The 72,089-nt window shown below is 39.2% G+C and overlaps 3 protein-coding genes across 3 annotated transcripts; 2 read left to right on the top strand and 1 right to left on the bottom strand.

The window, feature by feature from the left end:
- Positions 1-33,992: 33,992 nt before the first annotated feature.
- LOC134749053 (uncharacterized) lies at positions 33,993-40,647 on the top strand. The gene is made up of 7 exons (XM_063683959.1): positions 33,993-34,535; positions 34,676-34,973; positions 35,821-35,917; positions 37,743-37,850; positions 39,253-39,360; positions 40,436-40,495; positions 40,573-40,647. The coding sequence occupies exons 1-7, from the start codon at positions 34,052-34,054 to the stop codon at positions 40,645-40,647; spliced, it is 1,230 nt and encodes a 409-aa protein (XP_063540029.1). The 5' UTR covers positions 33,993-34,051.
- A 6,258-nt stretch (positions 40,648-46,905) lies between these two features.
- LOC134749052 (uncharacterized) lies at positions 46,906-53,050 on the top strand. Its single transcript, XM_063683958.1, has one exon. It carries the CDS (start codon positions 47,150-47,152, stop codon positions 53,048-53,050), a length of 5,901 nt encoding a protein of 1,966 aa, XP_063540028.1. The 5' UTR covers positions 46,906-47,149.
- Positions 53,051-68,224: 15,174 nt separating this feature from the next.
- Positions 68,225-71,661, bottom strand: LOC134748935 (uncharacterized). The gene is made up of 4 exons (XM_063683805.1): positions 71,217-71,661; positions 69,225-69,308; positions 68,573-68,766; positions 68,225-68,417 (listed from the first exon to the last, which is right to left on the bottom strand). Exons 1-4 carry the CDS (start codon positions 71,308-71,310, stop codon positions 68,229-68,231), a joined length of 561 nt encoding a protein of 186 aa, XP_063539875.1. The 5' UTR covers positions 71,311-71,661; the 3' UTR covers positions 68,225-68,228.
- Positions 71,662-72,089: the final 428 nt, after the last annotated feature.

Raw genomic sequence — 72,089 nt, 5'->3', positions numbered from 1 at the left:
ATGCAAGTCTTAACTACAGGATTGTTGTTAAGAATGATATTATTTTAAAATACCTACTGTTTTTACACAATGAAACAAACCACCGAGCGAGCACTATCCTATCGCGAAACTAAATTGTTCCTACTTAAAACTTTGAAACAGAATTCCAGCCCGCTGTTATTCTAGACCAGTTAGTGCGAGTTAGGAGATAAAGTAGTTTCAGTCGTAGTACTTCGGTCAACCACTAGAAGGTATTTATTATTGTGTATAGTGAATTTTTGTAACACTTCGTTTTATAATATCAAAGATAGATATAACTCCGTAATAGATGGATACAGTCTAAGAAAAAAACGTGCCTCGAAAATCAAGAAAATTTGATTCTCGTTCAGAGGGCGCTACTAGCTTTGGTCAACTGTCGTATAGATGGCGTTGACGGTTTCGTTTATTATTTAACAATTTTAACGCATACCAGTGAAAGAAAATGGGTCAAAATCATAAAAATAATTAATGCAAATAAAAAAAATCATTTATCCATGTCTAAATACATTTTATCGTATTTTTAAAAATATATATTTTTAATTTTAAAGTGTGTCGACAGATGGCAGTGAATTTACTGGGGTTACAAAATTTACTATGACAGTACCGCTCTAGTATAAGTTACTCTATGATAATATTAAGGTATTTGGATTTCAAACAGGTTTAGTAGTATAAGAATTAAAGGAAGGAAGGCTCACAAAACGAAATTCTGTTTTGAACTAGTAAACGCGTGCACACGAGCACACTCTCCCGCACTTATGATGGGACTAAAACTACCCATGAGCAAGTATACAGCATTATAGAACTCTAGCGCGAGATGCCTATAATTTATATGTCTCACTAAACCAAGCAAAGCGACACATAACAGCATCATAAATCATAATAAAGCGAAACATAGAAATTTCAATCGAGACGAAGGTCATAAGATCTCGTCCACATGGAACCCAGTCATTAGTAAATGTAAGCGAAAACAAAATATCGCATGTTGAAAAATCGAATAACGTGTGTGTCGATCCGGTGACATCCCTAGTGCGCAAAACGTTCAAGTCAATAAACAAGACCAAGTGCGGGTAGTTCGAAAAACTCGCGCGCCTAGAAGATGCTGATATCAACTTTAGCCAGTCTTCTCCGAGACCACGGGAACAACGCTGTCCTCGAAACGTGGGAGGTAAATTTAAAACTTATTTTACGCGATTAAGTCGCGCCGTTGTGAATAATAAGTAAAAATTGTATAAATTAAAATCAGTGCAAAGCAAAGCGAATCAGCATCATAATATCGCGTTCGCTGTGCAGTTAAGATGGCTAAAACACAATCTTATATTTTAGCACCTTGACTTTACTTTTATTTCTAAACCGAAATTACGTCAAAAACAAACTTGTAAGGCTTGAGTGGGAAGCCTCCGTCGTATTTGAAGCCCAGAAAAAATACGGGGAGTAATAAAGAAGTCAACTAAGAAGAAGTGGTGGCCGAGTGGATCTGTCGTCTGACTTTCAATCCGGAGGTCGCGGGTTCAAATCCTGGCTCGAACCAATGAGTTTTTCGGAACTTATGTACGGAATTTCATAAGAAGGAAAACATCGTGAGGAAACTTGCATACATCCGCGAAGAAATTCAAAGGTGTATGTGAAATCCCCAACCCGCATTGGGCTAGCGTGGGGACTATAGCCCAATCCCTCTCGTGCATGAGAGGAAGCCTGTGCCCAGCAGTGGAACGGATATAGGCTGAAATATCATATTATATTATTATTAAAGAAGTCATTAACGTTTTAATTGTGAGTGTCGTTATACATTTCTTTAACAGCGGCAGACAACTTTAGAGACACATAATTATTTTATTAATTACATCGTTAAGATTAGTCAGATAGGCGTTTTACATCGAAATTAACCTTACTTCAATTTTATTAATTATTTTTATTTACCTGAAGTTAGACCAATATAATAATTATGTCTGCAATGATTTTGGTAGCATGTGATAGCAACAAGATCCATACAATACAATAATGAACAAATTATGATTAAATTACACTATTAATAATATTAATTTAAAGCATTGTCAAATCATAACATAAAAATCATAACATTATACACCTCTAAATAATTTTAGTTTTTTTTTTGTATGTTTGTGTTTTTTTAAATATTATTATTATAGTTTTTTTTTGTATTTCGACATTTAGAGACTGTATACATATTTAAGTAATTATAATAATTTAGTTTGAATTGATATTTGCAGTTAGATGGATTTTATAATAGTTAAGTTTATAAATTCCATGTTGACGTGTAAAATTGCCCTTGCGGCCTATTTGCTGAATAAATGTTGAATTTTGAAGATTGAAGTATGAACTTTAATTTAGTTTCACTTGTTCCGTTGTTTGTATGTCTGTAATCAAATCTTGCAAGCTAAATTAGATCTACTCTCCGCGCGCCAATGTGCTCTGGTCAGTTCATTTCTCTGTGGTTTTAACACCACACACGATGCACGGTTGTAGAGTTTGGTTTAAAACTTTATCGAAGTAAAATATTTTACGATAGTAAAGTTTATTGGTTTTCGACTTAAGATATTGCTTGCTTGGTTAACCTACATTCTAGAGATGCCTTTTTAGGGTTCCGTACCAAAAAGGTACAGGAACCCTTATGGTGCGACTCTGTCCGTCCGTCCGTCTGTCTGTCTGTCACATCGCTAAATATCTCGAGAAGTACTACAGCTATCGATTTGAAATTTGGAATAGTCATAAACAACGCTAACCCAGACACATTGAGTGTTATTTATTTTTTGTTTTTAATAAATATGAAAAATGCCCCATATGAAGAAGAGGCAATATTTCAAAATCTAGTTACTAGGCCAAGTGGGGTATCGTTTGAAAGAGCTGAAATTGTACATTTCAAAACAATTTTTTTTATCTTGAAAAAACATTGAATTATGAAGGAAAATGTAAAAAAATACCATCCTTTTATCTCCGCAGTTTACCAATGAAAAATCATGAAATTTTCAATTTTCTCGGGGGTTTAATTTTTTTGTTCAAAAGTTTTTATTAATTTGTCAGGATGTCGCAGTCGACGGATACGTCTGGGAGGAAATAATCATCATCAAGCATTACTATGTATTTATATGCAAACTTTTTGAGTAAACATATTTTATTATTATTTGAAGTTTTGTAGGTATGTCTTTCCATATGACCATGGGGTCCCGGATATTTGGGAGGTGTGCGCGAGGCCGAAGCCAACAGTTCAGAGCACGTGCAGAGGCACTTTAATAAAAAATAATCTAAAAGCAAGGGACACAAGAGTGTATAAATAATCACAAGAAGATGCTCAAGGTAAATCCGTCTAACAACCTAATACAATGTCGAAAGCATATAATCCTACTCATCATCTTCTATGAAATTACCTCGACCATTCAAACCTGGCTGCAGAAGGCAGCTAATCGATATACAGCCTTGTAAGGAAGCATAGTTTCGTCTGTCCGCATACTAAACAGGAATAGCTACGGTTAGTTAGCAGAACACCATATTATTAGTTCCAAGATACGAACTTCTGCAACCAAAGTTTGACTGTCTGGAGAGATCGCTGCATCGCAATGAGCAAGTTTCTTAAATTTTGTATGCCAGGTGCTCGGCTGGTCACCTTTGGCATACTTTTGCTATCTGTTTCATTTCACTATAAGCATTATTTGTGGAGGAAAAATTACATTAATTGATTACAGTATTTATACTCACTTGTAATTACGGCTTATGTTATGACTGATTTGTGTATGTGTTCTAACTGTTCATATACCTACAATCCTGCAGGTATTGTGGAAATATTATTCTTTTATTTGTTGGTAAACAACTTTGTTTGGTCAAAACCATGATAGAGTAAAAAAAAACCATAATAATAATGAAATATGTCTGCGTTTTCCCCTTTCGTTACACTTAGTTACGTGCGAATGTTTTATGGTTTAATAGTCTATTAAATATAGCTGGGATGAGGGTTATAGAAATTTGTAAAAGCAATAGTTGCAACTGCAACGGCTTATTTCATATGAATATTTAGGTAATGTTTGGTTTCTATTATAAACAGTCAAAATGTTACATAAAAGAAAGATTTTTTTATCAATTTTAATATTGATTAGTACGGCGTAACTAACATTATAGTTGTTTTATTATAAAATTATCCTTTGCCCAAAAATCCCACATAGAAATGATACATAATTCATCATTTCGAGCCTTACTTAGACTAAGTATGCCATATTTCACATCTGGACCCTTCTGTGGATGCGACATAAAATACAGCCCAGAGGTAATCCTATCCATCCATGATTTATATCATGAAGGGTCAATGTAGAACATTTCATATGCGATATACCAATACCATAAACAGTTTTGTTAAGATATAAGTTAAGCAACTACCCTTTTACTTTGCTTGCCTTGTGTTGGGATATAAAAAGCTGGAGTGCCAGTAAAACGGGGTTAGTCTTGAACCGAGGAGTAAAGTATGGGTTAAATGTATTCGCAGTCTTGCAGTATTTTTCACTAGCGTCGCTAAGGGACTTTACATTTTTCAACACTGAGACACTAAATTTTTCTTAGTAGTGTGTGCTTTATTGTATGTGTAAAATGCCATTTGTGTTTTCAAAATTGATCATTTATCATTTATTTATTATTATGTACATAATAGGTACATTTATGTATTGTCATGTACATAATAGGTGTTACATAATATAAAGTCAGATCATGACACCCTGTAAGGGCACACAATAGTAATATTATTCTAGGCTAATTACATTTACTTATTAGTAATCAATTTAATCTGTACCCCTAGTGATTTTCATTCGATAGCGTAAAGTGACGTACGCGTTTGCGTTAAGTATCATTTTGTATGGGACTTTGAATTTCCTAAACGTCCCACTTGGCGCGCTGTTCAAAATCCTATAAAAAATAGACTTAACGCAAACGCGAACGCTCGTCACGTCACTTTAGTCGCCACTGTTATTTTGGATTTGCGTTTTATTGACTGGTTAGTTTTTAATTTAATTTTCAAACAACTATTTTGATGAGAGATGTTAAAACATTTCGGAGAATAAATACCTGCTTACCTTTTGCGCAGTGATTGTGATAGGTGTAGTAAAAAAAACACTATCTACTGAAAGTCCTATTTTTTTATAAAAGGAAGTTAAAATACCTTTGGTATCGAAGTACTCACTGGCAGGAACATATCACTATAAGTAGCGTCTAGTGTTATTTGGCTACTGTTTTCTGTAAGGTGGAAGTAACTGCCCGAGCTGGGCTCTGCTCTAGAACTGAAATGGCATCCGCTGTGCTCTGCCCTACCACACAAAGCGAGATGTCATTCACAGTGCTCATACCTCTCTTTTTGATGTAGTTTAAGGACATACCTGGGTCCAAGTGTTTAGTTTATTAGTGTCTTTAATTACATACAGGCTAACAAACATATAACCGTAATTTTGGAAATTTCTATGTAGCTAACTAGTGTGCCAATTGTTTTGATATTCTGTGTAATGATGGTTCTGATTACCCTATTCATTTGGCTTATGTTACGGCTTTGTTACCTATGGACATAGCTTAACTTTATACATGATCTATATATAAGCTTAGTTAATTGTTTACATTATAATGCATTAGTTGCAACCACTGTTCGAAACACATCCATTGACTGTGATACAACAAATAAAATCACACTCTCACACTTAATCCTATTTAAACACTTTAATGCAAAGCCTCAGTATAACTTTACGACTCATTGAGCAATCAACAATCATTCTTATTGAAAAGCTTGAAAGTTCTTTTTCAAATGAGAACACGTTATGTATTTAGGTCCAAACGGGGCTGACTGTTTGCCTTCAGGGCCCTGCAGAGATTCGACATAATATTATAAGGTATTTTAAGGAAACTCGCGCCACCCTCTTCACGTAAGCGTCGAAAAGTTGTTTATGTAACTTTTGATTGCCTTTTTTACTTAGTTTGTTTACTTTTTTACTTAGAAGCGGAATTATGGTGGAACTTTTTTCGTTAAAGGCTCAAAGATACATAAATGGGTTTCGGGAGTCTGCTCGCGAGCTTGTTTAGTTTTATTTGTCTTCCTTTAGATTCTCGTTGTCTTTGTTAAACAAACGAGAAAGTGTCAACTTGTATTATATTGAAAAGGAGACACGCAAGGAAATGTTTGCTTGAAGGCGGTTCCATATATGCGGTAATTCGTAACTACGGAAGAGTTTTATGTTAATTTTAGACGTATCTAAGAATACTGTAAACACCATTTTAGGGTTTCGCGTCGAGCAAATAAAGCAGTCTAGAAAATAAGAAGAACGATTTTTTGTTATAATATTAGACCTTTTTGGAAAATAACATTAAATTTACTTACCTGTTTGTTGTCAGTTGAACCAACAAAAATTAGCGGAGTGATCAATATGACTCAGCTGCGAACTATAAAACATCCATGCAATAAAATTTTGCGAACGCTTGAGGTGACAGACGGTTTGATGCGTTTAGTCAACATAAAGCATCATTCTATATGAAATTTATTTTTCAGATTATTTTTGAGTTTCAAGGAGGCCTGATGCCAGGGATCCAGCTTTTAAAGAGAGCACCGCAGCGGCGAGCTGAGAATATCGCGAACAAATGCTACATTTTAGAATATTTTTGATAATCAACTGAAAATCCCGTTTGAAAGCCAATATAAGACACATTTTGACGTGGAAGAAAATAAGTTTGACAACTATTCCATCTATCAGCTCAAAGCAAAGTTATAAAATACCGTGAACGAAATTAAAACAGCCCGCCACCGTATGCTTAACAAGCCGTTCGGTGTTTTTGTTTACAAAATAAACCACACAACATCTCAACCTATCTGACTCGACCCTGACATTGAAAAAACAATCTTGTGCCGAAAAACACAAGGCACTCTTTAAATTTGACTTGAAAACCGGTATTCTTTTTTATTTACAAAGCAAACTGCGAACGCCGCTTGTTAGGCGATCTGCAAAGTGCGCCGATTGCCAAGGCCCTAACTTTTAATAAATTAAAATACCACACTCTTTGCAGCAGCAGAAAAATTGGCTAAAGAATTCCTTGTTTTATTTTTCAAAAACGAGGCAAGAGAGCATCATTCTGGTTTAACGATGCTTTTTATCAATTATCATGTAAAATTTGTGATTTATCTCTAATAAATAAATAAATCAGCTATCTTGCCGTCATGTGCAATGCAATGTATGTACCTATGTTTGTACATGGTTTTTCTGTAGTGATGCACAAAACTTATTTTTAGGATATGTAAATTTAATGTTATTTGTGCCCAGAATCATGAGCTGATTCCATGCTCCAAGGAAAGAAACAATGTCCCAAAATTTTCATACATTTTACGTACTTTCCATTTTGTTACCGCCGTACTCGGCCGTGCAAAGTGTTTGACAAATGGTAACGGAATGGAAAAATAAAACTTGGGACGCTTTTTCCCTCCTAGTAGGAACGAAGGAGCTCGTGATTCTGAGTAGGAAAAACATTAAATGTACCTATTTTGGAAAAGTCCAGTGCATCACTACAGAAAAAATGCCCGATTCCGGTGTTCGTGATGAATATATTTGAACCGTTGTCGACATAAGACGAAACCCGAAATAATAGAAAATGAATTTTTAGTGAAAAAATATCGACAGTTGAAAAATCTATAAAGGGGCCCCCTGATTATCAGTTTACCAGCCTGTCAGTTAGAACAAAAAATTTACAGTTCCGAACAACTGACACGCCGATATCGTCCGGCGGACTGGTAATCAGTGGGCCCCTTAAGACATTACGTTTTGATCAAATAAAATACTACCTCCCATCTTTTTATTATTTATTATTGTATGTCTTTCCATCACGGAACAATGAAAGTTCCAGACTTTTGGGAGCCGTGCGCGGAGCCGAAGCCAACACGTAAAGTCCCTTCTTTTGACACTTTAATGAAATGTACACCGAGGGGTACACCGAGTCGATGATGCCCTTGCCCGTATCATGGGATGCACGCAGGGGCAGCACCCGCTAGGGTGTAAGGACTATTGGGAGTTGATAAAATCTAAAATGAACTAGGTTATTGGGTGAAAACGATGGACTAAGTACTCTGAGCTATGGGATAAAAAACCGGTCGCCTGCCGAATAAAACGGTAAGCAATTTTGTTTCCGACACACGGTGATTCGACCTCAGAAGATGGGCCCCCACAAAAAGCGACATCTAGGATGGCTCAAGGGCAATACCGGTGTGAGCGGCTCAGTGGTGTCCAGAGTCGAGAGGTATGCGCTTTCTACCCAGTGGCTGTTGACAGCCACTATGCCAACTCGCGTCTTATGCATATTTCACTTCCATCCCTGGAGCTTATATCTAATAGATGAAATATTTTTCCTTATTCCTTTATGTCCAAAAACTTTCTAGAAGGGCAGACGTGCCTTCTACAAGGTTGACCGACGATGAGGACAAGACGTTCGGTTGAAAAGAGTGAGTGACTTTCTAAAAACAAGGATATTAATGAATTTAAATTAAAAACGAATTAATCGCTTACTCTGAAATTCAATTAAACACTGACCTAACTAAATTAAATACGGCGTCCGGTTAAAATATCGTGAAGGTTTACAGGTTTCCCATCGATAAACATTAGTTCGATCCTCAACTTGCCAACTTATTCTAACTAGGTACAGAGTAAAAACAACATGAAAACTCCCTCGCCAATCGAAACGTTTTTGCTTGTGCTTTGCGGGTTCTAGTCCCAAAGCAATTAACCACTCTAGTACTTTAATTACCGTGCTACGAAGTTCACGACTGGAATTAGAGTTAAGGAAATTGATTACTTAATACTCACTTTGGTAATTAAGTTCGGGATAGCGAGCATATGTCGCTAAACTTGTTTCTTTACGTTTTCTCGGGGGATTCTTGTAATTATCCTAAAATCTTTTATTATGTATTTTGTGTCTAAATAAAAAATAGAAAATACCAGCGGCGAGTTGTTTTTTCAGCTTAGTTTGTAATTAGATGTGTAAAGTAAAAGTTAAAATAACTACAAAAAGCTACTTGTAGTATTCTGACTATATTAACTACTAATTTAAGTATAACCTTAATTTATAAAGATAAGTATAGTTACGGCATAGACGAGCTACCATCTGCATTGATTAAGTTATGCGCTAAAAACTAACTTTACCATATTGTATGCTAATAAATTAGTCCTTTTTAGAAGGAATATTTCCCGACAAATTGAAAATTTCCACTGTCAAACCGATATATAAAATAAAGCAGCCAGGTGCGAGTCGGAATCGCGCACGGCAAAAAAATCACGTTTGTTGTATGTTGTTTATTCAATTTTTAGTATTTGTTGCTATACCGGAAAGAGAAATGCATCATCTGTGAAAATTTCAACTGTCTAGCTATCACGGTTCATGAGATACAACCTGGTGACAGACGGACAGATAGACGGACGGACATCGAAGTCTTAGTAATAGGGTTTTTACCCTTTGGGTATGGAACCCTAAAAAGATGCCAAATCAAACCCTAGCAGTTATCGACCTATTTCTCGTTTGCATGCGTCAATGGTGTGGAGCTCAAACACAGGGCCACTGCTTATCTCTGAATTAGTTTTAAGGGTTAAGTTTATATAATCTTGCCTCGCTTTAAGGGCGAGGTACTGCTCCTATATTAAGCATAAGAGCCCTGCGCGGCTCGGCTTAAAGCTCAATTAAAAAAAAAAAAAAAAACAAAGGTGTTTGAAACAGCTATGTGTAAATGTCTTTACTCATTCTGTGAAAAATACGATGTCTTTGACGACTGTGAGAACGGCTTTCGTAAGAACCGATCCACTGACCTTGCTACTTACAATTTTTTACAGGTGCTAAATATCCTAAATGACAAAAAATATGCAGTTGGAAACCTCCAAGACATGTCTAAAGCCTACGACCGCGTACAATGTAACCTACTATTGCATAAATTATACGACATAGGAGTGAGAGAGGTAACACATAAATGTTTTGCTTAAAAAAATCGCAAGCAATACGTTGAAGTCCAATACCATGATCATAACACGGGTTTAATAACAAACGTAAAATCAGACGAGCAAATCATAAATCACTCTATACCCCAGGGAAGTGTAATTAGTTGTTTATTATTTATAATTTATATAAATGAACTCCCTAAAGTCATATAAGTACAAATCATGTTTGTTATTCGCGGATGACGTCTCAATTCTTACATCATGTATAAATAAGGACACCCTGGAGATGGACCAATGACACAATGAATAAAGTAGTGAGCTGGCTCAATGGCCGCAACCTGGAAATCAATTTAAATGAAACAAAAATCATGCAATTTAAACCAGTACAAAAGCGCGCACTAGAAATTGATTGCATATTGTTCAGTATTCAGTCATTTATTGCCTTTATAGGTACATAATAAGGTGATATATAAGAATTTTGATCAGCTATTAACCTTGTAAGGGCATTGCAATAACACACCAATTAACAACATTCCTACCTACGTAACTTACAACAGGAATGTGTTTTGATATTGATACAGGCACAAACTGGAAAGCACATGTTACGAAAATCAAAAATAAAATGCTCAAGTTCATGCTATGCCCTAAGAGAATTAAAAAAACCGACAAAGTTCTGATCGGACTCGCGCACGAATGGTTCCGTACCATTACGCAAAGAACGGCGAAAGAATCACGTTTGTTGTATGGTATCCCCACTTAAATACTTATTTTATTCTGTATTTAGTATTTGTTGTTATAGCGGCAAGAGAAATACGTCAACTGTGAAAATTTCAACTGTCTAGCTATCACGGTTCATGAGATACAGCCTGGTGGCAGACAGATAGACAGACAGACAGACGGACGGACAGCGGATGTTTTCAAAGCCTTCCAGCCACCCGGTTAGCATGGCCTTTGGCCTTGACGATTGCGCTGGTTCAATTACACCGATTTGGTCAGCACTTCGGACAAATCCACACCCGTTTCTTGCACGCAAAGGATGGTAAACTCAAAAGGATCAATATATATAATATATAAATAAAGGCCCTACACTCACCCCCTGTGGCGCTTGTGCAGGTCTTCGGTTGCTCCTTGTGCTTTACGTATGCGTAACTTCACTCTCACTTCTTTAAAATATTTATATAATATATTCATCCGCTTTTTATAAAATTCACCGCACCAAATCAAAAGTCAACCGCACAGACCTTTGACATTTTCTTTCTTTCTGTCTTTTCCCATCAAATTCAAATTTCTGTTCTTTTTGTTTTGCGTTTTGTGCGCATGCCCCGAACGAGCTAAAAAGGCTACCATGTAACTTTTATAATAATTATCTATGTAAAACCCTTTTTATGTGCAAGTAAATGATTATGATTATGAAATATAATAAAATAACTTATAATAAAAGGTGAGAATGAAATGAGTTTCGAACATAATGGTATTAAAACTAAACAGCGAAATTTAGTAACAGGGTCCCGTTTTTAACCTTTGGGTACGGAACCCCTTAAAATCGACTAGTCTACAATGGGCAAAAATAGCCTATGATGCATATGCCTACTCTTGGCTCAAGTACGGTGTTATCCTTTGGGGAAATAGTACAGACGTAAACGATTTATTTTTGCTTCGACGACATCAAATGACATAAAATTAATTGAAATGTTGAGACTTTGTAATAAATAAATGTTACTAGGACTTAAAGCAGTTTTTTGACGATAATGTTACAAACACCTTCTAAGTTATCTATTACAATTAAAACAATGATATTTAATTAAATACTTGGTCATTTTCACTTAAAAGTGCCCACAGTTTACCGTGCTTGGGCTTACCCTGGGACTTAGTCAATCTGTGTAAGAATGTCCTATAATATCTATTTATTTACTTTTTTAGAAAATTCATAAACTTACTTAAAAAAAAATGTGTCCCCAAAACGGATTTTCACATACATTTTGTACGGACCGTTACAAAACTACACCCAAAATTTGTATGAAAAACTGGGTACACTTTTTTTTGTCTCATTCAATAGTAGTCGTGATTCTGAGTCTAAATAACCCAAAAGTCGAAGGTTTTTCCAAAAAAAATGGTATAATTTTTCTGAAATCCCTCACCTAAATTTATAACAAAAAATTTATTTTATGATATGAATATTGTACATTAATTAATTTATTCTAATACATTTATTAGCGATCTCATGTGTAATTACAAGAATTGTTTTATGACCTCATATTTTTTTTGATAAATTAATAGTTTTGCTACGTGCAACATAAAAAATATAATAATATATCATGAGTAAGCTATTATTTATGCTGTGCCCTTACAGAGTCCATGTGAGACATTGTATATTATATTTGACATCTATACTGAACCATGGTTGCAATAAAGAATTATGAGTTATATTCTGCCGCCTTAAGGAGAAAAACCATGTGACAATTTTTGCGAAATTGAGTTATTGACACCCTCGAAATCAGGAAGAAAAATTTGATTTTTCTATCTAGCAGTTATTTCTTTATCTCTAACAGGTCAAGATTTAGACAAGCATAACTACACGCCATTTTGGTAAAGTTAGTTCCTTTTTGAGAAAGAAAAAGCATAAGTATATATTCATAGACAGAAAAGTACTAAAGTGACGACTTGTGTTTTTTTTCCCTTTTGTGTTGAATTTAAGCCCAACATCTATTTCATAAGAAGAAAAACCATAGTTTAGTATCACATAAAATTTCTATGTAAAAACCCCTTAAGTTGACAAAAATGTTCATTTTTGTTAGTATAAAAATATTATTAGTCATAACTCTTGGAACCTAAAAAAACATAAGTTGCACGTTATGTTTTTTCTGTCTCTTATGACTCTTCCTTATGCTTTTTCTGCTTAGTGTCGGTTTTAAAAACAGTGAACTTGTGGTTTATTTCTTAAACATTGTTGTCAGTTATGCTTTATCAGGCTAGTAGGTAGTCCCCCTCTGGTCTCCTCAAAGACAGATTTCGGGCGGTTCACTTGGCGCGCGCGGCTTGATCGGTTTTTTTTCTTTGGAAGAGGTTGCGACGACGACGACGCAGTACGCACGTATTAATACTCCTGCCTATTTTGAAAAACATTAGAAGTGTTAACGTGTATTGGTGTACCGCATTTTGTTTCAACCTTAGATTTTAATACAAAAGGACATTTTTGCAGGTAAAATTTTTGGCTTGGCATTTGGTTTCAGTTTCAGGGTCATATTTGCCTTTTTAAAGCTACCCCAGCCTGGTTCAAATACAAAAGAGCTCTTTTTTTATTTTCTCTAGATACTCCTAGCTGTTTAGTTGGAACATCTAGACACGCGGCAGCATGCAGCATGTCCAGCCAAGTTAAAAGAAAAAGCAGCAACCGTGTGTAATATTACACGAACCATGTCGAGCTACTTTTGACCCCTTCATAACTTGAAACCTTTATATAACCTGCACATATGAAAATTGGCACATTTATTCAAGCCCCTTAGCTTGTCTAGAATACGAAATTTGGGTTGGGTATATTTGGAGCACCTAATGGCAATGTGTCATAAACGTTACTATTTAATTTTTTTATCAAGAGAGAGACCTTTTTTTCTTCCGAAATGTCATGATTACATGACATCCCTATCCCGTCCCTATCCCTACCCCCTAAGTTATTAAACTTGTAATTATAACAATTCAGTTGTTCCTCGTAACTCCTCCAATTTGCACCACTAAATTTTTCTAAACTCGTAATAGGGAGCATAACTGGTGTGACATCTTAATGTTTTTGGTTTTTTCTTATTCTGGAAGCAATTTTCGTAAGTCGACGATACTCGGATTTGAGCCTGTCGATGATCGTAATTGTTTTATGAGTTGCGATAATGTATCCTTTGTTAATTCTTGTATTACCACTTGCAATTTTTATTTTAAATTCCTCTAGTAGTGACATTATCGATCTTTAGATTGTACCTCATTTTTATTTCATTATTACCTAAAGATCTCTAAAAGCATCTGTACTTAGTGGAATCTAATTGTAATAAATTTCAGTTTTGTATTACATTATTACCATTATTAAGGGTATCTCAAAGAATTAGTAATTACTTAGTGCAATCAAATTGTGGATAATTTTAGTTTTGTGTTACATCTCTAAAAGTATTTTTTTTTGTTTTCTTTTAATAATTAATTTTGATTCCTCATCGTATTTTTATGAATTCCTTTAACGAGATAAATCATAATTTGATTACTTTAACTAAGCAAAAAAACCACAAAGTACCCAATTGTGCTTTTTCAGCTTCTAGATCGATTAGTAACATAAGCACAACTGTGTACTTGTGCTTTTATTTCTTAGACATCATAGTGCAAAACTAACACAAAAAACATAAGTACGCACTTATGTCATTTAATCTTAGTAAAGATATTTTTATTCTATTTGTTTTACGAGGTAGTAACTATTTTTCCTAAATAACTTATTTAAATAAATAGATAATCGAATAATTTATAATGCATAAAAATTCTACACTATTACTTTGTTCATTAACAAAAGTTTCAACTTTGTACTTAGAATTTAACCTATTTGAACAGGAGCGCAAAGTTTTTTGGCTTTTTCTCGAAACTTACTTTTTGTCAGTTATGGTTTTTTTCCTTGAGACGGCAGTATTATTAGTGCTAACGGTATGCCAAAAAACGCTGCAAATTGTGGTAAAAGCATGAAAATCGGTACGATTGATCTTCAGGCCATTTGAATCAATTTGAACCGTAAAACAAAAAAAAAAATGGTTCGGAGTTATGACGTTATCTTTTTTTTTGTATGAGATATTATTTGTTCAGAAACCTATCGTGTGTGGTATATCGTGAGATATATTTAAAAAAAAATTTTTTTAACTGTATTGTATCCGGAGAAGCCCAAACTTGGTATGTTTTGAAAATTATTTTAATTCTGATTTAAAAAAGTGACTGAAATGTAATGTGATATATTTTTAGAATCGGCTTAAAAAGCCCGTTCATTTAATACCACACACGAAAAGTCACTGAACAAATAACTTTTTTACCCATACAAGAAAAAACGTAATAACTCCTTTCCTTTTTTTGTCTTTTTTTTTGGTTATACGAGTCAAATTGATTCAAATGACCTAAAGATCGATCGTACCGACTTTCATACTTTTAACACCATTTGCAGCATTTTACTGAATTTCGGGGTGTACCGCTAGGGCTATATATAGCACCATCGGTCGACTGAAAGGATAAGCGTTGAGATACTCGTAGGTTTTCCAGAATCGACCACGTACCTACCGGAAGATTGTGGACACAACGGTTGAAGGATGACTGGGCACAGTCGATAGTTGTGGATATCCTTTGTTAAATTGAACATTTTCTATACATAATTAGATGACAATGATTAAGAACTGATGAATATAATATAAAGAATATAAGACAAAAAATCTAAACGAACGTTCCATCAAAATCTTACGAAACAGTTTTCCATTTTCAACCCTCCTTTTAAAAATCTGGTGAAATATGTTTTTAATGATATTTTCAACTAATTTCAAGCAAGTGAGCGCAACGCGAGGGGAGTAAATAATTAGCCATCACGATTAAATTGAATTTCGCGCGTTTGATGATTGTTGTTCGCCTAGGGCGGGAGCTATCGTGACTACAAAATACATATTCGACTATATCCCTAAACCTATATATTAGAATCTGGGGGCACGGCAGTGCCCCCGCTAAGACGAGCAAAGCGAAGCGCAAGGGCACTACCTACCTTTTCTCGAAGCGCTTCGTCGTTTTTTTTGAACTCTCATAACTGGGTTTGGATTACACCAGAAAAACAAAATTCTCGGGATATGATGCCAATTGTGGACTTATTCAGCAAAAAAATGTTCAATTGCATAGCTCTTATATTTTAGATTTTATTCATATCTAATAAACCCCGATTTCGTCACTCACTGATGATTATCAAAACCTTTAGGGTACTTCCTGAAGTTCTAGAAAGCTGAAATTTGGTATGTAGGTAAGATAATCTTAGTACACAAACAACAAAAAAATTCAAAAACTAGAAATTTTTAGCCCCAAAGGGGCTGAAAAGGGGGGTGGAATTTTGTATGGGGAATCATTGTTGTAAACATGTTATTGTTATATAGACTAGTTTTCAACCCCAAAATCACCCTGTAAGGACGAAACGGGGGTGGAAAAGGGGGTGGAAAAGGGCGTTAGGGGGGAAAAGGGGGTTGAAGTTTGTAAGAAAATCAGTAAAAAGCAGATTGTATAAAAGATGCCCCCAGATACGAAATTTCAGGATTTTTAATAGTAAATTGCCGCCAACCCTTTAAATTAGGGGATGGAAGATTGTCATAAGCAACTTACAAAAAGAAGTGAAATCCCGCCAAAAACATTTTGTCGGGGCTTCTAACCTCCGTGGCGACCTGACATAGACCGACTGACTGACTGGCTGACTAACATACATAATATTTGGAATATTGGAACGACCGACATCTAAATTCAAAATTAGACATGACAGCCAACAAGACCAGTTGACGACTAGTTCTCGACAGATAGCGGACGACGACAGACGCTACACATTTCATGTAAAATGTTGCCAAGACGAAACCATAAGGCTGGCACTGTCAAAAAGTTATCAGATTATTTGTCTACAAAAGCCTAAACTAAGCTTGGCTCTAGCTAAGCTTCTAACTCTACAGGCCCAAACTTCACAAACTCTACACATTACTAGACTTATATTGACCGGGATATAGACCGTGATTACCTTTTGTATTCATGTTTTTTTTTTTTTTTTATATCGCGTATATATCTATATAACTAGCCTTATGAACCGATTTTGCATGTACAACCAGCCTTAAAGTTTGTAGTCTATGATTGTTCATTATTTTAGTATGTGGGTATTTTTGCACTTTGTAATTTTTCCTCAGTCACCCGTTGACCACGAACGCTGTAAAGAGTTCGAAACGTCGGGATGTATTATAAATTCAATATACGCGATATAATCCGTTTTTCATAGTTTTATTTCATGAGTAACTATCGCGGTAACCGAAGACAATATTATATACCTTTTGTATTGTTTATGAGCTCCCACCCGCCCCCGCTACGAGTCGAGTCGAATTAAAATCTATTTTTTTAGTTTTTGTAGGTTGACACATTATTGCTTATCAACATCCAAGTCAGCATTTCCTTATCTGTTGTGATTTGTGTCTGGTGAGAAAAGGTGAAAAGTGCCCATTATTTTGAACATGGAACGTAGTTCATGTTATTTTATGAGAACTGAGGGTCTACCCGAGATGGCAATCGTTCGCAGAGAAACGAAACCTGTCCGGGAATTGCGGACATTAAATAAATTTTGGATAGCTAAAGGAGAGCAAAAACGAAAAAGCTGACTTCCAGAGCAAGATTTTAGTGACAACTAAAAACAAATATAAAACAATATAATAAAGTGACAAATATAGACAAAAGGTATTAAAAAAACCGGCCAAGTGCGAGTCGGACAGTTCCGTACTTTTTAGTATTTGTTGTTATAGCGGCAACAGAAATACATCATCTGTGAAAATTTCAACTGGCTAGCTATCACGGTTCATGAGATACAGCCTGGTGACAGACAGACAGACGAACAGACGGACAGACGGACAGCGGAGTCTTAGTAATAGGGTCCCGTTTTTACCCTTTGGGTACGGAACCCTAAAAATACTAAATAATATAAAACCTATTTATTAGTCCTCGTCAAAACGAAACGTTATCTGTCCCAATCGGACTAATGCGGTAGAGTAGAAAAACAATAGCTTTTTGTTTCATTTTCTGCAAGAGAATGCCATCTTGACTAGGCCCCCAGGAGTGTTATCCACACTAGGGCTGTTAAATTACCTAAATACTTAAATGGTAAAAGTATCTATATATTTTTGAGCATAAAACAACAATAATAATGTCCTCCTCGCCGTGTCCGACGACGGCGACTCCAACTGTTTTTAATGGGAAACATGGAACGCTCTAATGTGGCTTGCGAAGCCAAACTTGGTTTTGAAGATGCGATTGCATGGTACGCAATGGAGCTGGCCGGCTGAGTTGTAGGTGTAGGTGTACGAAGGCTTCGGGCGCGTCTTACGGAGATGGCGCTTAGCATCAAAGTCTTCTAAGCGCCGCTGCTCGTATTGCTCTACACTTTTATGAACAGTTGCGCGCCATGCCGTTCTACACATCGCGCTTTTCTCCCAAGAATCGCTCGGTATACCGCAAGTGGATTGGTGACGCTTGAGGACGTCTTTATGGAAACAGGGGGCTCAGTACTTGCGCTATAAAACAACAATAAATAGACATTTAAATTGTTCAAAAATTTAAACCAATATGTGCGAAGTGTTTTGATGCTTCACAATATTTTGCTGGTATGTTTTTATTTAAAATTAGGTTTAGGAGAGCGTTATTCAAATTTTAAAATCTGTTATGGCAATTGAATTGATTATGATTATTTATGACACAAGAGAATGTAGTTGTGTGGCAAAATTACTATTTTAACTTTCAAAATATATCACTTTTAGTGACATATTCAATTATTCACTTTATATAAATTGAAAAAATAATGTGATATCAACTAAGGACAAGCAGTTGGGTAGGTAGGGTAGGTTAAAAGCCGCCTTTCTTTGGTGACGGAAATAGTTAGCCAGATATATAAATGAAGATAATCACTACAACATTACATAAGTCACAGATAAAATATTATATATAATCCCGTTCCAGAAACTTCCAAAACCAGGTATTTTATTTACCGCCACATGGATTTGATTATATGTTTCCCCTTGAGGAAATCTTGTTACCAATAAAGTGGCTTGGCTGATAACGCGTCACATTTTCTTGTCGTCAGACCTACGGATCCAGCATTATTTTCTGAGACGTTTTGTCACTTGTTTTATTTCTCTTTTGCTGATCATACATCGCATCACAGAAATATGATTATACAGTACCGGTCAAAAGTTTAAGTTCACCTTTTGTTTTCGGTACATATGAGTACTCATGTGCGATATTTTTTTTGCAGTTCGGATGTCGAAATTTATTTCAAACTAATCCGTTATTGTTTCCAGAGATGTGTTTGATTAGTCGGACACAATTTATGTACATTTCAAAACAACTTGTTCTCTAAAATCTTATGACGATGTATACGTATGTATTTATATATTTCGGGGATCTCGGAAACGGCTCTAACGATTTCGATGAAAGTTGCTATATGGGAGTTTTCGGGAGCGAAAAGTCGATCTAGCTAGGTGTTATCTCTGGGAAAACGCGCATTTTAGAGTTTTTATATGTTTTCCGAGCAAAGCTCTATCTCCCAGAAATTTATCAGAAAGCAAGATCGCATTGTCATTTGATGGACAGTCGTTGGGGTGTAAACATCAAATAGCACAATCGGGTTAGGACTAACCTCGAAATCTCTTCCAAAGTTATGAAATTTGGTATATATGTTAATTAAAGGTCTCGTTTTCATGTCCATACTATTTGACATTTGGGGACCTCGAGGAATCGCTGCCATCTTGGAAAATGTCTACGATCCTGGAGAAATTTGCGTTTTACTCTAAATCTACGTTCTTTGTGAAAATATGGTGTAAGGCAACATTAAAGCTTATTAAATTATACACAAAAAAGTCCTAAATATCTTTGCGGAAAAAATACATCTTGTTATAGAAAATAATTGCTGAATGCAAATTTAGCGCTTATACCCTTTCAGGGTATATTCTCTTAATACGAAACTTGTAGGAATATGAATTCCACTTTTGTCTATACATTTGTACAGGTTATACTCCAATATAAACATTTTACTCGACTGCGACTTTAACAGAAAGTAGGGTTATGGGTTTAAATACTGATAATCAGTACATCCTGTAGCTCAGGATACTGGACGGATTTATCAGTACGGTTTTTACTCACTATTATTTTTAGTCGCTTTTGGCGACATGTTCCGTACTGATAAATATTTTGAAATATGTCTCACTATAGTTTAAGTGCGACTGGACGGATTCTTTAAAATGACGTATTTGAATTTATCTATACCGTTAACGTGAGATGTTAAACGATAACGAATATAAATGTTCGTAGCTAACAATTTCCACGAGTAAGTAACTTAAGTAAGTAATAAACACTTTATTGTACGAAATAAGGATATAAGTATAGAATTGAAAGTTCAAAGACGAACTTAGCCCAAGTTAATGTTAAATATAATATAATTATAATATATCGCCGTTTACCCACAAGCCTTATTTAGCTTACTGTGGGACTAGGTCGATCTGTATAAAATTGCCCAGTATATATAAATAGGTATTTATTTATTTTTAGGGTTCCGTACCCAAAGGGTAAAGACGGGACCCTATTACTAAGACTCCACTGTCCGTCTGTCCGTCTGTTCGTCTGTCCGTCTGTCCGTCTGTCCGTCTGTCTGTCACCAGGCTGTATCTCATATACCGTGATAGCTAGATAGTTGAAATTTTCACAGATGATTTATTTCTGTTGCCGCTATAACAACAAATACTAAAAAGTACGGAACCCTCGGTGGGCGAGTCCAACTCGCACTTGTCCGGTTTTTTATTTTATATTAAATATAGACCTGTTTGATTCTTAAAATTACAACATAAACAAAACATCAGACGATATTTTCTAAAGCAACTTCAACAATCAATATCATCTTCCCCTTAATATCCAGATGCTATCACGCTGGCATGTTAAAAAGGTAAAGTGCCCTCATAAAATCCTGAGAACAGTGTCCAAGTGACTTGTCTTAGCCGCAGGGCTTGCATAATGAAATACCATAACCCCCGAGCAGCGAAATAAGCAGGCCATTCGCATTTTGCGAGTGCCGAATTATCATACTTCACTTTATAGGGTTTCATCAAGAGCTGGGTCTAATAATTTTACATTCTTTGTCCGTTCATAAACGGCCTTGTCCTGTGAATGCACAATTCTGCGAAACATTTTTAGCTTACATTATATTATATGAAATAAGATTTGTAAAGAATATTTTTAGCACTGAACATTATGGTATTTTATATTGGTAGTTTTTAGGGTTCCGTACCCAAAGGGTAAAAATGGGACCCTATTACTAAGAGACGCCGCTGTCTGTCTGTCTGTCCGTCTGTCACCAGGTTGTATCTCATGAACCGTGATAGCTAGACAGTTAAAATTTTCACAGGTGATGTATTTCTGTTGCCGCTATAACAACAAATACTAAAAACAGAATAAAAACATTTAAGTGGGGCTCCCATACAACAAACGTGATTTTTTTGCTGTTTTTTTTGCGTAGGTGGTACCGGAACCCTTCGTGCGCAAGTCCGACTCGCACTTGGCCGGTTTTTTTCTGCTTTTTATTAACGAGATAAAAGTACATACATATAGTTGGTCAAGCAATTCTTGTCAGTAAATAAGAACAAAAAAAAACACTCATCCCCTTATTCTGGACGCCAGCACCAGTGCAAGACAAAGACAGTATGACTCTCTCCGTCTACGCCCGAAATGAGACAGTCCCTTGACAAACTATAATTTAGGCGGTTGATTCACTAATCATGGACTAAGAGAGTAAGTGAAAGCTGAATAATATAATGCTTACTTGGCAATCAAGATCTTTATTATCTATTAAATTTGCCAGCTATATTAGACCAATCAGTTCACTTAATTGAAATTTGAAGACATAATTCGATTTATTGATACTGAAGAGTTATAACTCCTAGAAGGATTCCATTAGGAAACAACGAAAATTTGGAATAAGTTGGAGTACATGATCGACCACACCATTAACTGGACGCAGTGCAAGTATACCCAGTGACGTGACGTAGGCATTAAGAGTCACACGAACCTAGCACGTTAAAAACGAAGTTACACACTCCTTATTGTTCTGAAATAACATGAATTTTGACATTTTATTTAAGTACATGAGCGGCACCAAACAATGGTCCTGTGGTATTACCCCCAATTATCTGACCAGAAATGGCATAAGGCTAAAAATTTTACAGACAAAAAATATGATTGTCGTCGGTTTTATCTAATTTTTGATGTGTGTGTGATAATAGATAAGTTAAAACTAACTTAACTATACGGTGTCAACCGACATTCGCCTATACCTATTATTAAATGTTTTATTAACGAACTAGATAGGAAAATGGTCCTCTAAGTAATTTATGAAATAAGTGGGAAAGTACAAGTCAAATTACTTAATCACCTTCGCGATGCCGGCTGATCAGCGGACATGCAGAAACTATTGTATGTAACTTAATATTAATTCAACGTGTATGGTTCAAAATCGTAATTGTAAACTATTTAAGTATTAAATCATCATCATCTTCCTCGCGTTATCCCGGCATTTTTGCCACGGCTCATGGGAGCCTGGGGTCCGCTTGACAACTAATCCTAAGAATTGACGTAGGCACTAGTTTTTACGAAAGCGATTGCCATCTGACCTTCCAACCCAGAGGGGGAAAACTAGGCCTTGTTAGGATTAGTCCGGTTTCCTCACGATGTTTTCCTTCACTGAAAAGCGACTGGTATAAATATCAAATGATATTTCGTACATAAGTTCCGAAAAACTCATTGGTACGAGCCGGGGGTTTGAACCCGCGACCTCCGGATTGAAAGTCGCACGCTCTTACCGCTAGGCCACCAGCGCTTCTTTTATTTTAGTATTAAATATATTTTATTTTAGTATTATTTTAGTATTAAATATAAGCTAAAAATATTCAACATCAAGGTATGGGTCAACATGCGCTGCATGAATTTCCATCTTTACGGTTGATTTTTCTTACCCGTATCATTCAAAAAATCCATCTACGAAAGCTGATACTTTCTTAAATTTAAACTTCATACTTACACATTTAATTCTGCCGAATTTTGCTTAGGAGGGGAAGGTCAAATGTATATGTAACGTCAAAATAGCCAGGTCAGATAAACGTTTTTTTTTTTTTTTAATTTATTTATTCACTTTAAATATTCATACAACTTTTGCCAGTATGCCACTATTGTAAACCTCTTTGGTTTATGTAATAGTTGGCGAGTTCGCGCGGTCCGATCCGCGTTTGCTTAATACTATTAGTGTTGAGCGTAGACTGTTTTTCGTTGAAGCTCGTACGCCGAAGACTGGAACGCGCTGGCCGAAGTGAAGCTGCCGCTGCCAATTACCTCAGAAATACCACCACCATGTTACCGGGTTAGTGTGAGGGTTAGTAAGAACACTTATTTTAGGGTTAATAAGTTGTTAAGTGTAGACTAGTTGTTGATGGACTAGCGAGGCTTTTTTTTTTTTTTTTTTTTTTTTTTTTTTTTTTTTTTTTTTTTTTTTTTTTTTTTTTTTTTAATGTTAAACTGAGTTGGAAGATTCCTTCCGTTACTACTGCTATGACGCCGGGGGGTCCCGGAGGGACACCCCGGGGAAAAAGGGGGTTGCCTGTGGCCAGAGGGGACACAGGTCTTGGAGAAAGTTAATTATGTCGGTAAGTAAGTAAGTCAGTCGTAAAAACTGTTTTTAAACGGAGATTGTAAAAAGTCTGTAGGTCAGTTAGTTACTATGATGGATCAGTTGAAGAGAACATCATCCAGGGTCATGCGGCAGAACCGGGGATGACCGAATATCGGGTCCCAGGCTCCTCCCCACTCTCCTTTTGGTAATATTTGGCCGATACCTACAAGACGGAGCAGACAAGGCAGCACCCATGTCTTTTAGTTGATTTAGTAAAGCATCAAATTCTTCTTCAGTTGCGTTAGTGATATCAATTGTGGGACCAACTGGGAAGCGCTTAGGCGGATTAAAAGTACCCTTATTAATGGCGGCAGTGAGGGTACTAGCGAGGCTAGGTTGGGCAGTCATATTTATATGAGAGCGCGACCGCGCCCCGCCCACTGTGTCACGTGGGTGAGTTGTGCAGAGTCAGTATCCATTTATTGGCCAATCAGCTTACGCTATTTTACAAAGTTAGGGAATAGGTAATATTTATTGTGGGACATTGATTCTTATAACTATGCACGAAATATAAAAATAAAACATAAACACACAATGATTAAAAGACATAGAAAGTTACACAATAATAAAACACAAAATTAGAGGATCACAAAACGTACAATAAAAATATCTTAAAAGCTATATACGACAATCTCCCCCGCGTGTGCCAACACCGTCTCCATTCGTGGAGTATATAGGTATAAGCCGGGAAACTGGACGGCGGACTTCACCCGCTCGGGTGCGAACAATGGCTACTCTTACGTGGCCATCAGGGCCGGGAAAGAGTTGTGCGATTTCGCCTCTAGGCCATGTTCCTCGTGGCATAGAGCTGTCCGCTACGATGACGATGTCGCCTATATTTAGCTTCTGCACGTTCTGGTGAGCACTGGGCCGAGGGAGGAGGCTGGGTCTGTATTCTTTCTGCCAGCGCCTCCAAAAATGATCGGCTAAGTTCTGCGCTGTCTTCCATGACGACAGTGACATATCTTTGTCTGTGAAGACGCCCAGCGGTGCCATTGCGCTCGACCGGCCGATGAGAAAATGGTTCGGCGTCAGAGCCTCGACATCTAGGTCTGGATTCACAGGTGTCAGTGGTCTGGAGTTCACTACGTGCTCGGCTTCTAGAAGCAGCGTATGTAGAACTTCTTCATGAGGTGCTCTCTCTTTTAGTGTAGCTTTCAATGCAGTTTTCACGCTGCCCACGAGTCGTTCCCATGCACCGCCGGCGGAAGGGTTGCCAGGCGGTATCTTTTTCCAGGTGATCGCTCGTTCAGTCAGGAATGGCTTTAGACTGTCTGGCAGCGTTTTCTTGGCCTCTGCAATTTCTCGTTCTGCTCCGTAGAAGTTAGTTGCGTTGTCGGAGTACAGAACGGTAGGCGTGCCGCGCCGAGCTATCATTCTGCGCAGTGAGAGTATCATAGAGGATGCCGAAAGTGAGGCGGCAAGCTCTAAGTGCACAGCTCGGGTAGTGAGGTAAGTATATAATACGCCCCATCTTTTCTCGCGGCGGCGGCCTATTGTAATATTCATTGGGCCAAATAGATCTACGGCTGCGGCGGTAAATGGCGGTTGATTCGCCTGGAGCCTCTCTGGTGGTAAGTCGCCTACAGGAACCTTGAGTGTGGTCCCCTTATAGGTCCGACACCATTGGCACTTATTCGTTATATAACGAATACTACCGCGCAGACCGATAATATAATATCTCTGTTTCAGCTCGTTTATCACTGTTGAATGGTTGCCGTGATTGTAGAGAGCATGAAAATGATGTATTAGCAGCTTGACGAAATCTTCTTTAGCGTGTAGAACGGGTATGTGTACATCTTTATCTATTCTGGCGTTCAGCACGATGACTCCATTTTTGTCGAGTTTTACTGCGATTTTATGGAGTGGCGATTTCTTCGGAATCGGCCGTCCAGTTTCCATTAACTTGATTTCCTCTGGAAAGGCTTCATGTTGACTCCGGCGTATAAGCAATATCTCTGCTAAGTTCAAATGCCCCTTATTTATGTCTGTGTCTGGTTTCTTTTTAAGCAATGCGGCTTTAAAAACCTCGGCGGCAACCAGTGTTTTAGCGGTGGCGCGGACTAAGCGTACGAACTTTGAGAACCTACATACCTCCGGCAGGTACTCAAACTTATTTTTCGCGGCGCCTACCGAGCATACGAGCTTGTTAACGCGTTCTTCGCCCGTATCGGCGACGGGCGCGGGCGTTTTCTCTGTCGGCCAATGCTCCTCGCTTTTACGTATGAAATCGGGCCCTATGAACCATCGGTGGTTCACTCCAAATTGCGTAGGTATACCGCGCGTCGCGTCGTCAGCTACGTTAGCTGCACTAGGCACCCAGCGCCAGTTGGCGGGGGTGGTAGTGTTCTCGATTTCCGCTAACCTATGTGCGACAAACGTTTTGTACCTACGTGGGTCCGACCGTATCCACGTGAGTGCCGTTTTGGAGTCAGACCAAAAATACTTGTCCTTTATTACGTAGTCTGACTCTTTGACTATGGTCTCCGCTAACCTAGTCGCTAGTACGCAGCTCTGTAATTCCATTCGTGGAATACTAACTACCCGGAGAGGTGACACTCGGGCCTTTGCGGCCACTAATGCGGACGTTCTAGTCCCCTCGGGGTTGACGCTGACTAGGTACACGGCCGCGGCATATATTTTTTCACTTGCGTCGCAAAAAACATGCATATATGCCTCCCTATTAAATGCGGGCACGTGTCGCGGAATTTCCAAGTCCCGTAATTGTTGTACGTTATCTATGAACGATCGCCATGCGGGTGCGAGCGAGACGGGTATGGGCGAGTCCCATCCGATTCCGGTGCGCCATATCTCCTGCATTAATGCCTTGCCTAAGACGGATATGGGGCTTACGTATCCGATCGGATCGAATATTGACATCGCACTACTCGTAACCTGTCGTTTTGTGGGTAATTTCTGACCGTTAAGTACGTCCTCGGGCGTGTTGCGAAAGTTTACGTTGAAACCTAAGGTGTCACGCTTGTGATTCCATTTCAAACCTAACGTACGTTCGCTCTCGCTAGCGCCTAACAATGACGTTTCTTCTTTACTGTTAACTACGTCAGCAATAACCGCAGGATGGTTCGACGCGAACCCGCGAAGCTCGAATGACGCGCGCATATTTAATTCGTAAACCTCGTTTACTATGCGCCTGGCGTCGTCCTCGGACGTATCGAGCGCGATCAACATGTCGTCCATGTACGTATTTTTTATTGTTTTTTCAGCTGCGATCGGAAATTGTTCGCTATGCGTTCTTGCGTTTTCGTTTTTGACGTATAGCGCGGTTGTCGGCGACGCTGCCGATCCAAATATAAGCCGCTTCATTCTGTATTCTTGCGGTGGAGAGGTGCGGTCCTCCCCCCGCCAAACGAAACGTAACGCATCGCGATCTTGTTCAATTATCTCGATCTGTAAAAACATTTCTTTGACGTCCGCTATTACCGCGATTTTACCCTCGCGGAAACGCACTAGTACGCCAAAGAGTGACTCTAACAAGTCGGGGCCGGCCAAAAGCGCGCTATTGAGCGACCGTCCGTAGGCCGTGGCGGCCGCGTCCCACACTAATCTCATTTTGCCGCGTTGCGGGTGAAATGTTGGGAAATGCGCTAAGTACCACACCCGGGGCGCATCGAGGGGGGGCGGCGACTCCATTTTCTCCGCGTAACCTTTGTCAAGCAAGTTAGCCATATGCTTTGCATATTCGGCCTTTAACGTTGCATCTCGGTCTAGTTTTCGTTCTAGACTGTACAGCCGTTTTAATGCTTGCGCTCGGTTATCTGGGAGCTTTTCGTCGTCTGTCCGCCATAATAAGCCCGCTCGATACCTATTCTCCCCCGGTATTTTTACACAGGTGGTTTTCAGCAAGTCTAGCGCGCGCTGGTCGGGATCGGCCCGAGGTAGCTTTTGTGAAACGCCTAATGATTCTATGTCAAAATGCCGTTTCATTAGCTCTAAAGCCTCGTCGTCCGCGGTTTTAGGCCGTGCGTGCCCTACAAAATTTACCGCGGCGCGGCGCGTTCTATCTGGGCCGTGTAAAACCCAGCCCAGTCTAGTTAGGCTAGCAATGGGAAGCTCAGGCGGGCCCTCTAAAATTTGCCGAGAAATGATGAGGTGCCAATTATCTTGACCTATCACGATGGTAGGTATGCCGGTCGGGTAACTTAATTCGTCCGCGATTTTAGTCAAGTGTTCGCACTTGTCGACTACGTCACGTGGTACGCCCTGCATTCCTATGCCAATATCGCCAATCGTGATTACCTCCATCATTTCCATGTGTCGGCTACAAAAACCCCGTATTGCGACTCGTAACGTATACGAATCTGGATTTCTGACTACGCCGCCTATGCCTTCTATCTCTAAAGTTTCGCCTTTTACGCGAGGCGCGAGTTTATCGGCCGTTTCGTGAAGCATCAAAGTCATAGCCGCGCCTTCGTCTAGCAGCGCGAGGGTTTGCACGGTACCTAGCGGTCCCGACACCTCTACAGGCATGACTTTGAGGTACGTTTGCGGAAGCCTAATATTATTAACCGCTACCGCCGGAGTACTATTACCGTTCGCGGGCGCGGCCGCGTTCAGTCCGTGTAATAGTTTATGATGTCCGGCTTCGCATTGGTTAACTCCGCACGCGATGTACTTGCACTTGAACTTACGGTGAGCCGCGTCTAAGCACCTATAGCATAATCTAGCGCCCTTCGCTAAGTCCCACCGTTCAGGAATCGTCGCCGCTAAAAATTTACGACACGCGCTAACTTTGTGCTCGTGGCCGTTCTGGCAAACGGCGCACGTGCTGCGCGAGACAGGGACGGACGATGTCGGTTGTTTGGGCTTAGCTCCGGTCGACGCGGGTTTTTTTTTGTTACTATCGCGAGGCTTAACTTGCGCGATAGCGGGTTTATTACTACGCGGTGCTTCGCGTACGTAATGATCGTGGGAATCTGATTCCGACTCCGTGCTAGGATCGCGGGAAAACGCGGGGGCGCGACGCCTATCGCGAGAACTGCTTGCTCGCCTAGGGTCGTGCTCAAAAGATACCGTGTTTACTGTGTTCCGCAATCTGTTCGACGGCCTAATATGTCGGTTGACGCGTTTGGCTGCAGTGCTAATTTCGTTCAAAAACTCCGATAATGCAACTAGACCGGGAGTTTGACTATTAGACTGCCTATATTTTGCCCATTCGTAACGCACAATCAGATTGAGTTTGTCCACGATTTTGTTTACAAGTTCAGGCGCGTGTAAGTACTGCTCTTGTCGCAGCGAACGTATGGTTGCGACGGCATTCGCAATATGTGCGGCGAAGGAAGTTATGTTCGCGTTGTCTTCTGACAAGCGCGGCATACGTTTTATATTATGCAACTCCGTTAACACAATTTCCTCCGGGTCGCCGAATTGCCGTTCTAGCGCCTCCATAATTTCGTACGGGTCCTGAACTGTGTACATAATTGATTTCACGGCGGTCCGAGCCTCGCCTTTGAGCGCGCGCCTAATACGACTTACGTTATTGACGGCACTAAACATGGGAGACGTGTCCTCGAACTCTGCCCTAAATGAAATCCATTCGGTTATATCTCCTCCGAATGAGGGTAACTCGGGCGGCTTATGGTAGATAGGTGCATAACTGCCGTGTGGCACCTCTAAATAACGCGGTTGCGGCCTACTAGTACCCCGCTCAATGGCGGCGGCGCGCGGCGGCGGCGCTGTCTCCTTCGGCAAGGGAATTTTACTATTCTCGATCGCGACGTCGTGCTCCTGTGGCCTACACTGTTGTCCTACCCAATTCCTAGTACGCCGTTCAGACTCGTCAGCCACGGTACTGCCTCTGTCAGAATTCGCCTCCAATTCGGCGATCTGCAGCTTTAATTTGGCAGTATCGGACTGCTTCTGAGCGACAACTAGAGCGGCTTTATGAACCTCGAGCTCGGCCATGAGCACCGATAATTGACTATCACGATCCCTATTTACCGATTCGCGACCTCTGAATGATCCACGAACAGACGGCGCCCGCGGCGGCGGCGGCGCGACCACGGGGTCTTTATTTACTAGCGTATTCGACCTACTGCGTTCTACTACCGTATCTTCGAATGCGTTCGAGTGTACCGAATTGTTGTCCATCTCTCCACCGCTATTCACTTGGTTGCCGGTGGAGCCTTTGCTCCATGTATGTGTCTCGGTAGACGTGGTCTTGCCAGACGAGGGGGTAGGGGTGTCTGTGGGCGCGGGGGCAGGCGGGCCCTTAGCGCGCGGTCGAAGATTTCTCGTACTCTTCGTAGACATCTTCTTCTTTCTTGACACACACGCGGGGGGTCCCTAACTATATACAAATTTACCTGCCTAACACCTATGCCCTGACGCCACAGAGCGCAACGTCAGTGCCCCTAAGCGTAAATCCCTCGGTGCACTGAATCTCCCGCAATGACAAAGTGCAATGCCTAGAGCGTTCGAAAGCAGTGTGATGGCATCACCATGTGACACATGCAACGAAAGTTGCCAGGACGCGTGAGTGGAGGAAAACCTACAACACAGCACGGTCCGACCGGCAAGCCGGTTTGGTGGGGTATGGAGGGGTAATTGGGTAAGGGTCTGAGCCGAAGCGTACTTCAAGGCTCAGCGCGTTCGTTTTTCAAGCTTCTTTTTTCTATCTGAGTGGAGAAAAATCTCAACACTCAGCGCGTACTTGTTTCTTTGTTCTTTATTCGGCTATCGAAGGACCATAATTGTTGAGCGTAGACTGTTTTTCGTTGAAGCTCGTACGCCGAAGACTGGAACGCGCTGGCCGAAGTGAAGCTGCCGCTGCCAATAACCTCAGAAATACCACCACCATGTTACCGGGTTAGTGTGAGGGTTAGTAAGAACACTTATTTTAGGGTTAATAAGTTGTTAAGTGTAGACTAGTTGTTGATGGACTAGCGAGGCTTCCATTGCTTCTTTCGCACCTCCGAAGGAGGGGCGAATTGCCTTCCCATCCTTACATTGGATCTTTGGCGGTATCTGTACGCCGCCCGTTACAACGGGCGGGTCTCTTGAGGCCCAAAAAGTGGGCTGGCATCTTAGCGGGCTCGTATGGCCCTGTTGTTAGAGTTTGGGGCTTCTAGGTCCATCCGGGCTGCTCAAGACCGCAACGAGGTCATCGAAGAGGTCGGCAGCCGGGGGCGTGCGGTAGGTGGGTGCTGGCGCTGGCGGCGGCGTGACGCGTCTGGGGCTTCTGGGTCCGACCGGCATGCTTAAGACCTCTAGGACGAGGGCGTCGAAGGGGTCGTTGGCATCCGGGGGCGTGCAGTAGGTGGGTGCTGGTGCTGGCGGCGGCGTGGAGCGTGCGGCAGTTTCGGGGGCTGGTGCCGGAGCTGTTGACGGGATCTGGGCAGACGTCGTTTGGGTTGACGCTGTTTTCATGGTGGCAGTCTTGATTGTGGGCTTCATTTTCGCAGCGGTTCCGGGCTCCTTCGCCGGCTGCGGTCGAACCACCCCCCTTTGGGTGGGGGGGTTTGCCGGCGCCATCAGTGTTGAAGGCGCCGACTCTTCCACCGTGGGCTTGGCGACCGTGGCGTTGGTGATGGGGCCCGGGCGAGACGGGGCCGAGAAGTAAGACTTCCCGGCCTTCCATAGGCGGTAGGCCCTCTTGAAGGCTGGGCAGTTCCTGTGGTTTCCTGGGTGCGGTCCCCTACAGTTCCTGCATGTGGCTTCGGTCTCAAGTGGTCTCGTGCACTGGCCGGCCCAGTGCGGTTCAGCGCAGCGGACGCAGGCCAGTTGTCGGTGGCAGCCGTGGGATGAGTGGCCAAATCCTTGGCAGCGGTGGCACTGCGCGGGCCCCTTCTTCCCGCGCCATGCCTCCACCTTGATCCCTCTCAGGTGGAGTAGCTCAGACACCCCGTAGATGCCCGCGTGGTCCCGGGCAGTCCCCGCGAGCTGAACAAAGTAGATGCAGCCCGGGCGTCCCGCTCTCGCGTTGATCTCTTTAACATATTCTACGGGGTGGCCCAGCTTCTCTAGGGCGGTCTTGATTTCTTCAGAAGCCGTGTTGATGGGGAGGCCTCTAACGGCCACTTTGAGCCGCTTCTCACTCTCCAGCCCGTAGACATTGAAAAGCGGCTTGATGACGTCTGAGGTCTCTCCCTTCTTCATGGCTTCGTTGATGGCAGCGGTCGCTTCCTTTTCCAGTTTGGAAAGGTGGCGAATTACCATGCGGTATTCCTCCTCGGAGCGGGGTTCGAAACGTATGCCCTCCCCTATCGGCGTAGTGAAGGGCGGCGTCCCGAGTACTTGCGTTAGGTCCTCCAGGACCCTCGGCCAGTTGGGGAGAATTTCGGCGAAAATGGGTGGGTACTTGAGTTTTTTTTTTTTTTGAGTACCCACATCATTTTCGCCGCAAGGCTGCTTGGCACTATCGCTCTTTTTAGTGCATGTATTGTTATTTTTTTGGGTGCTGTTATTATTTTTTTTGATGGTATCTTTTTTTTTGTTAGCAGCCTTGCTGCCGGTGGTTGCTGTGCACGCGTTGGCTACGCCCGAGGGGAGGGCTGCGGCCTTCGCGTAGCTGCTGGTGCTGGGCCCCGCAGGTGTCGTTGCGGTGGGCGCCGTCGTGGAGGTTGACGCTCCCGGCTTGAGGGCTTCGGTGCGTGCTGTGGCGCTGTCAGGGCCCTTGTGGGGGCCTGGTGTGGGTTGCAGGGCGGCTCTCGTATGGGCGCGGAGTCGCGGGTCGGTAGGCGGGGACGGGTTTTGGCAGACCCGTTTCGGTTGTCTCTTCTCTGGAGGGCTGCATTCCGGTCTCCTCTTCACTGCCGAAGGTGAAAGGAAGTCCGGGTGCTTCTCCACGAAGCGGAGTAGAGGGGCGTCTTCAGGCAGCAGCTTTCCCGCCTCTCCCAGGGCATGCCCTTGCAGCCTGATGTAGGCCGCCATCCACGCCTCCATGGCTGGAGACATGTTGCCGACCTCCCCCAGGCGAGCCACCAGGATGCGATCACGATCCAGTAACTCACGAGGGGTAAGCCGGCACAGGGCTTCCCGTGAAATCGGGGAAAAGGTGCTTCCCGGGGCCGCGTCGGCCGCTTGCCACGGCTCCGGGGAGCCGTCGGCGGGTGTCGGGGTCAGGACGTCGCTGAACTCGGCGAGCTCGTCGTCGAGTTTGGCGTCTGGCTGCGGTGTCGTGGGTGCGGGTGGGTGCGAAAACCCGCTTTTCGTACTACCTACCCGTCCCGTGTGAGCGGGGGGGTCAGTTTCCGTAGGCGGGTTTCGTGCGGGTATGCCGGAAACATCCCGTTCCGATCTACCCACCTCATCCGCGGGGACGAGGGGGGACCGTCGCGAGTTTTCCCGGCGCGGCTTCATCTTCTTTGGGTCCACTTGCGACGCTTTACTGCCGGCCGAGGTCCATGTTCGGGTCCTCGCGGCTGCAGGGTTCAGTGGAGACGCTGGTAGTCCCCTCCGGCGGGGCCGGGCGCGATTCGCCTATTTTTTCCGTAGGAAAAAAACACGAACGAATTAGCTGGTGCGCGAGTAGGGTGCGTCCGTGCAGGTGGGTACCGTTGGCAATCCTGACTAGCGAGGCTAGGTTGGGCAGTCATATTTATATGAGAGCGCGACCGCGCCCCGCCCACTGTGTCACGTGGGTGAGTTGTGCAGAGTCAGTATCCATTTATTGGCCAATCAGCTTACGCTATTTTACAAAGTTAGGGAATAGGTAATATTTATTGTGGGACATTGATTCTTATAACTATGCACGAAATATAAAAATAAAACATAAACACACAATGATTAAAAGACATAGAAAGTTACACAATAATAAAACACAAAATTAGAGGATCACAAAACGTACAATAAAAATATCTTAAAAGCTATATACGACAATTAGGTATATAATTATATTATACTATTATATATATATAAAACTAATCTATACACATCAAATCTCTGCATCTATTTTATACATTACTCTAGACTTAGGTAGTATTTTTTTAGTCTTGGCATACATCTGCCGTGGCATACACGTCAGTCCATACATTGTGTATGACTATTGGCCGACTATTTTCGACAGAGGGGAACGCTTGGTAATGGCTACTCCGTTTGGTTATATCCTCCTAGATTCTACATTATTAAGAACCATTTTTGGACAGTGACAATCTTTGGAGATCCAAGTGCTGTTTTCTGATTAAATGCAATGATAAATGCATGCTACTTTATAGAGACCTCTAATCAAAGGATCACTCACGTTAGACCCCGGGCCCGGGCCGAGACGTCCGACATGTCATTTTCTATGACGGGCTGATCGGTGATCACGTGGTGCTTTCCATAGAAAACAAAGCGCCGGAAGCTCCGGCCTGGACCCGGCCCGGTCTAGCGTGAGTCACCCTTAAATAACCACGCTCTCACTCGTAGCTGGTGGCACATAAAAGTCATACACAGACTTTCATTAGTAACGAAAGTAATTGTCAGCAAGTCATCGTTTGCGCTACGAATAATGGCGAACACATGTGACGCTCACGGCATAAGTCAACTATTACTAGCAGTAATAAAATTAAGATATAATAGAGCACTAATCTATTTGCTTTACATTAATTTCAGCTTGTCACTTGAATAAAGCGTCATTAAGCCGTTTATCTTCGAGAGGGTCACTTGTTATATCACCATGAAGTATAAACCAAAATTTTCTAATTCTAGTACCCGTTATTTCCAAAAGCTGACCCAATTCGTTTACATTGTTACCGCAACCAACTTTTGGTTCGAAGATGTTAAATTACCTAATCGTTTTGTGAAAGTATACAACTCTCTTTCAAAATTTCTTGAAGCAATCATTATCGCATTGGTTATTTCCACATTTGGTGCAAGACATACTCAAAAAAACTTAACAAACAAGCAAAGCACTGATATATTGATGAAGAGTGTTTCAAGCTTTTTTGTATACATCTTGTACGGAATTATCGTCTATAAAAAAGAAGAAATAAAAGAACTTCTATTTTCATTGACGGTAACGTTAAAGGAAATATACAATGATGAAATAGAGAAGCAAATGATGATGAAGATCAGAATGTACATGGCAGGTCTGATGTTTGTTGGGCACTGCCCAATGATTACATATGGGGTGGAAGGAGCATTTCACGCTTTAACGTCAAGTAAGTATATTTTCTTCACTGCCTGCCCACATCTGAATACTGTAGAAAATGGGTCACACAGATGCTTCATAAGACAATTAAGTACAAAGTTTATCTGGTTTATTTATCCCATATTATTAGGTTGACCTCTTTATTTTCAGATTCTACATTCACAACGATAATTCCAATATGGCCAGATTTAGAAGACAGACGGCTCTTTGCTGGCTTCGCCCGAATCTTAATCTACATAACCGGGTTGCTTTTGATCTCTCACGTCTTGGCCATTTACAGCCTCATTATATGTATTTCCATCTTTCTCGGTTATCAATTCGCCAATCTTTACGAGTACTTCGTAGATCTTAATAATATATTTGACGGAGAAGATAACCAAGAAAACCAAGAGAAAAAATACGAAGTAGCCGTTAAAGTGGGAATAAAAATGCACAACATTATCTTAAGGTAAATGTCTAACGGTGTATGTGAAGTCCCCAACCCGCATTAGGCTAGCGCGGGGACTATAGCCTCGCGCATGAGAGGAGGCCTGTGCCCAGTAGTGGGACGTATATAGGCTGAAATATTATTATTATTCCTATTATTAAATGTCTAAAGGTTATATGTCGATGTATATGTTTAACTTTTTCAATATTTTCTAAAGTATTCAATAAGTCAGAAATATTTTTGGTTTCGATTGACCGGCATGATTAATCTATCTATTTCAATTACCTGCAGGTATTAATCGTGAGGTCGTGATAAATGTGCAAAACGTGACGTACAGAATAATAAATTATGATTGTTAGATTTAGATTTCACATTACTTAGACAGTGCGTTAGATTTGAGCATTAAATCATGTCTTGTCCTGCGCGATAAATGCAACTATAAGGCTAAGCGTATGCTGAGACGCAGGCGACGCAGTGCACGCAGTGCAGCGCAGCGCAGATTTTGTATCTTTTGAACGTCCGCTGCAGGCCCAAGGACGTTCCATACTTTACAAAATCTGCTCTGCGCTGCGTTGCGTGAACTGCGTTACCTGCGTCTCAGCATACGCTTAGCCTAATACACCTACTGAAGATATGCTAGTATGTCCTGCAGTAAAACAAATACTGCGCACAACACGTATAATTTGATAAGCACTTCCGAAAGTCACTAAAAAATCTACATATAGAATTTAAAAAATTAATGTAACCAAAACAAATTGTTTTTCTGACGGTCCGCTTTCCGCACTGGCGTGAACTGATGTACACGCGAAAGATTACGGCGTATAAATTTATTCTCCCCTGAATAAATGTGAGATTATTATGCGTGTAGATGTGTGAACCAGTTGCGATCATCGTGCAAAGTAGTCTACGGAGGGCAAATTATTATCAACGTCTGCGCGATGGTGCTGCTAATGGTCCAGATGATGGTTAGATTATTTTATTCATCGTTCGCTTGCCTTTTTCCCATGCACTTGGGGTCGGCGCAGCATGTCTATTCTTCCATGCGTCTCTCTCATCATACACCTGCTTTTTTTTGCCTTAATTTCCTTTTCTTTTTACATCCCTCCACATTAAATACTAATACCTTTCGCGTCACATGACTTTCACTCCTCCGTATCACATGGTTGTACGTTGTACCACGCTAAGCGATTTGACAATACTTTTTCTGTTATGGGTGCAACTACTCACTGCTGCTTACGTATATATTCATTCTTATCCTATCCGTATATTCTCGTCACGCCACATATCCATTTAAACATTCTCATCTCCGCTATATGCAATCTCTTTTCATTCGTCACCTTTAGGGCCAAACGCGCTGTGCTGACCAGTAAATGATTTTTTTATAATTGTTTCCCTTCAATCGAAGGTGTATCCGGGCATCGCAAAGGGTCCCCGTGACCTTTTTATCCATTCTGTGATAATCCGGTTTTTCACGTCACGTTTATATCGCCATCACACTATACTAGCGAGCCGAGGTGCTTGAACGGAGCAGATAGGCAGTGTAATGCCATCGAGTTCTATGCAGAAGTCTGCTCTGTACCTCTACTACCTCTAGTCCATCTTCACCCACAAGTACAATATCATCGACGAAAAGCATACAACAGGGTGCCCTATCCTGTATGTCTGATATCACAGCGTCCATATCCATAATCAGCAAAAGAAGTAGAGACTTAAAGCAGATCCCTGGTGCACGTCTACCTTGCAACTGCACCGGTCGGTGGTAGGTAGGTATTTTTTATGCTGATAAAAAAGATCGAAATTATGTTCATTCACTGGGTTTTGCGGTGTTCATTCACTAGTTTTCATGTTCATTCATTAGGTTTTTGGGTACTTTTTGATAAATTATGCTATAACTCAAAAACTATGAAAGTAATACAAAATCGCAGAAATTACTTTCTTAATTGTTAAATGAGGATTGATTAAATTGCAATTAATTATTCCAATTATTAATGAATGCTGAGAAATGATTTTTCAAACTTGGATAATTGCTTAAGTGTTCATTCACTGGAGGTCTTACCCTACCAGCGGCTGACCGGACACGTGTACAGCATCGGTTTTACATTGACCGGATTAGCTCCGCACATTTCCCATATATTAATAAGAATACAGCCTGATCATTGTTCTTGGCAACAGAAAAAAGCAGGTATGAAAAGTACCTAAAAGCTATAAAAATAATGTTGAGCTGCTCTGGTGTAACAAACGCCTTATATTACGCCACTTTGGGTCCGATACGAGAGTTATTAGGCGGTCACTTAATAATTCTTTAAATATTTTCCCGGAACATTCAAGCTACAGCCACGCGTTGACAGAAAAATGGAAACATCCGTCATCGCGTTAAGAGACAAATTACCATAAAATGATCTTCAAAATATGAGACAGTTATTAACAATTTATTTCCCTAGAGAATGTTTACTAAGCGACGACTTGAACAGGCTTCCCCACGCCAATAGTTTTTAACTCAATTCAAAATCTTTTCTTTACGTTTTTTTCTTTCGATTTGGAAAATTATATTTATTTTAAAATCCAGTTCCGATGGTATCCATGGGTAATTGAGGGATCTCTTCGAATCTTATGATTTGAATATAATATATCATGACCAACCATAAAATTATTACTTAATCCGTTATGCAACAATGTATTCCAGCAGATAGCTGCTATCTTTGGGCCACATGTAATTATGATTATAAGTATATTGTACTGTTTTCTGGAGCCCGTTATTTTTTCTTAAGTAGGTATTATGTTTGGTCGCAGCAAACTGATCGCTCATTGGTGCAACTGGCTCCAATAGTAATCACGGCCACCGGAGTATTAGTCAGTTCGGGCTTGTTCATATGGAGCGCGGGCGACATCACTTTTGAAGTAAGTTTTTTAAGACTTCAGGTGACATTTGGATGACGACTGCAACAGCTTTAAGGTGACATTCAGATGGCAACTGCAGCTGCTTTACTGTCGCAACATTACTGCCGCAGCCGTGACGCCGGCGATGTTACATCGATTTCCTTGGTAAAATGAGTGACGGATTGAACGTCACTCATTTTATCAAAGAAATGAATAGTGTCAGTGCCCGCGTCAAGTCCGCAGAGGTAATTCCGCCACCGTATTGCAGCTGCTGTTGCCATCCGAATTTCACATTTAGGGGAGACCGTGGTGAATTGTGACAGAGGAGAGTTCTGTTGTGTCATTCTCGATGTTTTAGAACCTCTTAACTGTTAGCATGCTCGCAACAGTGCGCGTTTGTTAGCTAGTAACTTGAACTAACAAACGCGCGCGATTGCGAGTTCGTTATTAGTTAATAGATTCCAAAAAAATTCGTCGATGTCACAACTTTCCTCTGTCACAACTCACCTGGTCTCCCCTAGTGTTGCGGCGCTGACGCAGGCGATGTGACTGTCTTCTTTTTTTGCATGTTTAAGGCTTATTTGGATAACATTGTACTGTAACAAATACCAAAATAAAACTTATTCAGTTACAGTTACCGTATACATTAGAAAACGAGTCTACATAGTACACACAGCATAGTAGACAGCATAGTAGACAGCATAGTAGTTATTTATAATGATATTCTCTTTTAGCTGTACGAGTAAGTATGTAATTATGTTTTTGGACTTACCTATTTACTAGTATTATAGGAAAAAATAATTAACAGATTCACCGCTGAGCTACAGTCGTAGTCGTAGCCGATAACATGGGTTTACTGGTATGAAGTGAAAGTGATTTTTAGAGGCAAAACGACGTGTTGTAATTAGCGCTGAATGGGTTAAATGGGTTAAAGAAACCCAAATTCGAATTTATTTCAATAAAACCCCGGCCAAAAATTAATCCTGCCCTTATTCCTTTCTATGAAAAATTGATAAGTTGTGTCTTCTCGCAATCTACAGTCATTACAACTATTTGTTCGCAGAACTCTTTCTGCTGAGTGGGACAGAAAAGGTCATATGTTGTTACTCTGCCCGGCTTAGCAGCAAGATAGCAAAGAGTATCCGGCGACCAAATGCATGTTCCCTTTAAGGTTCAATTATCTAGTTTCGCCTTATATTGCCCAAAATTTAAATCTAAATCATTGTATGTACCTATGTATTTCTCTACTGACCCAAACATATTTGATAATTATAGACTAGGCTCTATTTGTATGATTACTTATAAAAAGTATACACTACATTTTTATGAGTATTGTCTCAACAATTTTAAGTGATCATTCATAGACCTTATGCCGCTGCATTAAGGTTTACATATGTCCAGATAATTCTATTGTATTTAACAGGCGGAGCGGCTACCGACGGCCATGTTCCACTCGGGCTGGCACAACTGCAGACGGCAATCCTCTGTGCGTGTGCGGAAATTGATCACATTCGCCATGATTCAAGCGCAGGTCAGCCTCTCACTTATTTATTTCTAGCAATCATTTAAACTTTCAAATAAACTCAATAAAAAATTATGTTACTTACAATAAGAATTAGTATCTGTTCTTTTCAGGTTAATATCTGAAAGTTCCCTCACTGAGGGGCCAATTTTTATTTGCAGTTATTAAAATGTGAATATAAAATGTAAAAATCTAAATAACGAGTTTTGAGGATTAACTTTAATCAATTTTAATGTGAGCGACATTCTTATAACTCAGGAATCCTATCATACGTATTAATGCAGTTCCTCTCGCTCGCACTATAATTTATAAATTAATAAAAAAACGAGGCGCTCCTTACGCTACGGGTTACAGCTTTTTTTTTTAATTTATGTCATACGAACTAAGTAGGTTCTAAATAAACTACTTGTTAAAAGTCAAGGTAAAAATGAGTTTTACTTCCAAAATACTACCATTTATAATTTAGTTTTAATTGTTTAAAATATTTTTAAATAATTTTCAATCGTGGCTGAATGCCGGACGGGTCCGTGCCTTTTATGCCTAACGAGTCAAAAAATTACAAAATGGCTGACGAATGTCTAAAATGTCACCGTATTTAAGAATTATTTTGCTTAATATTTAGTTTTTTCTTTGCAAATGTAATGAAAAACATTGTGTGTAATTCCGGCGGTAAAAATATTGCATACTCGAGTCTTTAATTTATAGACCTCGTTTGTAAAAAAATACTTACCGCCCTCGTTGCACAATGTACTAACTCCTACACCCTGCACGAAATAAAGCATTAAGTCTGCAGTATTTCTATTTTATTTATTCCGACTCGGACTAAAGAACTTCAAAGAAGAAGTAATTTGATCGCGACGTTACATATTTACGATTTGAAACTCCGAAAAGAAACTGATTCTACCTATCACTTGTCTATACGGTGTCCCACTGCTGGGTAAAGGCCTCCCCCCTCGATTTCCATTCGTCTCGCTTTTGTGCAATCTCCGGCCAGTCCGGCCAGTCGTTGAGATAATGCGTCCAGGTTCTCCCGCCATCTCCGTCTAGGCCTACCAGATTTTCATTTCTGTTTTTTTTTTTTCAGCACGTCGTGGTAATTAAAGGTCTCGGTGTAATTGAACTGTCATACGACAGCTATATTGCGGTAGGATTTTTTTAAGTATTTTATTGTACCTTTCTAATTAGTTTTACGTACCTACGAATTGTTCTTTATCATTTCAGATAGTGAAATCGTCTTATTCCGTATTCTCAATAATTTACTCAAATCTTAATAATGAATCACTTAATTTTTTTTAAGTAAAAGTATTTTGGGGCACTTAAAGCACTTAAATTCAAACAAGAATTATTAACAAAATTTAACTACCTGTACTGTATCTATTGTTCAAAGTTTTCATCACAATAAAATCAATATTTCACAAATGTTCTTTATTTACACAAGAGCCAAAAAATACCCACGATCAACATTATGCTTAACGAAGTAGTTAAAATAAATAGTCTCAATAAGTTAACAAAAAGTGTCAATGAATGCGCCGGTTTTTGCCATAAAATTGTAAAGATTTCTTAATTTTAATAAAAGACCTTGTAAGGCGGCCGCATAGCATTAATTATGAGTATTCCTCCATAATAGTACCAGAAAAATTAAAGAAAGCAGTCCAGCGGCGAGATGACAAACGCTCCCGGGGGTCCGCTTCGCTGAAACTTGGGCTGAAATCCCGCAATGCCTAACTTACTTCGCCCATCCGTTATGTTTCATCTGGCTCGAGAGTTTAATGAAAATGATAAAAATATTCAACTGCGCCGCGGTTTCCTTATTGTTAAATGCTTTTATTGTTATTGTTTTTGCGTGCTTGAGCTTTATTTGATGTTTTTAGGTCGGCTTATTAAATTCCGAACAGATTTACTTAATTGCGTTAGGTACTATCTAGTGATAAAAATAATATTCGCACATTGGATAGGTTTCACCTTAAATGCCTGCGTGACATTCTGAACATCTCATGGTCGGATCGTGTCAGGAACACAGAAGTGCTACGCCGTGCTAATGTCAGCGGCATTGAAGCCTATCTAATGCGGCGTCAGTTGCGATGGTGTGGTCATGTCTCCCGTATGTCCAATGACAGAGTTGCTAAGCGCATCTTTTACTCAGAGTTGCAGAGTGGGAAGCGGAAACAGGGCGGCCAACTTTTGCGATACAAAGATGTACTGAAGCGCCACATGCGGAGATGTGACATTGAACCATTGCACTGGCGGACTTCGGCACAAGATCGACCGAAGTGGAGGCATACAGTGAGTACAAAAAAGCAGGCCTCCGGAGAGCAGAGATGAGTGGAACTTGACGCGAAGCGTGACGAGTTAAAGGCCCGACCACCTGCGGTCATCAACTACAATTTTGTCGGAGGGGTGCTGACCTGCGGTGAGTGTGGCCGTACATTCACTGCAAAAATAGGCTACGTCACGACCGTCGCTCTCACTAGCCAGTACAAACCCAGTTGCCGTGGCCGAAACCGGCCAGGACAGGATGATGATGATGATGATGATGATGATGTGATAAAAATTCAATTTTATGGTATCTTGTTTTTTTTTTCTTTATGGCTGAACATTTTTTGTGCTTCTGGGGACCATTTTTATTTAAATAAATATTTATTTACATTTGTCTCTAAAACATGTTGTTGTTAAAGATCTATCTTACTGATACTGAGTAGAACGAACTACCAAGAAGATAGAGCGTTTCATGCCAACGTTTGCCCTCGGTTTCAAACAAGTTTATGTACTTAAAACTTGAAGAAAGCCAGGTTGTTATTTTCATCAGATTAATGCGAAAATATCTTAACAAGAAATAAGATAAAAACTTTCGTTGGTTACCGCAGAAATCCATTTCCAAGTTAAACAGATCTTTTATTCGCGTTTTTGCTCATTGAATCTCGAACTTTTGGTCTCCAATTTTTTAAGGAGTGCGGCTTACCTCCGTTTTAACCTAAATTAAAAACGTTTGGCTAAATGCCTGGAACTAATAGGGAAAATTTTAATAAATCACTAAATTTAAATATACATTATGAATTGTTTTATTGCATATCACATTACAAACATGGATGGAATAGAACATAAAGGTATACATGTGACACAGCACAGGGCACAGCAATATAAGAGGGCTACAAGTAGGTAGGTGATTTGATTACAATTATTTTAAACATTTCATTAAATTAAGAGTACACATACATTATTACATTATTTCCTTACATAAACAAAGCACGGTAATATTTTCACCTATTGACTTGATCAAAATATTCATTAATAGTATAAAAACATCCACTAATCAAAAATAATTTCAGCCGTTTTTTAAATTTGCCTAGATTTTCCAGATCTTTTATAGAGTTTGGAAGGTGATTGTAGATTTTTATAGTCATATAATGGGGGCTACATGTGACAAGTTTTAATTTCGAAAAAGGCACTTATAGTTGATTAGCATTACGATTATTTCTTTTAATTTACATGATTCAAATATGTACATGGACGCAACGGTCATTATTTCATGTTTGATAAAATAGGGTTTACACGACTCCTTTTGATCTATATTTACTAGAATTCTGATGCATTTTTTTGTAGAATAAATATTTTCTCAATATCGCAGCTATTTCCCCAAAGGACCGGGCCATATGATATTCGCGAATAAGCATATGCGTAATATGCCGCAAGGGATGTCTGTAGATCTGTAGCTCGTTTTAGATGCTGGAGGGCGTATATAAAAGATTTTTTTGACAATACATTTTTTGATTCTTATTTTAATAATGGTTTTAACATCATGTTATTAGCAGCGCCATTTAAATATAATTACATTAACTGTAATAAATTTTATAGTTTCCGCACAACGACCTCCTAGCCTAGTCGGTAATGACTGGCTACAAAGCAGGAGGCCCCGGGTTCGAATCCTGGTAAGGCCATTTATTTGTATGTTTATTATAAGTATTTCGTCCTGAGTTATGAAACTTGCACATAAAGACAGATGTGCAAGTCTCGGAGATTTTCCAAAAAGGTGGAAATAATTTCGGAGATTTCAGAAACATTTTACAGGAAACAAAGGTAACTTTCATTTTGTAAATGATTAATTTAATTGACAATGCCCCGAAGCCTTTTTGGCACAGACATCAGCTGAGCCACCTTCCCTTTCAATTAGCTTGTAAGCATTATCGTGTACTTTTATTATGTACCTATGTTCAAACTTTTTGAATAAACGTCTTTTATTTATTTCGATTCCCATACAATAATATGAGGTTTTTCCATGTGTGTGTAATTACTAATGCACACATGTTTCATACGACGCGTTTCAACACACTTTTGCGAGGGAAAGAAAGGAAGGAACAAGATTAAAAAGCTTGATTATACTGGATTATACAGAAATGAATTAGTTCATTAGAAAACACAATCCCCCTAATGACTGCACCACTGGACAATCGGTGCAGTCATAAGGGTTCCCGGCAACCTCGGTTCTCCATGCAAAGGTAGTTCCGCTCTCCTTTTAAAACGACTAGCTAGATTGCTTTGAAACTCTGTACTTACAATAGGATAAGGTATATCTATGTGTATAGTTTATGTAACTTCAGATACCATATTTAAAAAAATACAGCGAATTTAAGTTTTTCATACAAAACTTGCTTTTGCTCTATTTCGTTTGTTTTATAAACTGGAGCCATTATAAACTACAATTCAGTCAGCTACAATTTATCTTTAACCGAATAGGAACTACGAATAGGAATAGGTACTACTATGTAACGGTCATTCTCAAAAAATATGTCTGCGGTCTAATTGCCTCGACCCTTACAAAATGTATGAAAAGAGTCGTGGCAATTAGACGCAACCGCAGACATATTCCCAGAGAATGACCCGTAAAATAGAAACAGTTTCCTGTATAACAAAAGATAATTTGTGTTTTCTTCTTATAATGAGACTAAAATAGGAGTAAAAAAAATAAAAAGAATGGAAGCTGAGGGCTTCTTAGTTTCTTTTTGAAGTGTAGAGAAATATTATTCCAAATAATATAATAGGGTTGACCACAAACGGGTCCGGGATAAGGAATGTGTATTTCCTAAACATTTATAAACATACAAAGGGTAACGTAAATCAAAAGGTTAAGTTGGGCCTTAAGAAGGAACCCTCGTATATCCATCTGTCCGACCCGATTATTGTTGTAGGGAAACTTTGAGAACGAACGAAGCAAAGGCCAAGAGAATAATATATTACAAAGTTTCATTTACATATTTAATTATCTTCTTTTCTCTTTCTACGGTATTTACTTTCCGTTAATATTAGAATCTTCTACTTTACAAAGCATTTAACATTCCATTCAAACAATAGGGGGTATTACTGCAATGTTCTACCATCAGAGTGCAGCACTAGCCCCCTTAGTAAACCATATAGTAACTTAATATTGTCTTCGGTTACCGCGATAGTTACTCATGAAATAAAACTATGAAAACGGATTATATCGCGTATATTGAGTCACCCGTTGACCACGAACGCTGTAAAGAGTTCGAAACGTCGGGATGTATTATAAATTCAATATACGCGATATAATCCGTTTTCATAGTTTTATTTCATATAGTAACTTATTCATACTGTGCCTATAACAGTTTTAGATAAGTTTTTAGAGATAATAAAATATGACATTGATGCATCAAGGCGGTTTGATTACAGAGGACCTACCGGGAAACGCGAATCCGAAATTTCGCTATCTGCCTCTTTATCGCTCGAATAATTATGCAAGTGACAAATATGTTAGATAACGAAATTTCAATTTTCTTGTTTCGTCAGACCCTCAGATTGTGGTAGTGGCGCCCCCTACGCAGAGTTTCGCGTAATGTTCCCTATTTCGGCCATTAGTGTCTATGACAATCTATACCTACCTTGCCGGCTTGCTTAAATACTTTCTGTGTCGTGTGACACAATACCTACATTCTTTTTTGACTTTATTTACGTTTTTTAGACAGTCTGGGCATAGAGTAACTTATACTAGAGCGGTACTGTCATAGTAAATTTTGTAACCCCAGTAAATTCACTGTCATCTGTCGACACACTTTAAAACTAAAAATGAAGATTTATAAAAATACGATAAAATGTATTTAAATATGGATAAATGATTTTTTTATTTGCATTAATTATTTTTATATGATTTTGACCCATGTTCTTTCACTGATATACGATAAAATTATACAAACGAAACCGTCAACGCCCTCTATACGAGAGTAGGCAAACTAGTGGCGCCATCTGATCGAGAATAAAATTTTCGTGATTTTCGAGGCACGTTTTTTCCTTAGACTGTATCCATCTATTACGGAGTTATATCTATCTTAGGTCTGGGTGACATACTTGTACCTTGAATAAATGCATGTTGGCATTATTCAGTGCTGCACGGCGGGCGGCGAGTTGAGCTTGTTGAAACAAAAGCAATTGCTCTAAAATCGATATCTAGGTTATCCGAAACAGGCGTTGTATTAGGAAAATACTGTGCCACTCAATGTTGTTCTCGTATCTTAGAAAGCAGCTTTACTTCGGTTTTTTTATGTAATAAACATTGTCTTAAGAAAATACGAGGCAATATTTTTCTAATTTCAAAGTTTATATTACAATAAGTACCCTTAATGAGTATTTTCATACAAAGACTTATTATTTCTTTATTTAAACTTTATTGCACAAACAAAGAGAAATGTACAAATGGCGGACTTAATGCCAAAAGGCATTCTCTACCAGTCAACCATTAGGTCAAACAGAGACAAAAATGTTATTACAGGATAGTTAACCGTTATTTTCTTAACGAAAGGTCATAATACCGGGGCCACATAAACGCCGTTGAAAATCGTGATAATCCCCAGTGTGGCCATATGAAAAACGTCGAATTAACGCGATAATTAACTTCTTCGTTTCTCGGCCTTTCGCGTTAGTGTGGCCTCATCAAGCGAATAGATGAATCTGGTGTCGCCTGGCCTTACAAACACAACGAAGCGTAAGTATACATTTACTATAAAAATAAAATTAAAACATAACACTCGTTTTTGGGCTGTCGTGTAACAAAAGACGTTTAAAGTGTCAAATAAATTAGTTTATTCGTATTGTTTTTAAATTGTTATATTTTGCTTTTCGGGAACCTTTTAGGGAAGAAATAAAAAGTCTCATGAGGGAGTTTTACGTATTACAGATACATAATAGCTAGTAAAAGAGTAGGTTGAGTTCATTGAAGATAACTGGCAGATATTTATCAAATGTTGTCACTTATAAGTACGGTCGATGCCCCAACTTAAGTACCTATGTCGCCATGCTAATCGTATAAAAAAATGGATACTTATGCTAGGACATCGACTGTAATGCGTAAGTTTCTTGTAGTCATTGGAACCTACAGTCTGTCAAAAAAGAGTAGAACAAAGTGGCAACACTGTAGTGTCGTCCCTTTCAAATCAATCTAAGGAAAACGGGACGACACTACAGTGTTGCCACTTTTTAATTTATACTCGTTGTTGGCGATGCGCTCTTTATATCTGTAGCTAGTTATGTTTTACTTATAAAAATCATTGTCGTGTTAAATTAGACTTTAATAGTTTAGACTTAAGGCTGAAAATTGTTTGTATCATATCTAATGCAACTCGTTGCTATGTGCCGCCAGGCAGTCCGCTGCTGGCCGCGAGCCTATGCACATACGCTCTCGTGACATTTTTTGTAATTGTGTGTTTTACATAATATATCTTCGTGTTAGAACCTCGGCCTTTTCTTCATACGAACCCCATACAGTCAACAAAGTGGTCTTCGAACCGGATCCATGCACCGCACTCCGACTACGATTGAAACGCGGCGGTCAAAAGCGCGTCGTGCAGAACAATTAAAGAGGCTTCTAGAAGAAGAACAAAGAATGTCTGAAAAGGGCGAGACGTGTGAAGCACCTTATGGTCAAAGTTCTACAGCCAGGTTGGAAGAAATTAAGCCACTTTCAAGTATTCCGAATGATTTGGTTATCATAAAACCAACGGAGGGTAGCGTGAAGTCTGAACCAACCGCGGTAGAATTAATAAAGAAAAAAATAATTCATACTTCTGCTTCGTATGTTAATGCCAGCAAAGCTAGCAGCAAGGGCTCAAGAACTTCATCGGCTTCTAGAACAGCAAAGAAGAAGCAACTTTTGTTAGAAGCCGCAAAACAAAAAGCTGTCATACAGATGGAGATCATCGATAAGACTCTGGATGCTCAATTAGCAGAGCTGGACGACGAGGAACAAGTGTACGGTTCACAAGTAAGTCGAAGGAGCTATTCTCGAAGTCGCGTTGAAAATTGGGTGGAAAATCAGAGCAACTTGGAATCGCAAGACGATTTGCAGCCAGCCCCCGATAATGGCATAATTAACATGGGCGAGTTGCATCAGCAAGTGTCACATGTACCGCCCGAGCCCGGTCCAGCGCCACGCGCCGCCACGCCCGCGCCAGCCCAGGCGCCCGTGCCGGCCGCTCCGCTGCCGCCGCCCGACGGCACCGTCATGGCACTCAACAATGCGATACAAGTTATGGCCGATGCTGTGAAGAATATCTCCACTGCCAGCGCACCGAATACCAGCCTACTCAGTCGACTCAGCACGCCAAAAGATCTCCCCGAGTTCTCTGGCGATTATTTAGAATGGTTGCAGTTTAAACAAGCATATAACGAGTCTACTGAGTTATGTAAATTCACCGATAAGGAGAACCTTTGGAGGCTTAGAAAATGTTTGCGCGGAGCCGCTAAGGATGCAGTCAACGCTTTGTTCATAAGTGCCACGTCACCTGAGAAAGTCATGTCGGCGTTGGAACTACGATATGGTAACTCCGAGTGCATCATTTCCCGCATATTGTACGACATTAAAAAGCTTCAACCATTGCACCAAGATTACCACAAAGATATTATAACGTTCTCGTTAAAAGTTCAGAACTACGTGGAAGCAGTACGAGCGGTCGGTCAAGAGGAGCACCTACAGGGGGTAAACATAGTTTCCATAATTTTATCTAAGCTGCCGACCGTACTAATATCGAAGTGGTCAGATTATAGCTTCAATTTAATCAAAGATGGTAAAAAACCTAGATTGGTCATCATGTCTGACTTTCTTAACGAGGAGGCAGTCAAGATTTCAACCACTGCAAGTACCTATATGGCCACTAAAAGTGAGAGTTACAAACATAAAACCTCAGACACTAACAACGCACGTAACCATACAATATTAGTGCACGGCGAAGGAAGCGATAAAAAATGCCTATTTTGCCGAACATCTGTTCACAAGATAACCGATTGTAAACAGTTTAAACGAGCGCTGCGCAAAGTCAGGTGGCAATTCGTTAGAAAAAACGGCTTATGTTATAAATGCCTATTATCGAAACACGAACGAGAATCGTGCCGTGCGCCTGCTTGCGATAAGGACGATTGTGGCGAAGCACATCATCGACTCCTGCACTACACGGTAAATAAGATCGAGGTACCGCTTGCGTCATCATCATCATCGGGCCCTTCGAGTTCTACAACATGTCCTACTACGAGTGCGTCAACGCAGCAAGACCTCGAATCCAAATCTGTTCCTGAGACTTTGACGCATATTAACGTAAGTGATAAAACGGTGTTGCTGAAAGTAGTACGTATCAATGTTCACGGACCTACCGGTGTATTTTCAACTACGGCCTTATTGGACGATGGTTCTTCGATTAGTTTAATAAGTTCGAAATTAGCGCGGCGCGCGGGATTAAGTGGACGTACTAGCACGTTTTGCACACAAGGTGCATTTCTCGGCAGCGAATTAGTGCGCGATTCTACCATTGTGAATGTGAACATTACGGGTATAGACAATAAGGTGCATAATTTAAGAGTGCGTAGTGTCGACGATTTGAGTGTACCGTTGCAAAGTTTATCAGTTTTAAAATGTACTAACTTTACTCATTTAAAAGATATTAGAGATAAATTATGTACTTCCGATTCAAAACCTGAGATGTTAATAGGTCAAGATAATTATCATTTAATGTTGCCTTTACAAATTAGAGAAGGTAAAAATAACGAGGGGTATGCTAGCCTCACTCCCCTGGGTTGGTGTGCTCATGGGAAGATGTACGTGCCGCAGGGCGTCCGCCCGCCCACGCAGGTCGAGTCTAACCTTTTTATTTCAGATATGGAGGACACGACGGATACCTCAGAGGGTCTCGATCTGTTAAGGCAGATCCATGAGGAGGTCCGCCTGTCATTCAAAGTGGACACGATGGGCGTGACATGCGCGCCGCGGCAGAACGCGCAGGACGCGCGCGCCGTGGCGCAGCTGCAGCAGTCAGCGGAGCTGCGCGCCGGCCGCTGGCATGTCGGCCTGCCGTGGAAGGAGGACCACCCATCCATGCCTGACTCGTATCCTAGCGCTCTTAAAAGGATGAAAGGTATCGAAAATAAAATGACAAAAGACTCTGGTTTTGCTGAAAGGTATCGGGAGCGTGTGACGCATTTACTTCAAAATGATTACGCATCTCAGCTGTCAGATACTCAGGTGAGGCCCAAAACATGGTATCTCGCTCATTTCGGAGTAGATAACGTCAACAAAAAGCGTCTGCGTTTGGTCTTCGACTCAGCAAATAAGGTAAATGGCTTATGTTTAAACGATTTCTTATTAACAGGTCCCGATTTGCTGTCGTCACTATTTGGTATTATGTTACGCTTTAGGGAAAACAAGATTGGAGTAACTGGCGACATCAAGGATATGTTTTTAAGGATCAAGATTCGAGTCGAAGATCAACACGCTTTAAGGTTCCTATGGAGGGACAACCCTACTGACGTACTAAAAACGTATGTTATGACATCACTTCCGTTTGGGGCTAATTGCAGTCCTTTTGTTAGTCAGTTTATCAAAAACTTGAACGCGCGACGGTTCGAGTCAACTATGCCGGACGCTGTCGATGCGATATGTAACTCGCATTACGTAGATGACTACATAGACAGTTTTGCAGACGAAACCGCGGCCATCAAAATGGTAAGAAATATAAATTTAATTCACAGTGCCGGCGGTTTCGAGATGAGAAACTGGACTAGCAACAGTGTCTCGGTTTTAAACAGTCTGCCAAATCAAACCTTAGGTACAGCGGCCGTAAGGTTTAAAGTCGATCAGCAGCAACAAGGTGAGCGTACTCTCGGCCTAATATGGTATCCGGCCGATGATAAGTTGACATTCGACTTATCATTAAAACGGATTCCCGAAAGTATTGTCAACGGTGATGAGCGTCCTACAAAGCGTCTTATGCTCAGGGTAATAATGTCGATTTTCGATATTTTAGGATTCTTATCTCCTTTCACCATTCAGGGTCGTATTATGCTGCAGGATACCTGGCGGTTAAATATAGACTGGAATGATTACATTCCGGATGTTATTTACAACAAGTGGCGAAAATGGATTGACCTACTTAAGGTAATTAGCGACATACGTATACCAAGGTGCTATCAATCAGCTGTTCGCAATCACAACCACGGAGATGACGAGTCTCCACCTGTGCGAGTAAGCGAGACGGCAGATCACCTGAGCGGAGCATCTGCTGGTACCCCGAGCGCGACGTTGCCGCTATCGACGTTTGCGCCTGGCAACGTTGCGCCTACGTCATGCGCTACGAAGGTCTACGAATCCGTAGCAGAGCCTACAAGCGCTACGCGTACGGCAAAGGTAGGTTATAATAACTTACAATTGCATGTGTTTTGTGATAGTAGTACTCGGGCTATGTGTACTGTTGCTTATTGGCGTTGGGAGATAAATGGTCGTATTAAAGTTGCCTTTATTGCCAGTAAATGTAAAGTTATGCCTGTAAAACCATTGACAGTACCTAAGGCCGAGTTACAAGCTGCACTATTAGCCGCAAGGCTGGCTAATACAATAGGTAAGGAGCACAAGATAGTTCCCGAGCGGCGTTACTTTTGGTGCGACAGTTCAACTGTGTTGCATTGGGTGCGTAACAATACGCGCTCATATAAAACGTTCGAAGCGAACCGGTTGGGCGAAATTGATGAGTTATCCCGCGTAGACGAGTGGAATTATATACCTACAAAGCTAAATGTAGCGGATTTAGCTACGCGGGAGACTTTCGATTGCGCTCAACTAGATAAATGGTTCGCGGGTCCGAATTTTTTATATGAAGACGTATCCTTGTGGCCAAAAGATGTAATTTTGTCACAGTCAGACGCCGCGTCGCCTGAATGTGTTGCTGTCGTACATGAGGGTTCAATTGGACTGGCTGTACCGGACCCATTGCGGTTTTCTTCTTGGTTACGCTTGAAGCGGGCCACGGCTACGGTACTAGCGTTTATCGACAGATGCAAAGGTCTTCAAGGACAAGTTGATTGCGGTACTATGGAACGAGCTGAAAGATTGCTTATACAGCACGCACAGGCGGAGTCCTTCGGCGAAGATATCGTCACTATTAAAAATGGTAAGCCGTTGCACCGCACCAGTAGATTGGTCTTTCTGTCACCGGTGTTTGACGAACATAGTCTGCTGCGAGTGAGCGGCCGCATAGATGCTGTAACAGACGTACCTATTGATGTTAAAAGGCCGGTAATACTCGATGGTCGGCATCAGGTGAGTAAGTTGATCGTCCGAGATTATCACGTGAAGCTGGCGCACGGGAACCAAGAAACCATAGTTAATGAGGTAAAACAACGGTTCTGGATCTTACGTCTAAGACCAACCGTTAAGTTCATAGCTTCATCCTGTATGCTGTGCAGAATCCGTAAGTGTCAACCGCGTATTCCGCGAATGGGGGACTTACCAAGGGCACGAATGGCACATCATCAGCGTGCATTCTCATACTGCGGTTTAGACCTGTTCGGACCGATGGAGGTCGTCGTGGGACGACGCCGTGAGAAAAGGTATGGAGTTTTGTATACTTGCCTGACGGTGCGCGCGATCCACATTGAGCTAGTCTCCTCTCTGACTTCGGACTCGCTGATAATGTCGCTGCATCGGATGGCGGCTAGGCGTGGCTGGCCATCACACCTGTTCTCCGATAATGGGACGAACCTGCGTGGCGCCTGTACTGAGTTGCAGCGATCGATGCAGGAACTGAACGCCGAAGAGCTGAAAAGCTACGGTGCCAACAAAGGTATGGAGTGGACTTTTATCCCTCCCGCTAGCCCCCATTGGGGTGGGGCGTGGGAGAGGCTAATTCGTAGCGTAAAAACGTCTCTCAAAGTAATTTTAAATGAGCGTGCACCACGGGACGAAGTTTTAAGCACGCTTATGGCGGAAGTCGAGAATATAGTGAACTGTCGTCCCCTGATGCACGTCTCTGTAGAAAATGGAGGTGTGGAATCACTCACACCGAACCATTTCCTTCTTGGCACGTCGTCAAATCTGCCTACTATCGGTTCTTTTGACGGCTCTGATCTGTACCTGCGGAAACACTGGCGTACAGCTCAGCGGCTAACCGATATGTTCTGGCAGAGATGGTTGAAGGAGATCCTACCCGACCTCATACCAAGAAGGAAATGGCACGAGGAAAGGAAGCCGCTGCAAGTCGGCGACCTCGTCCTTGTTGTGGACCCGAACTCTCCCCGCAACATGTGGCCAAAAGGTTTGGTCACTCAAGTGTTTGCCGGTAAGGACGGGCGCATAAGGCTGGTGGAGGTAAAGACCAGGACTGGGACTTGGCGTCGGTCTGCGGCACGCATCGCACCTATCTCTTTAGTTGATTAGTGCTGAGGCAGCACTAGGGTGGGGAGTGTTGGCGATGCGCTCTTTATATCTGTAGCTAGTTATGTTTTACTTATAAAAATCATTGTCGTGTTAAATTAGACTTTAATAGTTTAGACTTAAGGCTGAAAATTGTTTGTATCATATCTAATGCAACTCGTTGCTATGTGCCGCCAGGCAGTCCGCTGCTGGCCGCGAGCCTATGCACATACGCTCTCGTGACATTTTTTGTAATTGTGTGTTTTACATAATATATCTTCGTGTTAGAACCTCGGCCTTTTCTTCATACGAACCCCATACAGTCAACACTCGTTTTTGCCAAACTGTAACGAACTGGCATTAGAACCTCAAGCCCGTCCCACAGACTACGCGGCTTCGCGCCGCGATTCGCGCACGAGTGTGGCGCGGGCTTCTGGTCTGGAAGTAACACGTCTTACCGCCCGGCTAATAATAAATAATGCAGTAAGTACAACTTCACAGTTAACTCGTAATTTAAGTATGTTTCAATAATAAAAATAAAGATACTGCTGCTATAACAGTTACCTAGGTCTGCGTAGCCAAGTTTTCCTCAAGATATTATATAATTTTCCGGTATAGGTAAGAAATAAGCGCCGAAATTATCAAACTCCATAAAACAATACGATATAGCTGTTAAATCAGTTGAATATATATGTAAATTGAAATGGAACTAGCTTCCTGCAGATTATCATGACAAACGCGAGCTTACAACCGACCGCGTGACGTGTATACGGTGGGATTATAAATTTGCATAATTTGTGCTAATACATAACCGACTGTTAACCCTGATATATCAAATAGCGTTTAAGCGGAAGATAAAGAATGAAGCTATTGTTTATAACCTCTTATTGTTTCATTATCATCATGTTTGTAGCGATGTCCCGGATTTTTATTTTACTACGGTTCACTAGAGGAGCCTGGAGGTCCAAAGCAACCTCAATCAACTTCGTACTGTTTGATAAAACTAAATACCTACTAAAGTAATAGGAAAACAAATATCCGACTTGCAACAGTCACAAACATTGAGCTGTTTCAAAATAGATACCTAATTTAAAGAAAAAAAAACTTGGGTCGGCTATAAGTTATAAGCACAACTTATAGTCCATTGACAGTACTTTTGATTACGTAAATTAGGGTAGTACCTAAGTTATCTAAATAACTACGAGATTTCATTCGCACTATAGTCAAGTAACATACCTAATCTATTTTGATAGCGATCCTTCCTATTACCAAAGTGAATGTACAACCTAGAAACTGTCGCGTAATGTCCTGAATGTGGATAAGCCTCTTTAATGAGCTTCATCTTGGCTTTACACATTAAATCATAGTAAAATGGATAATTTTAAGCATTTGCTTTGCAGAATTATCATGAAAACTGTCGTAGTCGACATATTAATTGATATGAGAGGCTTTAACGTAAATTCCGATTTCGACTACATATTCCATTATTTCGTATCACCTCAAAATCTGCATGTAAAATAATTTAAATGTAACTACAGGTTTCGCTTGAAATGTCAATAAAAAGGTCGACGGTTAAGACTATGAATTTGGACTTCCGGTTCGAGCGCCATCTTGATAGTTAGCATCGTGATTAATTACTTTGTTTTTTGCTTATTAATATTGTTTAAAGTGTAATATCGATAGCTTATTATACAGTAAACTAATGTGGTAGTGTGCAGTGAATGGAGAATTAATTTTGAAGCGCGTTTAACCACCATCTTGGAGTCAACGGCCGGTAGTCCACGTGCTTCTTGTAAAGACTAGCTATCGATTTACAAGAGCTAACAAATCACCGTACACTGTCTTGTACAACCGTACAATTTTTGTCGTTTGTAAACCTCTCAATACCTTGATACTGGCGAAATAGTCCTACTGGGCTGAAGCCATAATTTTAAAAGAAGAAGAAGAAGACTATGAATTAAAAGTATACGACATCAACATTTTAAAACTAGTAGCACTTAAATAAAATACGCATTCAACGTTGATAGTAGGTAAGTAATGTAATTATTTTAAGTACATCAAGTGCAGTGTTCGTGATCGTGATAGATGCGATGTAATTTTCTGAAGACTTTTTGAAGAATGCGCATTTACAAAGGTCTATTATGGTAAATAAAAACACGCAGGCGTTATGAATTTTAGTTATTCAATCTGTTTTCGATATGATACTGATCTGTCAGTGTCAAAAATGACGTTTTCCCCTCACTAGCTCGGAAAGCCATCTTTTATCCTTTAAAACAAGCGGGGAAAAACGCATTTTATCCACTAGTAGGGAAAGTAATTTGACCTTGGATGGAGCGTGTTTAAGTAGCTTTTGACAGATAACAAAACGTAAAACGCTCATAATAATGGTTCGTTCGATATTAATTATCATTAAATAAATGGTTTGAGAATTTAATAAATAATACCAAATTTAGCTTTATTTAATGATTTTAAGTCATAAACCTTAAATTCCATAAGAAACATTTGTTTTTTTAAATGATGTTGAATGTAATTCTGAACGCACAAGTTGAGTCGATGCAATTTTAAAACGCATCGTCAGAAATGTCAACATTGTCAACAAAAATTTTCTCACCGACTCCGACACGTAAAAATACACAACTTCCAGAGTTTTCTGTTATAATATCGTATTATCGTAAAAAAATTAGTGATTCCAGTGATGAAGATGATCTAACGCCTGTGCATGTTGCACTTTCCTCGCTATAGTGAGGGGAAAAGTATGTGTTACAAACGGGTGCAAATGTATTTTACTTCTCGTGTGTTGAAAGACTCGCTTCGCTCAGGATTCTATTTTAGAACCACTCGCTTCGCTCGTCGTTCAACTATAGAATCCTTTCGCTTGCTCGTGTTTCAATTCCACACTCGCGGGTAAAATACAACTTTGCACCCTTGTATAACAAATAACTATTTTGGTTTTAAGAAATGTCGTATACTAAAATTCGGGACTTCTGGTTCGAGCGCCATCTTGATAGTTAGCCTCGTGATTAATTACTTTGTTTGTTGCTCATTAATATTGTTTAAAGTGTAATATCGATAGCTTATTATACAGTAACCTAATGTGGTAGTGTGCAGTGAATGGAGAATTAATCTTGAAGCGCGTTTAACCACCATTTTGGAGTCAACGGCCGGTAGTCCACGTGCTTCTTGTAATGTCCAGCTATCGATTTACAAGAGCTAATAAATCGCCGTACACTGTTTTGTACAACCGTACATCAATTTTTGTCGTATTTAAAGCTCTTAAGACCTTGATACTGGCGAAATAGTCCCACTGGACTGAAGCCATAATTTTGAAAGAATGAATGAACTAAAATTACACTCGCGTACACTTGCTATAAACGATCATGTGTGCAAACGCGATACGAATGTCATACGATACCTTTATATTAAATTATGTAGTCAGTACACATTGAAAAGTTAGGGACATCAAGTTTAAAACTACTAAAAAATATATGCTGAAATTATTTCTAATTGTATGTACTTACTTGTACAATCGGCCATAAATTTAATATCATTGTTTCAAATATACCGTAGTATTAATTAATTTTATTCATGTCACATTTTTCAGAAATAATACCCGCGTATCCACTTTATTGTAAACGGATGATCTGTAACTTATGGTGAGAAAAATACGGCTGTCTTCTGGCACAAGGATTATTAATCAAAAGCATTTGATATCAGAAAAATATGATTTTCCTCTTTAGTAGAAGGTCGTCGATGTAAGTGATGCCGTTTATATAGGTCACGTAAATGGAATTTATTTTAAAGTAAACGAAAAAATATGTACTTATCTACACAGTTGCATTTGATACAAAATGTATCTGAATGATGTATTATTAGGTTTTATGGATGTAAGTAAAGGGAGGTAGATATGGCACTAGGCGCTCGATCGTGAGCCATCAAATATAGGTTCGGGAACCTATATTGAGTAAGTCGTACGGATGACGCCAATGTGTCAAGATTGTCACAATCATCTACTAAATATTGCCTGCATTTTAGTTTTGTCAACTATGAACGTCACGCGTCTATTGGATTTACCCATAATTATTGCTGCCCTATTGGTATGAGCTGATGCTGATCATATTTAATTGTGGATCAGCGGCAGTTAAAAATAAATCTTAGTGGCATCCTTAGGCACTAATATTATATGAAGAAGCTATGGTTGGTAGTTTATCGCAAAAGCATGCGGCTGCAATTTATTTTTGAAGAGGTAAAATTTAACACAGATTTGCTTAGTTAATAGATAAGGTGGTTCGTCACCTCTAAATTATTAGAATACTAAATTCAGTAACTAGGTTAATATCTGAATCAAATTCAATTTGCAAGACTAATACCGGTTTACAAGCACGATGGGTTGTATAAAATACAAATGACACAATAATCCGAAGCTCGTACAAAAACGGAATCAATAGTTCGTTGGAGTATAAATAAATACATTTTCCGGATGCAACTTTTTATTCCCAACGTATAGCGGGATAGCTCTGTTATTGAAACATAATCTCATTTCCTTTTGAGTGCGAAATAAATTTTAGATACCCGATATCTGATACGTGTTGAATTGAGTTCGTGTTTTTCTCAATAGCTTGTTTAGTTTTATTGAGAGGTTTAAAACAATTAACATGATATATTTAATATTAGTAACAGAAACGAATAGCTGTTCGAATGAAATTTATTACAAGCGCTTGCTTGATTTTGAACTATAAATAAATTGATTAATCTTGATGAAAATACAACAACGTCATACAACCTGTTGCCCGTGGTTAGCTAGGCTTAAACTTATATTTCGTCTTCTGTGTATTTCTTGTAATTTTATGGTGCACAATAAAGAACATTTACGTACAACCATTAGTTATGCATTCTTGGTACTATTGGCTCTGGGAGCTGTAGACCTTCAGAACCCCCATGGCTCCGCCATTTTGAAGAATTACCTAAAGCTCAATCGACAAAGCATTTCAAATAATTATCGAACCTGATCACTAATATTTCACGAGAATCGGTTGAGATATGCAACCTGTACAGGAGAACAGTCTTTCTCACCGTTTCAGATTGGGCAAAAATTTCCCGACTAGTCTTCGCTTTCACACGGTCAATTGAATATTCCTGATTAAACAGTCTAATCAGTCGTTTCAATAACTCGTGATATATTTGGTACACGGTAGGCGCAAACAAATAAGTACTAGAATATGGTATTCATTAGCAATTAATGAAATGGAAAATTTTAAATCATAGCCAAAACATTTCATGACATTTGAATTTTATTGGAATGGTATTATGTACTGTGGAAAATATAATTTTGTATGTGCAGGTCTAGCGCTCAACTGAGGCGGCTGGTAATAATCCATTATGGCCAGCTACGGATTGATTGAAGGGTTGGCTGCATTACAATTTTACTTACACAAGTAAAAGTATAATATATAAACCCTCTATCTTCTACTAAGTATATAAAAGTAAGGAAAATAAATAATTGACAAATTCATATCCGCAACGTAGGCTTCGTCAGGAGGGTACAACCATAAAGCAGCAACAGACGTCGTCATATGTGCACAAAGAATAAAGGTATCTGCAACAGGCTTCGTAATTTTCCTTTATGTTGGTTATTCTAAAACACAGTTAAAAAGGACCACACCGTACTCACCAATCCAAAAGTTCCTATTTATACTATCAGCGTTTCCACGCTGTATAGCCAATGAAATCCCCTGCACTGCACCAGATAGGTACGACCCGGAGCGTTGATCACAGCCCCTCTTACTAGAAAATCACCGCAAAAATTCATTGCCAACCGCCTGATGTAAGTAATCTATAATTGTATCACTCATTGGTTTATTCTAGAACAATTATTATGTCAAATCGATAACCAAAACCGCAAACGTAAATGCACTAAAACTCCCGTTTTGGCCCTACGAGTGCCATCCACATCCACCGCCGACCGCGGTCGGGTTGACCTTTTTGAATCAATAATGAATCCAATTTCACACAACCCTTACTGGATTCGCAGTCTCATTTGGTCTGAGGTAAAAAACATTTACGTAAAAACAGTTGGGCGAAGCTTCGTTAAAGAGATTTAGGGTCGAATATATTACAGGTCGAGTAGGCTTTAGATCGACTTAAAAACAGCTTTATTGGGATTGCAATAGTGTCTGAAATGCTTAAAATTAAAAGACTAAGATTTAGAGACGCTTAAAGTATGTTTGGACTTTGGGTCTGTATCGTTGACTTTTGTTTAGAGTAAAGGAGAAACTAATAATAGATTAGAATAAATCTAAAAACTGTAATAGATGTCACATATTAAGTGGTGAATGCCGGATTCGAACCGGCGTCTTTAGCTGTCGCGAAATAAAGAATAAATCTGATAGAAAATTGTGAATCAAATTATTAGGCGCAAAGACAAAGACGACCTGTCCTCAAACGTGGCATAATTATATCACTTCTCTGCTAGAGGACACTTTCTCAACCGATATTGTAAAGACGCGCCGATAAAGTATAATTTGTCTTCGGTTAGAATTACATTGAACAAAAAGAGTAAGGTCATTAGGTGTTTGAAACCACCTTGTGAAATTCAATGACAAACAATATTTAACTGCATCTGCAACGTTGAAAAATAAACGTCTACGTGCTCGTAAATAAAGTACGAAAGAAAAGTCTCAAATAGTTACCCACAGAAAATAGATCTCGCCGCAAGAATGAAACATGCAGGTATCTTAATAAAGCCTTTATACTATTTCTTATTGCAAATATGGAATAAAATATGATACCTACATTAATATATGCTAATATTATTGTTAATAACAAAGTTATAGGACGAAAAAGAAAATGAAAACGGTAATAACAGTAAAATAAAACGATTCCAGGGCCCGTATCACGCGAGCGAGTCATTGGCTTTTATGGAAAGGTCTAACATTAACGTAAAACGTAATATTTAAGTATGTCGGACTTCTGACTTACACTAAGATCATCTCGGTTTCTTACCACGTTCACAATTAAAAGATAATGGCTGTTTTTCTGCTTCGTTCTGTTAGAAACTACACACATTAATTTGATTACTTGCGGTTGTTATGGATGTGATGAATTCTTGTTGTTTTAGGTCAAGAAAATATACAGTAGGTACATTGAGTTTTAACAAGTGCAATTATTGTTGGCTTTGTTTCGCGGCGGATGATTTGACTCTACCGTTGTATGGGGGTTGCTCATACTGGTGGTAAAAAAATGTACTCCTTCTGAAATAAAATTATGAAAACGGATTATATCGCGTATATTGAATTTATAATACATCCCGACGTTTCGAACTCTTTACAGCGTTCGTGGTCAACGGGTGACTGTCACCCGTTGACCACGAACGCACGACGCTGTAAAGAGTTCGAATATCGATATCGATATAATCCGTTTTCATAATTTTATTTCATGAGTAACTATCGCTGTAACCGAAGACAATATTATGTACTCCTTCGTTACTGTAGTAACATTTCAAATTGAAAAAAAAAAACAAGCCCGGCTTCTGCTAGGAGTCAGAGGAGAGAGCAATGCACATTCTCTGTTCCTGCGGACCACTAATAATGTCATAAAGGGCGAAACGTATTGTAACGTTATGAGGTACAGAACATTATGGCCTAAAGAATATGGAATTTCCCTAATTCAACGGTCATTAGTAATGAACTTTAAAGGGCCGCCAAAATATTTCACTGATCACACAATATCTACAATGATCACTGCTTGGACGACGTGGCACTTAAAGGCCCATAACACAACATACCTAATAATAATACTGTAGAAAATGCATTAAGTTTCATTGTGAGCGGTTCTAAACTGGAAATACCTCGGAAAAACTTATTTATAAACACTAAACCTTGTTTTTTTAATTTAACGTTTATTTATTTTAATTTTAAAGAGTGTTTTCTTTCATAGCGTTTAATACTTAGGCTAGTTAAAGAACTTCACCTAGGGATCACTAAACGGCCACACAATGTCATAAAGTTCAGCCTACATACTTCATAAACTTGAGCAAATTTTAAAATTTAAACAAAATACCGACTTCAAAAAGTATAAAATAAAATACCTTATTATAAATCCTTCTATTATGCGCTAGCGCTATGTTTGAAGTCGGTGCCAAACCAAATCTTAAAAGGACCCACAGTGGGACCGAATGCCAACCCTTCTGCGTTTCGATAAGAAAGAACGAAAGATGTCCATTAGTTGCTGGGGAGGTATTATTGAGCAGACAGTATCGTAACTATTTTATTACCTATATAATAGGTAAATTTGATTTTTAAATTTTTAGTATTAAGTTTTTGTTACGAGTGACGCAGCATTCTGTAAGACTTGTTCCTGTCTGGCCAAACAGTCATGTTACTAAACAGTTTTGCGCTTCAGGTAGGTCTCAAGGTCTGGATCTGAATCCATCAAGATTTGAGGATTTCCCCAATTCCTCATGGAACCCTTCGATCATCAGAACCAACCTTGATACAAATCTTCTTTAAAACCTTACTTGCTTAACAAACTTAACAAAGAAGACAAATCGCCAAACGTGAAATACGCGTCATTGAAGAGTTCCGTTCTAGTCTTCTTCAGCAGTTTCCACTTCGAATTGTTAAACTTCTCCTTTTTTTGGAGTCGTTTAAAAAAACAAGCGCTTATCTTAATAAAACTGATTCCCTACATAAACAAAACAATTTAAAATAAACACCTTTTTGTCTTTACAGCGTAGTGTTGGCAAACCTATAAAGGAAAACATTTAGCCAAATAATCATCTGCCAGTTATAGAGCCAAGTTTATTCCTCCACCACGCGAAATATCGTCTCTTCTTTATCAGATTTTTCATGTGATTTATACACAGTACCTACACACCCTTCTTTTGTTTATTTTCAACAATAAAGAAAACTTTAAGTAGGTACGTTGGAAGATAACGGCTGTAAATTTTGCCAAAAGATTTTAAGTAGTTAGTTGTTTATTATGTTTAAATTAACTTCTGTTTTGAATTGGTATGTTTGTGAATACATTATTTATCTTTGTGTTGCTACCAAAATGTTGACTGATAAAGGAGGTAGATACTTTACTTATCATGCAAAGTTAAAAGCAATTTAAAAACTTTTCTGGTCACCCAACATCACTATCGGGGCGCTATAAAGCGAGCACGTAATTGAGTAGGAAGCTAGAAAGTTAAAACCAAATTTGTTTGACCGAAATATCTCGGTCAGCGAAGTTTTATCGTATATTGCTTTTTGCCTAGGAATAAAAACGAGCCAGATCAAATTCTGGTTAGCCTCTAAAGATGTATATACTAAACTTCATCGAAACCGTCGAAGTTATTTTCGAGAAGTAATTTACTAATGGATACATAAATATAGAGCGTGACATGAATTCCTACTACAAGTAAAATTGCAATGGATACATTATAAAGGCAATTATTGAGTATTAAGTGGTCTATCTAATAAAAATAAAAACATTTTTAGATCTATAGTCCGACATCATAATTTTATGTCGCACTAGAACCACAATATCTTACTTTTTACGCACCACAATATCTTACTTTCTACGCACTAAAAAGATTTCTTAGTGCGTAAAAAGTAAGATATTGTGGTTCTCATACACTATGTGCATAGTACATAGTGTATGAGTACCACAATAAAATTATTACAATTAAAATTAAGATTACGTAGGCACCTACTATCGCACATAATACTTACAATTGTCGTGCGTCAATGAAATTTCATAATATCTTAATGAGTAACTATAGGCAAGTTAACTAATTAATGTTTATTAACACTCAGGGTGTTTGTATTTAAAACACGTTTGGACTCCGTGCATCGCCGAATTTGTTCATTAGCAGTTGCGAATAAGTCGAGAAGTTTCGCTAAGTTGATTACGGCCGAGTCAGGAATTAGCGCGTTTGCGAAACATCTGCTCGTCGGAGCCACTCGGCTGGCGGGTTCCACTTTGCACTAGCCTCGTAAGGCCCGTCACACGAAACTAACCTAATTTCAATTCGAACCTTGTTTTGAAATATATTATTTGGGATGATTAATTTGTTTGAAAAAATTATTTGGTTCATGAAAGGTTCAAATTTGATTGCGATGAATATGTACAATATGTACATTGTAATGTACATTGAGCCTTACAAGGCTATAGTTATATTATAGTATTTTGTGCTACAGGTACATAAGGGTTCTTAAAATTCAAGGGCGGAAGTTATAAAACGAAACGAAGTTGAGTTTTGTAATGACCATCCTGAGAATTTAAAGACCTAATTAAGTTATGTACCGTTGTACAAAATATTTTTATAGACAGCAGCAAACACCTAAAATTATAAATAAAATCAAAGTAAATAATTGTTTGTAGATCTTTGCCTAGAAGTCAGAAAAAAAACTACACTTGCATAATATTATACTTATGAATATTCCTAAGAACACCGTTGAATTCATTTCGATTTTCGATGGATTCCATTTAGATTTTCGATGTATTGTGTGCACTCAAAACATTGCGGTTATAGTGGGGATTTACCTTACAAAATCTATAGGTATATACCAATTTAAGGATGACTTACGTTAGACCGGGCCGTGTCCGGGCCGGAGCTTCCGGCGCTTACTTTTCTATGACATGACAGGTGATCACGTGGTGCTTTCCATAGAAAACAAAGCGCCGGAAGCTCCGGCCCGGACACGGCCCGGTCTAACGTGAGTCATCCTTTATGGCTCGTAGTATTATAAGTACGTACCTATTTACTTGGAGCTGCTTGTGTTATCAAGGTTAATACAAAAATACATCATCTATTAAAAAGCGCACAAAAAGTTAGCTGAAAAATTAACATGTATGTACTTAGGTAGAATATACAATAATATTGTAATATGTGAGTAAATATGTATAAAATAGTATATTTTACTACCATTAGTGGTTTGAAGATTATAAGCTCTTATTATTTGAGGGATTCCACAGGGACCAACAAATTTATTATTCTGCTACATTAAGAAAATTTGAAATATTCTATATCAAGACCAATATGTACATTGTAAGAACATTAGTAGCCATATGAGTATTAAGAGTCCCCGGCAAGCTCGGTTCTCCATACAAACGTAGTTACGCTCTTATTTTAAAACGGCTTACTAGATTACTCTGAAACTTTGTACTTACAATAAGATAAGGTATCTGTAATTAGTTTATGTAGCTTCAGATACAATAGTAAACAAAACCAGCGAATTTCAGTTTTTCATACAAAACTTGTTTTTGCTCTATTTAGTTTTTTTATATACTAGAGCTATATAAACTAATTACAGGCCAAAATATACATCACGTCATTGTATGTGCAATGTTTCGTTACAATCCAACAATGAGAACGAAACTCCGTTTGTATGGGAAGGTGAAATTCGGCGTTTTTAAGTCGAATCGACTCACGTTTTTATGTCGAATATTGCTGGAAATGTTTCGTTCCATAACAAGGAGCTTCAATAGGAGCACGCGTTGGCGCACCGACGCAGACTCAAGACTCAGAGCAATTTTCGACTAAAAAACCGTGCGCCTCAGAGGCATAGGTTAGTATAGTTTTTGTCGGAAGTCATCTCTAAAGAGGGTGAAAAGGGGGGTGGAAATGAGAAAATGAATTGCCTGTTAATTGGTGTAAGCAATTAAGCATATTATGTTCAAAATTATACGGGAAACGGGGGGTGGAGTTGAGACAGTTAATGAGTTGTCTGTTAATTCATGAAAGCAATTAATAAGCAATTATTAAGCAATTAATTTCAATATTGTTTTTTTATTATTTTATTATTTATTGTAATGTTAATTTTGTGATAATAATTATTCTGTATATATAGTGATAGATGTAAGCATTAACATAGCTATAAGTACTTACTAACACAAGCTATGAGTCTGTAAAAGTTACTTGAAATAAATGAAAAATGAATTAAGCATAGGTATGCCAAAATTGAATGATTGCTGCTGGAACTAATTCCACACCGACGAAGTTGCGGGCAAAAACTAGTGCAAAAGTGTGTCTGTCTGTTTGTCTGTCTGTATGTTACCTATTTACGCTTAAACCGCTGAACCTGGATTGTGACCGCTGTGGCATCGTAGCTCTGAAACGGATGGATCGATTTCGATGCGGTTTTTTTTTGTGAAAGCGAGTTCCCTTGTGGTGGTGCTTAGCAGTTTGAATAGTACCAGGCGGCCTAGCCAAGGTGACAATCGCTTACGCTTCGCCATCTTGTGCCTCCCTGTCACTCTTCTATATTAGATATTAGTGTGACAGTTCGTCTACGGGGCCAGCTATTTCCAAAGTGATGTAAGGCATTCTTGGTATATAATTGATTTTTTTGGCATAATGCGGAAGGGGTTTTTTTAAATGTTTAGTTTTATAATTAACTGAAATAAATGCCATATACTAAGAAAGGCCTATCAAGGCCTTCAGTACCCAAGGCTGGAATCAAACCACCTTTGCTATCGCGGCAGGTGCCTGAGCCATTCGGGCTCCTGGGTCACGGCGGCATAGATCGATTTTTTCCAAGCATAGCATTTCTTACTGAAGCTTATGGCGCCCTAGCGCCCCCTGTTTAATTTAATGGTTATGTAATATAATAAGTATGTTTGCAAAGATATCGAAATTATTTTTAATACCTATCTTGTAAATAATATTCATGTACCAATAATGCAAAAATATTTTACGCAATATTTACAATAACCGGCTTTTAACATAATATATAAATCGAAATGGCATTTAAAGGATGACTCACGTTAGACCGGGCCGGAGCTTCCGGCTCTCCGTTTTGTTTGTAAAGCACCACGTGATCACCGATCAGCCGTCATAGAAAATGACATGTCGGACGCCTCGGCCCGGGCCCAGTCCGGTCAAGCGTGACTGAGTCATCCTTAATATATAGTACGTAAACATTCCCATTGTCCAGCAACACAGTCAGCCACCCCAGTGAGTAATAGCTGTTACCTCTAGAAACATACAGAGCTAACGACCAAATTATCGACTTTATTGTTCCAATAATTATATTTAAATTGGCTCACAAATAAAGCAAATAGTATTATTTGGTTAACGCAAATAGCGCAATCAGTAATTGCGTCAGTATAGGATTAAACATTAAATTATGTAAGGATTAAATGGAAGATTAAATTATTTATTACCTATTATAATATATTACATGACATACAGATACAGATATTAAATCTTGAAATTAAAAATGGCGGATAATTCTCAGCGCACCAGATTAGGTTAACCTACTAAGAAATAACCTTTATTGAAAAGATGATAGTTACTTACATTAATTGTATAAAACCGAATTATTGACTACTTATAAAATAAAACGACTAAAACTAAACCTACCTAGAAAAAATAAAAATCCCTATAAACCTACCTATACTCGTACTTACTTAAATATCTTTATACAAATACGATTTTAGGCATTATGTTATACTTATCAGTTTCTAGACAAATTTGACTCAAATAATTTAAACAATGTTAAAGAGATATTAGCTATCTACGTAAAATATTTTACACACTTCCTAATTATTTCTACGCTAAAAAATTGTTTGACGAATTTGATTAATATTGAACCATAAAAAATATCATTGAGAGACCATAAAAAAAGGAACATAATTATAATGCCAATTATTAAGCCAATGAATGTTCATAACTGCATTATGAAGAAGACATTGAAATTATGCTAATAGGTACCGCATACAAATCGCCGACGTATATCATCCACCTCACCTGTTTCTAGCAAGCATGTAGGGTGAATTCCGCGCGCCAGTGATAAACGATACCGTATGTATTAGGGTAAAATCATACCTTTGCGATCTCACCTGCAGGTCACATTATAATAATATCTTATGGCGCAGGCAGCTCTGTCATTGCATATTATTTTAACGTCATATGACTACACTTTTATCAAATGGTACAAGAAATGTTAAATCTAGAATTTACGAACAGGTGTTCGTAAAGTAACTTAGTTAAGTATGTTAGCTAGATATTTATAGGTGTGTGAAAATATACCTATATTTTTGTCCGAATAAATAATACCTGTTTGGTTTATTGATAACTTTACACGGTTTATTGAGAACTTACCTAACCATCTTGAAAAAGATTTGATATTTGAAGAAGAGTGTCGCCACTTCCATGGTACAATAAGTGTCAAACAATTGATAGCACAAATAAATTCATTTTCTAAATTATATAGCTTTTGAACACGTCACATCCTGAACTGTTAACGTGCCTTTCATAAAAGGAAGCCAGTTGAAAGCCGAGACAGCACCCGCAAAGCCTGCGATAGTACAAAACGATCTTATCAACAAACGCAATGTGAATCCAACCATTGTTACTAGATCTCCGTTGATCCCCTTTCTACTTCTATAGCTCCTTGTAACTCTATTGTATGTAGGGACGCGGCAGATCTCGCTTGTTTGGATGATGTGTTGTATTACTTCGGAAGAAATAAATGTCATGTGCCAATTGCTATACCTGTTACCTAAATTTTTAAAAGCATATTTCGCAATGTGTCTTATCATCACGAATATTCGAAATATCTGTTGCCGAAGGGGTATATTAAGAAACGTAAATTACGATAATAATCTGATTTTGATACTGGAACATCGCAGTAAATTAGGTACATATTGCTGCGTGGTACGCAATTACGAAGCCAGAAATAAGTTGACATCAGAAGCACATTAATATTACCACCAAGTGTTGGCTCGTCCAGTGATAAGTAAAGTCCTTAGCCATTGGCGCTTTTGTCATCAGTACTGATAGATATGGGTCGGGATGGCACAAAAGTGACACACAACGTAGCTGTTAGCGAACTGTTAACTGTATCGCGGTGAGCGCAGCCACCGTTCGTACTTACATCTACCTATGCATGCATATACAACGAGTACGAATATTATGGTTGGTTCCCTCATGCCCCTTTCTTGAACTTGAATTGAATAGAACAAAGTGAGGGAGCGTTATTATAAACGTCATATTTTTCATAGAAATTTGATGTTGCCAAATGCCATGCAGTTGGTTTGGTGCAACTCAACTCTACATATTTGTTAGAAAGTGATAATCCAGTAACTTTGTCGCCTGAAAGTACGGGGTTCGTGATTGTGTTTAGGTTTGTTAGAATTGTCTCGATGAGTATTAGTTGAAAAAAAATACAATCAGCGATAAAAAAAAGCTTATCAAATATATTTTTTACTTATTTTATTATTTATCTGAATACTCTGGAGAATCCAACCGTAGACCTGATTGGTTATGACAGTTTTCCGGGAATAGAACGGCGTTAACTGACGACGCCGGGAACGGACTGCTGTCCCCGTGCCTCAGCCCGAGCATGTGGAGCGTGACGTGAGCGATCTCGTGCGGCTCCTTACACCCTGGCGATATCAGCACCACCTGGACAAAGGCTCGTGAGTATGGGTCAAATCGTCGTACAACAATGTTTAGTCAATGTAATAAAACAACTGCAATTAGAGGTGACATTCTGCTGAATGCAGATGCTTTTGCCATCCAAATGTCACCTAACTCCTAAAAACAACCAATAAACACACCCGTCGGCCAAACTTAACATCAATTGACGCGTAGCAGCAGTCCTCAAGGGCGTTTGAGTAGGTGTAGTAGAGATAATAATAGGTGTTCCGGCTCTCCGCCATCGCGATGGGGCTGCGCTCGTTAAAGATCAAGCAAGATTGGTTTTGGATGAGCTCGTGGCCTTGACGGATAGTTTTTAGAAGACGGTTGGAGTCTGAAAAAAGATTTAGAGGTATGCTTTACTTGTCTTTGGTAAGGTACATAGCTTGTAAAAGGATCTAATTGAATTAGGATTCCAGATTAACTGGACGTTATTTTTTATTCCTTGGAGAATTTTGGACGACACCAACCCTTATTGTTGTACCCTACAATATTATCTCAGTTGTGAAAATTTAAAACGACAAGTTCCTTGTACAAATTAGTTTTAAGCCAATATTTTTTACAGCTTAAACAGTAAAAAAATTGGATACATATTTATATATATTTACTAAGTAATTGGTATTAGATGTGTATTTTTTGGGTCATAATTCGTTATTACTCGTTAAAAATCTTCAATTTACACCAATCTTAAGTCAAAAGTAATATTTCGTTCGAAATGTTAATCCTTTTAAAACTCCGGAATATCGACGCTGTCAATAAAGATTTAATAATGATGGATGATCGGATACTTACTGATGGCGTAAAAATCAAAAACGAAGGGTATTATCCCGTCCATCCACTGGCAAGGGAAATATTGAAGTAGATTACTATTCGTCCCTAGAAAAGAACCGGAAAAAGGTTATGTAAAGAGTTATATACATGAATCTTAGCTAATGAATCAATTGTTTGTTTTCTTTTCTTTTGTATCTTATTACTGAGGTGTGCCAATAAAGAGTATTCTATCTAGCTGTCCATTTATGAATCTGCACATGACATTACTTGACACAGACTCGAAGGAGAGAGAGAGAGTAGGTATGTCGTATGTCTCATTTTCTACTCGAATACCGGAAGTATGCGGCAACCTCACAATGTGACAAAAACTTATCTAGTTATTTAATTTGTTATATAATTGAAGAAATATAGGTAATAAATAGGCTTGTGTAGTAAATGTACTAAATTCAAAAAGACACGATTCCCTCCACTGTACTAGACCGAACTATTCCCTAATGATGCTCTTAGTACGTTTTAGTACACTACACGCGAACGAAACAGAATAGAAGCGAGGACCGAGGAGTGACAACGACAGCAAAGCGATCCGAGTGGTCCGACTCATATGACCGAACTAAAACTAAACGTCGACTCTCTCTATGTACTACTGTACTAAAAGACCGAATTAGTACAGTTGTGAGATTGTACTAGTTGAGAGCGATCTTTTCAGTGAACGAGCGTGCACAACTCTAATAGGTAATTCGCAGGGGTTAGCATACACCAAATTCATGATGAATTTTACAGGCCGTTATAGTTCTCACAAAGGGCGTTTAACAATATGTAGGTAAAACTATGAAAACGGATTATATCGCGTAAATTGAATTTATAATACATCCCGACGCAGCTAGCTTTTCCTCAGTCACCAGTTGACCACGTACGCTGCATAGAGTAACTTATACTAGAGCGGTACTGTCATAGTAAATTTTGTAACCCCAGTAAATTCACTGCCATCTGTCGACACACTTTAAAACTAAAAATAAATATTTATAAAAATACGATAAAATGTATTTAAATATGGATAAATGATTTTTTTATTTGCATTATTTTTTTTTATATGATTTTGACCCATGTTCTTTCACTGGTATGCGTTAAAATTATAAATAACAAACGAAACAGTCAACGCCCTCTATACGAGTGTAGGCCAAAACTAGTGGCGCCATCTGATCGAGAATCAAATTTTCGTGATTTTCGAGGCACGTTTTTTCCTTAGACTGTATCCATCTATTACGGAGTTATATCTATCTTTGTACGCTGTAAAGGGTTCGAAACGTCGGGATGTATTATAAATTCAACATACGCGATATAATCCGTTTTCAGTTTTATTTCATGAGTAACTATCGCGGTAACCGAAGACAATATTTAAAACTAGCTTTTGCCCGCGACTTCGTCTGCGTGGAATTAGTAATTTGGGTACCTTAATTCTTATCTGCTTTTTAATCCATCCTTTTTTCACCCCCAAATTGGTCCACACTATACATTTCCACCCCATTTTTTACACCCTTAAGGGATGATTTCGGGGATAATAGTTATTCTATATCCTTTCCCACAGCTCAAACTATCCCCATACCAAGTTTCATCTAAGTCGGTTCAGCGGTTATTGCTTCCCCATACAAATTTCCACCCCCTTTTCACCCCCTTGAGGGGTGAGTTCTGGGATAAAAAGTATCCTATGTCCTTCCCCGGGACTCAAAATATTTTTATACCAAATTTCAACTAAATCGGTTCAGCGGTTTAAGCGTGAAGAGGTAACACACAGACAGACAGACAGACAGACTTTCGCATTTATAATATTAATTAATAAGTATAAGTATATAAGTATTATAAGTATGGATAATTGTAATAAAAACAAAAGAAAAAAGTACTAAATAATATTTAGGTATTAGAAAAGAGTTGAAAATTATAGACCGTGAGCCGAGCCTAAACCCACGTGTATTATTAAGACAATATTAATATGTAGGTAAGATGAGGTCAACTTACTATTAGTATCATTACTGCCCAAGCAGGCAGTTGTGCTAGTAACCCAGCAACTAGCCAATAAGATGAACGTTATATGGATTTCGTCAGAAAACATGAAAAACTAGGCCATTTTAAGACCTATTTTCCTAAAATGAAAGTAAAGTCACGAAATTGGTTGAAACTCCTGAATAAAACTCATGGTTCGTGAATTAAGTTGTTTAACTGGTAACAACGGCCTTGATAAGTGGATAAAATGGTTCACAATCGGTCAACCTAGAACAAAAGTTTTTCCTTTAAATTAGTTCGAAGGACAATGCTTTTAAGACGGCTGCTGAGAGTGTGCCAACTGCTTAGTAGTGGGTTGTGAGACAAAATGTCCTAATATTTATCAGTGAGTTTCGAATTTATCTTTCCTATTTCTATAACTAATTTCAAAGCAAAAAATGAGGCATGCTCCTAGATTTTCTGAAACAAAAGGAAATAGTTCGAGGCAAATATATAGGCAAGAGAAATAATAATAATAACGTCTGTTTGTATGAACATTTTGATATAAAGTTTTTCGTCGCTCATAATAATTATAATGGTAATGGCTATCTGCCATTAAGTATAATTATGTAATAATGACAAGGAGGCATATTTTGATTGTAACAACAGGCTACGAATTTGATCTAGTTTTGTTATGGATATGATCTGTCATAGTAAAAGTGACGTCTGTGATTGAAGAAATTATACTTTTGACACTGACTCCTGACACTGAATCCTGATCCTTAACAAATTCAGATCAAATTCATAACCTGTGATAACACTTAGTATACGCCTCCAGGTAGGGTATACATATTAAATATATTAATAACGGGTCACTCACGTATTTTAAGTCGAAAAACAATCGACATG

The sequence above is a fragment of the Cydia strobilella genome, chromosome 17, assembly GCF_947568885.1.
Source record: "Cydia strobilella chromosome 17, ilCydStro3.1, whole genome shotgun sequence".
NCBI lineage: Eukaryota > Metazoa > Arthropoda > Insecta > Lepidoptera > Tortricidae > Cydia > Cydia strobilella.
Note: the sequence above shows the minus strand (reverse complement) of the source record. Positions and strands in the feature narration are given on the sequence as shown.

Coding starts and splice junctions, on each gene's coding strand:
- LOC134749053 (XM_063683959.1), top strand. CDS start 34,052: ATGAAGTATAAACCAAAATTTTCTAATTCTAGTACCCGTTATTTCCAA. Junction 35,918..37,742: donor TGCTAATGGTCCAGATGATG/GTTAGATTATTT, acceptor GTTTGGTCGCAG/CAAACTGATCGCTCATTGGT. Junction 40,496..40,572: donor CATACGACAGCTATATTGCG/GTAGGATTTTTT, acceptor TTATCATTTCAG/ATAGTGAAATCGTCTTATTC.
- LOC134749052 (XM_063683958.1), top strand. CDS start 47,150: ATGCACCGCACTCCGACTACGATTGAAACGCGGCGGTCAAAAGCGCGT.
- LOC134748935 (XM_063683805.1), bottom strand. CDS start 71,310: ATGTTTTCTGACGAAATCCATATAACGTTCATCTTATTGGCTAGTTGC. Junction 69,309..71,216: donor GGGCAGTAATGATACTAATA/GTAAGTTGACCT, acceptor GTTCTTTTCTAG/GGACGAATAGTAATCTACTT. Junction 68,418..68,572: donor ATGTTAAGTTTGGCCGACGG/GTGTGTTTATTG, acceptor GCCTTTGTCCAG/GTGGTGCTGATATCGCCAGG.